Raw genomic sequence first — 66,579 nt, 5'->3', positions numbered from 1 at the left:
TTCAGGGTGTGCTGTGTGTGAGTTTAAAAGGTAGAAATATGCTCATGTTTTGTGGACATGGGAAGCAGGCTGATGGGTGCATAAATAAGGCATGTAGGAACATCTGGTCTTTGTTGTGCGTTCAGCTTTTTAATGTCTTCAAAGAGCAACTCTGACGCATCGCTGACTACCACTCCTTGCTCCCGCTTCATTTTAGCACGGAATAATAAACCATCTTTGGGGAATTGAATCCCGCAGTCTCTCTCTCTTCATTTGGATATGCCATTGCAACTCCCCCTTCACTCCTCCACCCCATTTAAGGCAACTTTCTTTTTTACTTAGTTGATTTTAAATTTTTATACCTTAGGGAACGATGGTGTGTGTCACCACAGTCGTCGGGTGTGTTGCTGTGAGCGCAATTAAAATTCACGCACATTTTCCTCGTCCCCATTCCTCAGCATGCTCAGACGCTTCTTTGGATGGCGCCAGAGATGGAAAAGTTGTAAATTTCTGATTATATGCAGAACAGATTTAGTCTGGGAGGTCTCACTCAACACAATTAAGCACACAACACCCATAAATTAAACACGTATAGGACTTCATATCTGAATGAGATTCCTGTTGACCACAAGAGCTGTGTTCAGCTTGTACTTTCATTGTGAGGAGTGTAGTCAGACTGTGTTCCACCAGAGCTCTCCTACTCAACTTAAATCAACCAACAGCGCAACACATTAGAAAATGTTCCTACATGCACAACACAGAAAAGTTGCTCTGTTGCAGGCGCCAAAGAGACGTTAACAATCTCGCAGTGTGTCATGTTGCTATTTTAAGAGAACTCATTCACTTTGGCATACGGTAATTGAAAGATGACGGCAGACTGTATTCCCTGAGAAAATGATAATTCACAAGTGGATTCAATGGGAGGAAGTGTTGAGGAACAAAAGACATTTTTATGACTTCAGTGCGGTGGTGTTGTGGGACCTGAATGCTGTGAAAACTGGCATGCACCCTGAGGTCAAGCCAGTTTTAGTATTAGGCTGATGTGGATTTGGTTTAGCTGAAGAAATCTGGAGAAAGAAATGTTGCAGAATTTCCAAAGATATATTTGCAGAAAGACAATTTAAACAAATTGATCTTTGGATTAAAGATGGCTCATAATGGTTCAAAATGGTTTTAAGTTTTATGATAAAAAAAGAGTCAGTTCTAAACAAATACTCAGAAGATGAGGATCCTACAGAAATGTTTTGGTTCATCGCTCTGAACGTGGCAGCATTTTAGTTTTCAAACATACAGCAGATGTTTGTGTGACACAATACAAGAACCAAATCTGGACACTATATTCAAACAGGAGGTAACAAACATTTCAGCACACACATTGCAGAGTTCTTCAGCATGCTGTCTTGCAGCCTCTATTTATAAGGTGGACCCACCCACCATCTCACAGCTGCAGGCCCTTAGTCATCAGGTCATTCAATTAGATGTTACAGAAAAAGCTGTAACATTAGACAGACTGTTTAATGCGAAACTAGTAGGTTAATCATGAACATTAAACTCAATATATTGTGCTCGTTCATTCTGTGACAGCCATTATTTATGGACTAACCTATGACATTATATAAAAGATACAGTATGCTGGTTTAGACAGTTGTTGCACTTGTCAAAGTAGAGGTCTCTTAGGCAGAGGTACTAAAATAAACTGAAGATCTGAACACTTGTTCCAATATTTCAACCTGTAGTATTTACTGGTATAACTTGAATTGGAAAAAATCTCAGTCAAAAAAGTGTTTAAGGGGTAGATTCCACCCACGCTACATGAGGGCATGATTGCCATTGTTTTGGCCACCATACTGGGTGTGTCCTTGCAGTCCTTGGACTGCAGTGCACATGTGTTAATGTGCTGAGTTAATTGGCCTGTGGTTCAGGTTTTCAACTATATTTCCTGTGGTGTGGGAATTGTCACTCAGCAGAGGGTTGAATGAACTTATCACATCCACTTGTCTGACAAATGTTGGCTTGCTAAGGCTGGTGTCTTACCCTGTCTGTTGATGTTGTTCATCTGCACGGTGAGGACAAACTCACATAACTAGGCATAAATGACCAACATCTTTACTGAAATGTGATGTACAAACGTATCAGGTTTTAAAGTACAGTAAGTGTTATGAAGCAGTCAAAGTAAAAACCGTGACGAGCCACAAATCAAATCAGTGAAAACTGCACAAATGGGCAGCCACTGACCTAATGACGACCTCTAAGGGTAATTTAAAGGCACTAATTAACAAAACCTAAGGAGTACCTAGAGTAAACATACAAAGACATAGGGAGAACGTGCAAACTCCACGCAGAGCATCCACCCTAACAATAAGTTAAGGCGGATGCTCATTTATACATATAACAGATATAATACCAAAGGATTTAACTTCCTTTCCCCTGAAATCAACCATTAATTAACAATAAACAATTTCTCCTTACTATCTAATTGGCTTCACATTTGTCAAGATACAGTTAAAGAGACTGCTTAATTAATTAAACATGAAATAGCACCTTTCCTGAGTGTTTGAGAATACAGATGTAACCGTGGATTTTTTTTTTCTCCACGCACACCAACACCTCCACCCCACCCTCTAAAAAAATCCAGCAGCAGATTTGATAAGATTTGTTCTCTTTATCACTTTAATTAGCACCTCCCTCCTGTCCCCTTTGCAAATGAGGGGTAGGTGAGGGGGTTCGGGATTTGATGACTTAAAATGCACACAGCTAACGAATTATTCATACCCTGCACAGCTGTTAAGGCAATTTAACTGCTTCTTCTCCATTCTCCCTCCTTTCTCTTGATGCTTACAGTACTTGTTGAGGAGGTAAAGGTGGCAAGAGGCCTTACAACTGCTCCATTATCTTGGTAGAGAAGCTCTCTGATTCAAATATGGCCACAATTACCATCATTCACCTGTAACAGGAAAGATTTATAACTATTCATATCTCAAACTTGCATCTTCCCTGGAACTTAGGGCCATTTTTGTGCAACTCTGTCGTGATCATGAAGCAGTAGGTGCTACGTAGGCATGCAAGGTGTCAAAAAAAAAAAAAAAGAAAAGACACCTAGCTGCTTTAAAGCTGTTTGTGTTTAGAGGTATAAGCACGTTTCTGTGCACGCTGTACACTTGCACGCTCCACCATTGCCCATCTGTCACTGTGCAATTATCATCAGTGGAAAGAAGTGCCTGAATGAAGTATCCGCACCTCAGCTCCCATGCAGATTGCCGATCAGGACGTGTCAACTTCTCCTGGATCAGCATCCCCATGATTGGAAGATCACAACTCACATCCACAAACACTGACACAGATGCGAGGATGCTTTACTTAAATCCACTGAATTAAGTTCAATAAGGTTCAAATATTGCAAAGGTTCTACGCGGTTTAAGGACATTTAGGAATATCTAAGACAAGGACTGAATGGGATTCTTCTCCTTCTTGTATGGGAATTTTATTGGAAATGTCTCTGCCTATAAAGCATCTAGGGAGACGTTTGTGAAAAAGTCAAAAACTGCCAAATTCTGTGAAAATGCTCATACCTGAAATCCATCACTTTAACTGCTGATATGCTCTCAGCTCTCCGGTTTTAAAAACAGCCTAAATATGAATATATTAAACACAATTCAGACTGATAAGTGGCAAAGCACTTTGATGCTCCAACGGCCTGAAAATCTGTGATGCAACTTTCACTGTTGAGTCTGTTTTGGTCAATGCATAAGTGGAACCATTGTGACAAGTGGCGCCTGCTGAGTGGTGTTGTTCATCGATGAGTTATTGCTTTAAAATGAAAATGGTAAGACAGGTTTAGAAAAGGAAAATGGGTTCAATTAGTGCTTCAAATAACAAGAGGCCACTTCAGCTAAATTCCTAGAAAATGAACAACAGGCCGCAGACTCAATAGGTGGAGAGGAGTTGATTTTTACTGTTGTTTCTTTAAATCTCCGTCACTGCAGGCTGCACAGTGATGATCTACATTTTCCTCTTCATAAGATGAAAGAATACAAAACCAACATTTAATAATATTCTCATTGCTTTGTCTTTTGTTTGTGAAATTTATTGAAACGTTCTTTTTTCAGTCTGCAACACATGATGGAGTAAATGAACTGGAGGTTTTGGCACAAACTTTACTGATAACTGAATTCTTTGGAAGCTCAGTAGATCCATCTGTCCGTTTCACAACATTATGCTTGAGTTGTAAACAGAGGTGAAAGGTCCGAGTGCTGTGGAGCCGTGGTTGCGTTGTTGTGTCTGCCTCCAAACTCCGAACAAAAGCTGTTATGTCTGAAGCAGAGGAGTAAAATAAAGGGGCACTCAGAGGAGGTGGTCCCAAACACGAATACAAGACTTGGAATGTTTTGCTTTATGTCTACGACCACTTTGAACGTTGGATGGCTATATTACTGTACTTGTGTTAATAATCAGGAGAAGACAAGAGCATGTTCCACTGTTTTTCAGAAACCAGCACACGTATTGATGATGATGATGTTGCTGAATTAATGTGATCACAGGAATGATTACGATCCCCTGTGAGTTGGTTCATGTTTGATCCTGTCTCCTCCAAACTGGAAGTGCATTCGAGGAGTGTAAAGCAACTCAGTGATTAATGTTATTAATTTCCACACCTCTAACCTTCTGTTTCCGCTTCTCCACTTTTGCAGGAAAATGTTTGGCTTTCACCAAGCAGCTCAGCAGATGATAGAGAGAAGTTTCTGATTTACATCGAAGCGATCCCGTGGAGAATGCTATCATTAGAATAACTTTATTAGGCTTTCTGCTGCATTTCCTGTTTGATTTACTGCGCAGTCCCAAGGGCTCATGGGTAGGGCTCCCCTGCATGAGCCAGACCTGCCAATGCTGTGATGCAGCAACCTGAGTGTAACGTCCCTATTAATCTGGAGCTAAACATAGCAGAAACATAACGAAGACGCTGCCCAATAAATCTGCTACAGGCCTTTAAATCCAGCATGTGCAGGGTTGATGTGCCAGTGAGTACTAAAAACCATGTGTGGTCCAGCATCAGACAGCAGGGCTAGGTACATACAGTATACTCAGAGATGGCAAAAAGTACACACATTCTTTACTCACATAGAAGTACTGAATCAAATTCTTTTCCCAAGTAAAAGTGAAGAATAACAAGCTCTGAAATGCACTCAAGTGTAATAAAACACATTTTTACCAGCTGTTTTTGTGAAAATCCACTTTAACTGAACCTCACTTCATATTAATATAATAATCAGAGACTAAAAAAACTACACACAGAAAATGTTCACTCCAAATTAAACCAGTTTATTTGTTAGAAATTCCTTCGTATCTACTGTCCTATCAAGATCTTTTGTCAAACCTGAGCAGCTGGTTCTCAAAGTGAGCACTCACACTGGAGCGTGCAACATCACCTACCCCTGTTCAGTATCAGAGTTGCTATTTGTTATCAATACATACACATTATGTCAATAGAAAATGTAATCAGTTGCAAATATGTTCCCAAATATGTTCTATAGGAAAGTCATTTTTAGGAAACATGATTAATTTCAGTACCTACGCGTGATTTTTTTAGTCTCATTTCTTTTGCAAGTTTACTTATTTTTCCACTTTTGATGTTTCCACTTTCCGTCGTTACCTTTCTCTAAGGAGTCTCACTGATTTACGTTACAACTACAGAGAAGGTTCAGCATGAGCATCAGCATCAGCTCTTTTGTGCCAATAATGTGAGGCGTTCAGGTACAAGCCAGAGTGTAGGTCAATCAAACTCTGTCAATAAACTTCACTAGTCATTTTTAAATGTTTTCGTTAATGAGAATAAACTGTAAAATGTTTTTGAAACTGAAAATAATGATCTATAGTGATACTAGTCGGCTGTTTATGTACTTATGGCCAAGCACACATAGGTTCGGACAAATGTTCCTCTGAATCTCAGCTCATGCTTTCTCCTGCGTCCACTTTGCACAGAATTTCTGTTGACTTGCATTTCACGTGTTCAATTGCTCACCCGCTGCCAGTGATACAATTATGTGTCCTCATGATGCTGTAAAATACTCCAGATTTTTTTTAACTAATTGGTGAATGTTGTATATTAAGCTGATGAGTGCTAACACTGGCTTAAGTATCACATGTGATGGATTAAATAACAGAACACTGAGGGGGACTGAGCCAAGTTGTGAGCTGTTCCTCCTCTGACGGTGAGGCATTTTACAGTTTGGCAGAGCTACAAGCTTCAGACCACCTTTTTATTTTAGAGATTTGAACTGATGCACAATGCAAACAAAGAAGAAATGTATGATGCACACTGGAACATAAACTCCTGTTTCCTTCAAATCGCCTGTGAGACTTTACTGTGCACTGTTGATTGACAACTTCATGAGTACTCTGAGAGCTTGTGTTCAGTGGAGCATGCATACGTTATTTAAATGTGTCCATCCCGCAGATGTGCATCCTAGCAACAACAAAAAAACCCACATTATCAGAATAACGTACCTATTGCAAATCATAAAAGTTTGACGTAAGCATTTTATTAGAGCTGCTTTGTTTGAAATGGACACTTCAGTGCGATTTTTCTTGAGCAGCGTTGTACTTTTAACCCAACTACACTTCACAGCATCAAGTTAACATTATATAAAACTGTTCAAATTCATATTTTAATGTTACTTGTATATGCATGGATTTATATTAATAAAGTCATAATAACTGTCACACTAATATTCTGCATGTTTTTATACTTAAATTATTACTTCACGTTAAATCTAATGTAGTAATGGATAATAATAAGAAATGTGCATATTTGGCTATTTTTATTTATGTCTGGGTGCCTCCTCTGAGAGGCAAACATTTAAAAAATACATATTTGTGAAACTCCCTGGGTTGAAATCAAACTTTATTTATAAATCTGACCTCAGTTGCTCCACCCAGACCTCAGTTGACCAACTAGACTGAATCCTCTATGTAGAAACTGTTTATTTGCTGTGACATTGAGGATTTCTACAAATATCACACGACCATATCTGCTCTGCCTATTTTTCTTTTTCAGATGTGGGGTACCACAGCATGATGCAGCATCATCTGTGGTATGAATGATTTCTTTGAAACTTATCTTGTGTAGCCTGCTAATTTTTAAAATAAGCAACAGCATGAGAAGCCTGGGGTAACAGAGTCAGTGATTCATCAGTCACCATTCTTGTCGTAATTATGATTTCTATTTTGACATCTGGGAAAGTCTTTGAAGTGTGTTTGATGCCGCGGAGAGCCAGCGAACAGACTAATGGAGACGGAGTTTAAAAGCTGTTGTGTGCTTGCCAGTCTTCTCTGAGCAATCACCCATGATACCCACCCGTGGCGAAACACCAGCGTTTAGCACACAACTGGAGCTCTCCGGTGTCGTTGGGAAACTGGGGTTGTGAACCTTTTCAGCTGATACTAAACTAAAACAAAGTCTTTCTACCTTATTAGAGCTGTGTATGGACAGAGCTGTTGTTTTTGCATTGCACAGTTCCTTCTCCCTTTTCAGCGTAATAGAAAAAGTATCAGCCATCTGTGAGGAAAAACCTTTTCTAAGGCTGAGGCAAATACGGCTGATCCTTATGAAAACAGTGATAATGAGGATGAGTATTATGCTGTTGTTTGTTGGTGCCTTCACCTCTGTTTGTCAGTGAATAAGTCACTTGTAATGTTAAAATCAGGAAATAATGAAGCTTAAGGGTGCGTCTCTGATTCATTTTTGTAACCTCTTCACACATCTCGGTGCACTTTCTGATCTCCACCTTTGACAAAACGTCGAATCCCCCCCGAGAGCGTCTGACACTTGTGTATGATCTGCTGTGTGTGGTTTTCCTTCACTCTGAACACAGACAATGTTACACTCTGGCTTTTTATTAATGAAAAACAAAAAGGAAGGAAATAAAGGAACGCCAGACAGGCTGGCACATACCTCAGGGTGTTTCACCACACCTCACCTGGGGTTCACAGCAGGGTCAGGACCTGTGCTGTTTTATATCTTAAATCCCTGCAGAGGGCTTTGCTATTACAGATGATCACACCTAACATTTATTTATTTCAGATTTCAGGGGTGCTTCAGATACACTCATCAGAAGAAGTGAAAATGCAGAAGAAGAGCCCAGGTACAGTCGAGTTTGAGAGGAAGAGGCACGACAGAACGTTGATTTCAATTTTGTATGGTGAGCTTTTGCACAAACTTCAAACATATTTACAATAATAAACAATCAGTCATTCATAAGATGTGATATTTACAGTTATTACAAATAAGAGTGACTGCAGCTGAATGGATCAGAAAGTGGAGTTGATATCTCTTACAGTAGCAGTAGTTTTGAAAACAATTCACATAGTTTGATCTTTTGTTTCCAGAGGAGAAAACAAAAAAACCCTCTGGTATCAAAAGACTCTGGTCAAGTTAATGCCAAGAAATCTGTGGTACAATACAAACAGTTTAATTGTGTAATTAACAATCAATAACCACTTCTAGTTAGAACATTTCTGCTGAAAGGAACCGAGAAACACTTATAAAACAGTCAGTCGTAACAAAATAACTGGTGTTCTCATTGAAATAAAAAAAGAAACACTTTTATACAGAATATTTATACAGGAATAGCTTTTTGAATTGGATTGTTAACCAAAGGAAGACACATCGCAGACATCGATTTTCACACAGATTGCATATGTTTTTCTTTCTAAGGTGTTCTATAGGTTAGTCATTTTACCTAAGCTTATTTGCATGATAGTAAAAATTGCATACAACATTAATCGTGAAGCTTGTAGCATGAGTTGCTTGACATACAGCACTTTTTATAGGCAACCTTTAAAGCACATTTCTCCATTTAAAACGTTTAAGACACTTTTTGTTTTTACTGCCCATCAAAATTACATTTATAAATAGAAAAAAGATTGGTGGAGTTTTTAAAAGGCGCTACGTAACATAAACTTTTAAAAAAAGTAATTACATCGGAAACACTGCATGAACTGCAAATAAATAATGTCAGACAACATAAACATGGTGTAATTCACATTTCTAACTGTGTGGCAATTCAGAAAGTTACAGTGACAAAGGTTTTGCAAAATAATCTAACGTCGGCAGTGCCGTATAGTACAAGGCATTTGTTGGCATAGTTTCTTTCAGACTGTATTTTTTACAGTTACAATATATGTCTATATATATATATTTATATTTCCTCCCTAACAAATAATATGTAAAGACTGAGCTATTCTCGAAGATGCACCTGGGCTGGGTGATCGCGTTCCAGAGTTTGGAGTGATCCATAATCACATTATGCGCTTTTAAAAAGAATAACTAATCTGCCAGCAGGCTCCAGACTTGATACCTCATGATTAAGGCCTTGTCAACCACTTGGTCCTTGATTTCATTTGCTATTTTTAATTTTTTTTTTTTAATCCAGTTTAACATCATATACGTAAACACCTATCAAAGTCCTAGCAAACTCCAGGGGGGACTTTTTTTTTCTTTTTAAATATAATCAGTAGCTCAAAAAGATAAAGTAAGTCAGTGTAAAACAACAGACATAGAGTGCAGTCAGCAAATATCCACGGCAACATACTTAGAATAATTTTTTTGTGCAGATTATTTAAATGATGCATCAGTCTTTACAGTGAATAATACAAGTTTTACAAAATCCAAAAAGTAGTACTTGAGTCTGAAATGGGCTTTCCAGTGTGTGAACACTCACTTCACATAGCCTGTCAGTCTGCAACTGATATATATATATATATATGTATATATATAAACACTCCTCATACAGTCCAGACGCTGTACTGATTAAAAACACTATTTGTCTTTATTTGCAGAGCGGTGGTTCTATGTCGGCCAGAACGTTACATTTAGCACAGTCATCGTCTGTGTGTGCAGAAGAAAACTCAGTACATGTTTCGATGGGGAGAGTCCTACTCCTTGGCCTCGTGCTCTGACTCTGACTGGGTCTCAGTGCCTCTGCCCAGCTGCTCTTCGATCTTGATGGAGAAGATGGTGTTGTTGGTCTGCGTGCTCTCGTCCAGCTCCTTCAGCAGCTCTCCACTCTCCCTGAAGTCCGTCAGCTCTTCTTCGAAGGCCGGGCTGCTGCTGCTGCTGCTGCTGGTGTTGGTGGTGACTATGGTGCTGTTGTTGTTACTGGGGTCCTTGGGTGCCTTGGCTGGATGATTGACGTAGAAGCGCTGGCTCTGGAAGAACTTGATGATGGTGAGCTTGGGCAGGTCTAGTTGGGCTGACAGGGTGTGTATGGCCTCCTCGTCAGGGTACAGACCCACATCCTGGATGAAGCTCTGCAGGATGCCCAGAGCCTCCAGTGAGATCTTCCCTCCACCGGTGCGGGACTTGATGCTCCCTCCGCGGCTGCCCTCGTCTTCCGTCTCAGCTGGAGAGGCGGTGGAGGGCTGGCGGGGCGGCAACCGGGGACCAGTGGTGGGCTGCTGCTGCTGCAGGGGCTGCTGGGACAATAGGGGTTGTGAGGGGTGCTGGAGGGACAGCGAGGGCTGGTGCTGCTGTGACTGGGCTGGCTGAGTCTGCAGTGGGAGAAGAAGGGGAAGAGAAAGGAGACAGGGATGTTATCAGTGAACACTTATCTGCACCTTAATAAGGCCTTTCATTAAAATCAATTGAGCTGTGAGGAAAAATGGGTCCGCTGTGTTTAGAACAGGCACTCGTTGAAGGAATTTTCCATGTAATATCTCATTCAATGTAATCAGTTCTGCAGATAGGATTTTATTTTTCCTTTTTTTGGTAGTGGGAGATTGTGTCTCTCATTGTGGGGGAAGAGGCAACAGAAACGCACAAGTCGAGTTACACACACGTACTCAAATGACACAACCAGAACTACACGCGGTGGGAATTCACTGGGAAACTGGCCTCTCTATTATAGCTTCTGCTGCTTATCAGGCTCTATTGCCCGGCAGTGATAAACAAGCTCCCTGTGCACAATTCACGTTGCGATGGTCTGGCTGATTTGCCGCAGTGTGAGAATGCTATCGATGGCTTTCACTCTGCCGTCAGAATCCCGTTAGTGTAAACACATGACACATTACTTGTAAAATGTCTCATTGTGTGGTTAGAGAGGTAGTGAGTGGGCAACTCGTGGTCCCTATTGACCCCACAAAATGGGTGCTCTTTTATTTTCATTTCTGAGTCAGACACTGTAGAATAGATGTTTCATAATGAAGTTTGCAAAACAGCACTTTGAGGGACTCTGTTTGCCAGCTGATTTTACAGTACCAATATACTGAGCTATGATAGTTCTTGTTGAGCAAGTGTGAGCTAATTTGGCTAATGTATCGTGTTAGTGAAGGACCTGCACAAAATATTTAAACACCCCTCTCTTATGGACAGTGTAAAACTGTAGCATTAAATCAGAAACAGTCCTATTTTATCAATCTGCAACCATTTCTGTTTGCATGCAAAGTATGCACAAAATTCCCTCATTCCATAGCTGCAGCTGAAATTGATTCGTATAAGAAATTCTATTACCTTATTTATATCCAGTAAATGGCAGCCTTTGTGAAAGGCTGGCCATGTCTCCAAGTAACCAAATAACTAATCAACCACTCAGCTGTAGCTCAGACTTTTAATAGAAGTATTATTGTACTTCATTAAGATATTTCGACTGTTAACCAAGCCTGTGTGTTATTTTCTATTTATCTGCCAGATGTCTCTTATAAAGCAGCTCTGTTAAATAAGTTCAGGCTAATGATATCTTTGAAAACGGCTTTCACTGAAGAGTAGGAACTTTTAAGTGCTGCTGTGTTTCTAATTAACAAGAGTTCATAAAAACTCACAAGTGTTGTTTATTACAAATTCCTGGGAAAATTAGTTAAGATTAAATAAAAAAGGGGTAAATTATGTTTTTTACTTGTTTGTTTTTGATACAGCACTTCAGATAAAGTAGGTAAATATGCCTAAATACAGTAAGCAGACTTTTATATGGAGAGTGTGTCTGTTTTTGCATCTCAACTGCAACCTGCATAAGTGACGAAGCAATTAACAATCATTTTCATTACATATTAATCTACTGATTATTATCACAGCTCACTAATTCATCATCTGGTCTGTCATATCATAGAAAAATCTGAATGACCTAAAACTCAAGTGTACGATCGTATAAATGCGTTTGTATGTTTTATTACTAACATGTGAACAGTGTTTTGTCTTAAATGGATGCATACACACGTGCACATATGTAAGTTCTGGGTATGCTGTTATGCTCACCTGGTCGCTGGAAATGTGCATCAAGTGTGATGGTCGCTCATTGTGGTGCTGCTGCCCGGCGCTGCTCTCCTGCTCATATATGGCGTCGCGTTCACCCTGGGAGAGGCTCAGAAAGCGACGGATCATGGAGAGGTTCTCCCAGAGCGTCCGGTTCTCTGGAGTCGGATCTTCCTTCCAACGCAGCAGCTCGCAGAGCCAACCCTGATAGAAGGATTATAGAGGGGGAGGCGACAGAAGGAAAAAGCAGAGAGGAAAAAGATTAGACAAGTCAGCAAAACATGGCCTTTATGCTGAAATGTGGGCACAGGACAAAAGAATTCAGGCTGCTGTCATTTCTCAGCACACCTAAATTTAATTTTAGAGAGTATAGAAATGGGTGGATCCAGTTTTATATTTACCTGTGAAGAGACCCCGATTAATAAACCTGCTACCTAATTAAAATAAATATAGGTAGCACTAAACTGAGGGTAAAGATCCAATGTGACACAATTTAGAGTGATCTGAGTAATTAAAAAGAATAAAAAATATTGTCTTACAAAATTATTAAATCAAAATAAAAATAAAACTACACACACACACACATTGAAAAACATGCTTCACGACAGTTACTGAGGTTTTTCTGCCACAGCTGAAGATGTGAATTAGCCAAGGTCAAGAAACGCAGCAGGAAGGAACAATTTAACGTGACAAGAAACACACCCTTGCATATTGAGCAGCACCCTTGGGAGGAAGCAAGTGGACTCCCATGTTTGAAACACTCCAGCAGAGGGCCATGAAACACAGAGCTGAGTTAGAGCACAGGACAGTTATCAGAAGTGCTCAAGTGAATAAATAGGAAAGGGTCACAACGTGTCTGACCGTGATTCAGGTTAAAGGTCAACTTAAATAGAGATGTTCAAACTTAGTGTGATTTTTATAGAGCTGCAAAGATCATCTGAGGAGTCAGTCATTTAAAATCCCAAACTCTGTCACTGCTCACATGTGAGACAGTCAAGACAAACATGTAAAAGGAGTTTCAAGATGTCACTTCGGGGGCTAGAAAATCCTAATTGTCACTTTTAACCATTTAATGTCATGTTAGCTATAAAACTATTAATCAGTAACAGAAATAATCCTCATTTCAAGCTTAGATTGAAACTAAATGGCTTAGTCTTGTCATTCCTGTGACTTCTAGTGGCCTGAATTACAGTAAAATTAAAAAGATAGAATAATAATATTTAGAATAATAATGTGTGTTTTTGTTTGTTTGTGGAGCCGAGTGACAAATTCAGGGTTCACGACTGTACAGACTCTACAGAGAGAGTAGAGTGACGTGGCCGACAAGGCTCAGACGTGATGACCCAAACCTCAGCAGGCCAATGCGTATGTGTGTGTGAGTGAGTAAGAGTGAAAGGAGATAACACACTGTAGAGCTGTGTGGGAGTGCGAACAGCAGCGGGGGGTGTGGTGGGATGAAGCTGTAGTGGAGCCACGAGATTGCTGTATAGAGACAAGAGTGGATGAAGAAGGCAAAGGAGGAAACGCGGCGTCAAAGAGAAGCGGCGAGGTGTGAGTGAGTGTGTGTGTGTGGTGCAGAGGGCTACTCGCTCAGCCGGGTAGTCTGTCCTGGCAGCGTGACAGAGTGGTGCTGTAATCTCCCGGCCAGTGCGCGGCAGCACCTTTCATTTCCACAGGATTACACCGCGTTGTTGGTCTGCACACAGACACACACATATGCACACACAGAGAGGGCAGAGCCACGCCGCCACACTGCATGCAAGAGATAACTCAGCAGTTTGGTTGTCCCCTGTTCCAACTCCTCCCATAAGCCACATCAAACCCAGGAGGATTTTTTTTTTTTTTGGTTTTTGGAGGAAGCCGAGAGGGGGAGAAAGCGAGAGAGACATAAAGAGAGAGGGTAAGAGAGAGAGGGAGGAGAGAGTGGGTAGAGGGGGCCATAAAGCCTGCATGCCCACCTTGTTCCTTTGCCACGTTTATTGTTGCGTTTTTAATTTGCATGCAGAGGGATTTGGACGGCGCTCCAGTTGGGCTGTCTGTGGTTTCAGCTGATTCGGTAGTGAGGGAGAATACACACACACACACACACACACACACACTGCAAAACACAAACACACAAACAGATGCACACAAACCACCACACACCATCTTGTCAAAGCCAGAGAAACAGTACCCCGGCCCAACGATGGAGTAATCCAACTCAAACACTCCCCAAACCAGCAGGATTAAACCCAAAGTAGCAGAGCCAATCAAACAAAGGCACAACGTGAACTCCATTTCAATGCCAAGAAGTCCATTTGATGAAATAAAGTACAGAGAGTTTATTAGTTCACAAGTGTGAATGTTCATTCGTGTGTTGTTGGGTTTTTTTAGATTGCTGCCTGCGTTTGATAATTTCTACATTGAGCGTTTATACAAGGAAAAATCACACACCACAAAAAAATGAACATTTGCTAAACGTTTTTTATGTGATGTACGTCAAACAGCAGTTAACGCTGCTCCCAGCCAGCACTGTGGACAGTGGACAGTCAGCATTTTCCATGGCAGTTTCAAGAGCTTTGTTTGTGTTTGTCTAATTGCATTGCTTCCACAGGCCAGGCAGAGGCAGCGGGTGGAGAGGGAGGACAGCGAGAGACAGAGATGGTGGGAGAGAGAAAGAGAGAGTAGAGGGGGTGAGACAGTTTTTGGTCAGAACACTTTAAAAGAAAGAAATAGGATATAGTAAAAGTTAGGTTGCTTTTAATGATTCATTTTAATCTAAAACCTGTAGTTCAGTATTCTTTCCTGAGAATGAATAAATCAGCCCCGTTTTACGTTTAGCATTCCCACACTGTGATATTAGCCATACTGTTGCAAATCTGTTTTCCCCCTCTTTATTGTTTAATGTAATTTGTTGAGCCTCTCCACCGCAGCTGACAAGCACCCACCGCTCTTGATTGGATCATGGAACTTGCTGCCCCTGCCGCTAAAGTGTTCCAACAGTCCAGAAAACAAAAATCTAGGGCTCTTCAATGCAGTGTACTCTGTGTTTTGTTGAAGATCATTAAGGGCTCTCTATAAATAAATAGAACAGGTAGTTCAGAACAGGCCTAGTTACCAGCCAGCACAGTATATAGTATACACTCAGTGCGTTTCACAACGACCTGTGTTCAGCCAAGAAATTTTCTCATGTTACAGTTTTAAGCATTATAGCCACAAAATAAGGCAGAGACAGGAAACCAGACTAGTGATACCTGCAGGAAAGGCTCTGACTAGGTGGATAATTATCACTTAGAGCAAACCTACACTCCTATTAGAATGAGTAGAAACAGTTATAACAGATTTTTTTTAATAAACACACCACTTAGACTGTATGGTTAGGTCTCACACCTCTTATCAAGCCTCTCTACACAAAACCACAGGCAGCCACTTCAAGCAAACAAAGTCAGACAAGCGGTGTTTCAGCAAACTGCCCAGCATGAAACAACAGCCAGAGTTCATGAGAATCAGGGTTAGAAGTCAGTTGCACACAACCAACTTAACATTGGTCACGGTGTTGTGGTCTTAATTTAATGCCACCCCCCAGGTGGTGAAAATAGTTATATGCAAATTTGAAGTAGCCATTTTTTGTCCTGTATTCTGTGTGAAAACAGTGGTGTAGCACTAAAATGAGCTTCTAGTGCATGAGAGAATGTGTAAATGTGAAAAATGCATCTGTTGTGCAGATTTTTATTTTATTTTATTTGGTATTAACTGCATTTGAAATTGAGCCAACTGAAAAATCAATTAAGTTTTAACAAACCACTCAAGTGCATCACGCACTAGCATCATATGTGTAGTGACTTACATTAACTGTAGCTCATTGTCGAGAAAGTTGGTGAGCCTGTGGTGGAAGTGTACAGCGCACTTAAGGTCATTTAGACCAGAATATTAATAGTAAAACCATGTGTTTTCCCATGCTAGGCTACCTTTAAAACCACAAAACTGGGTAGGCACTTTATTCTGATGCTAAATACACCTCTCAGCTGAACTCACAGATGCTTCCAACAGGTTCATCGAAGCAATAAGTACCGACAGGCATAGGATTATCTTGCTATGTTGGCACACACCTGCGAAAATATTGCACAATAATCTGCTGCCTCTAGGTCATCATTTCTTTATTATTAATTAGTTTCAAATAACAGGACCAGCAATCAAAACCAACAGCCTTTTCTTGTTTTACAGCAGACACCACACCGCATCTGACCAGAGGCCTGTGCCGCTCTGGGGTCATAAGGTGCCAAATTAAAAGGGTAATAAACTCTTCAGCAGGCCATTGTATGGTCCTGGTATAAATAGCAGCTGAGTGTTCTGATAAAAATATTTCCCTCACAACACAATAGTTGAATTCATGCGCGAGATTCACCCAGCTATGCAATGCGGTACACCGTGTATGTGAGTGCTGCAGTCACAAGCTGCCAATGAGAGCATAGGGCTGCTCTGTCAGTGAACAGCATGGTATTCACCGTCCAACACACCCACCCATTCAACCGCTGCAAACACCCCCAACATGGAAGCTCAGAGAAACAGTAATGAACAACTGGCTTTGCTGTGAGACATGGACAGTAGACAGATAAACAGACTGACTGACTGACGGACAGACAGAGAGGTCTGTCACGCAGCCTGGCCAACACCTTCTCTCTAATCTCATTTGCTTGTTATCAGCCCCATCAGGCTGACCTCGGCCACCGCAAAAATAAATAAATAAATTAAGCCAACAGATGTCCATCAATTTGCCATTTGAGTTGTTTCCCCCTCCTTCCTCGGATTACTGTGGGACCAAAATAAAGCCTCAGTTTTAACCCTAGGAAAAGACTGTGAGAGTATACTGAGTACCGATTGGACAAAAAAAAAAAATCACTGATGAAGAAATGATTGTGGCCATTGTTGTGGCTGGCTGGTTGGGGGACAGAACTGTTTTAGAGACAGCCAGACAAACCTCTCCTGTGTCTGAACACGGCAGAGAACTAAAAGAAGAGGGAAGACAATGCATTATTGTCTTTCGTCCTCTTTGAACCTGGATGTGGCCCAGCACTGGCAGACAACACTATGCAGATAAATGCAGCTGATAACACGGTATGTTCAAACCTGTTTCTCCTCCCCAAGCAAGCCAAACCAGTGGCTGCATGTGCACGTTCACCCAGCAAGGAAAACGTGTGCTGTGCTGTAAATACATTACGCCATGGTGGACGCCCATCTGCTGACGACGGTGAAGTCTTGAAATGCTCCTGATGCTCGGGCATATGTGAATCTCCCGCAACAATAAGCAATAATTGACTGCACAATTCTGGGCCAGATTTTTTTTTTTTTTTTTTTAGGGGGTAGAGTAAGCCTTTATATACAAACAGAAGGGCTCTGTGATTGTAAAAACTGTCTTCGGCATACTGTGGAGAAGATGCGGCAATGGAAACGGGGTCAGTGGCCTTAATTGAACTGCAATGGCAACTGGACAAACAGCAATGACATTACAAAAATATAGTGCAAAACATATTTTGCTTTGCTTACAGACCTATCATTACACCATTAGGTCCTCTTTAATTGTCTGTTGGTGTCTTTTTTAAATATCTCCTTTAATGTCTACACTGCAAGTGAAAGATGTTTGCTTAACATGCTTCACCACAAACACACACTGTATGTTATAGGGATAGAGCATAAGCCTGAATTCCTCCAAAAGCCTATTTAAGTCCTTTAATGGAGGAGACAAATGTTAGTCCAAATTTATGCCCCTCTGTGGAGGTGTCCTGGTGGTCCCACAGCCAATGCTTAACGGGGAAAAAATTGATTTATGGTTCAACACAGCATTAAAGCCACTCATTACTGTGAAACCACTAGATGAATGTGTCAGGTTATGTGGGGTTTTAGTTATATATATGTTATATAAATGTGCTTATATACTTATATTCACCATGTGAGGATCAGAATAAGAGCAAGGTTTGGACTAGCAAGATCTTAACATACAAATGTGTCTTGCTACAGGAAACGAGAAAACTGAGGAACTGTACCTTCATTAAGTACCTGAAGTAATCATGTATGCATTTTTTTAGATGAAGGGTTGTGCTGGAAATAGTTTTGCTTGATGACAAACAGTAATTTATTTAGCGTTACTGGAAAGAAGAAGAAGAGCAAGTTATATTTAAAATGCTATCTCTACTTAGTCTTCATATCTTGATGCATGGTTACGTTTCAAGAAAGCTACGGAGCTTTACTCGTGTCTATCAAATGTGGGGATTCAAACTAGTAACCCTGCAGTCACACGCTCCAGTCAAACACGACTGCATGTCAGGACACACAACAGAACAGAGACAACGAAGACATTTCACATAGTTGTGGAGGGAAAGAATGGAATAATTTCCACATAAGGGAAATTAACATTTTTCTAAAAATATACCACTTTGTTTACAGTGCGTCTAAAGGCTGTTCACCATATGGTGATCAAAGAGTTTAATTTATTGTTAAACCACATTTATATTTGCCTCTGCATCGTTTATTCTAACCTCACCATCTGATTCCAATTCACACAGTGGTCCTAAGCATCCATAAGGAGGTAGACTACAAAACACATGGATCAAACGGACATCTTTTTGAAATGACAGATAGGCCCTAAGGATGGTTGGATTTGCGACCATAGAAGTAGATGATGAAATTTCTAGTTCCTGTATGTACAAATCATGCAGCTCCTTCTCTCTTTAGGAAAGCTTCTGAGGATTAAAAACTGACTCATCTAAATCCCTTGAAAGTTGCCTTAAAAAATCTTTTTTTTATTATTATTAAATCATGTTGATATGACTCTGATGTCTTGTCAGAGTGGATGCTTTCCAGATTGTGGTTGCCAGATTGTGTCACTATCCTCTTTTGTGAGGATGTCAGTGGTTGAGCTTTAGGAGTGAAATTTGCCAGTCTGAATCATACATGCCAAACAATTAATCTCTATTCGAGCTGTGACATGGAGAAGTCTCAGCCAAACAGTGGATGTTTTCTGAAGAGGGGTCGCGACCTCTGCAGATACAATAAGTGAGTTGACAACAATAACAGACTGACAACTAACACGACACACATTGTGGAGGCAAGGCATGACTGTGCAGGAAATGGCCCTCTTTGTGTCAGCACTTGCTCCGAGAAACAATACCGAACAGTTCTGTGCGGCAGTTTACGTCATGACTACCGAACCAATAAAGCGTGCAGGGAATTTTCAAGCAACCAAATAGAGGCAGATGGAGCATAAAGAATAACCAAAAGCAAATGACCAGTCCATCTAAAATGGAGCACATTAAACATCTGTGTGGGTAAAGATTTTTTTAAGCGCACGGCTTGTTCTGTTTTTCAACAAAGTTCTTCCTCACACACAACTACACACAACATACTGTCGTAAATCTAGATGCTTTAACATGGGATGTCCCACCTACTCGAGTTGGATACTCGGCAGGATAACTGTGTAACTAAAGTAGCAGAGACAAGAGAACACATCTCATTTGCATATCTACAAATTAGATATTAATCTTTCAGTATTTGCTCACTATCGGCCAGAACATTTGCAAGATATTTTATCCTATAAGAAGGTTAAAAATCACTTTAATATTCCATAGTAGGCACATTTTGTTCTCTTTGTTCAGTGAAGCACTTTAGATTGTTTATGAGTACAAAATGGCTGAAAATTGAGTCACGACTGATGGTACACTACATGTGCCTCAGTATCAAATATTAGTATTGCTAAAATTGCACCATAATCTAGTTTAGCTTGATGGTGGGCTGATATTTGGGTAGCAGCACTGCACGCTGTGTTCAAACATTGTTCTCCCACCACAAATTTACCTGTTTATAATCTTTTCTGTTCGATACTGCTGAGGCAGATGGAGGATGAATGCACAGAAGACAACAAACACGCCGAAGATGATCTAGTGATAAACAACAATGGCAGCGACATTACACAGAAAGCACCTACATGGAGTCTGATTCCACCAATTATAAGAGCTTGATTGAAATTTAATTCAAAGCTGGGGTTTAATTGCTAATATCAAAGCATAATTAAGCTGATAAATCATGACTGATCTTATTGAATTAGGGATTGAAATAGCAGAGAACCTGCAAATTGTCTGTGTCAGCTAAATAAGTGTTCTTAATTGGCCTACAAGTTTGCTTCAGATACTAATGAAACTGAACAAATTTCTCCCAAAATTCTTCTCAAACACAAATCTTCATATGCAATAGTTTATTCAGTGCTATAGCTGTGTGCTCTCTTGTTTAAGTTGGAAATGTATCTTGGACTTAATAAAATATCTGGGGCAAGAAAGTACACACAGAGTCTCAGATGTCTCCCTGTGCATGTCTGAAAAGGCTATTTATATGTCCTCTTTAAGCTCAGTTTATACAGTATATTGTGAAAACTGCGACTGAAGAATATGATTTAGTGATGTGGAAGAATTTGATGTAGTCAAAGTGATGTAGAGACAAAGATAAGGACAGAGAGATTAGAATGTGAGAGACAGAGGGGGAGCAAATAATGCTTAGCAAAACCAAGTGCACACGAGCACCAGCATGAACACATGGATAGGTCCTAATATCTCCCCATGCAATTCCCCCTCACTCACACTCCTGTATGCACTCACACTCGCACAGACACACTTTCTCTCTCTCTGACTGCATCTGCCGGAGCTAGTGGCTGTAGTTAAATTGAAATATTTCCCGGCGTGTGTCAGAAGCATGCAGAATGGTAATTATGACAGATCTGATTAGGCGGGCCGAGTCGGGCGGCTCCGGGCTGCAGGTGCGACCTTGTGCATTCCTGCGTGTGTAAATAAAATTAATTACAAGCGTAGGGGGCGCGCAGCGCGTGACATCAGCGCGCACAGGGGGGACTCCCACGGGGGGCACCCTAATGGAATATTTTCCCCGAGTCTAATAATACAGTTGGTATTGACTTGAGGTAATTAGGGGGATCATTAAAGCGCTTTTCCCGGCGTATTTGCCTGCCTGATCAGATTAGCGAGAATGGGCCTCAGAACAAGCCCTGTGTGGTCTGTCAGGAGAAGTGGAGACAGTGGAAGACGGTTAGCTAGCTAGCATTTGTAGGAAAGTGCTGGTAAAATACTGTAGCATGTGCTAACAGGCTCGCAAAGTAAAGTTAGGCACATGGATGGCACACACATGGTTACGAGACTGATTCACTGACAGATGATGGGTTCAGTTAACCAGCGAACTGGCTAACCCTGCTGCACAACACAAGAGATCTGTCATATAAAAATGTTCAACAGACAGTTTGGAGCACCGACAGTTGGGGCAGATTCCTAGTTTGGACTGCAGGGTAGGAGGTAGGCGAGCAGGAAGGAGTGAGTTGTGCAATTGGAGACAGATGGGGTGAGAGGTGGCATGTAAGGCGTAAGTGAGAGAGATGGCAGGAGAGACAGAAAGTGCTCTGGGCATGCTCAGTGAGACCCTGTGCTCCTGCTCAGAGGAGGAGGGTTCAATGAAACAGGCAGTGCAGAGAAAACAGGCTGGTGGGAATTCCACTGTCCATTAAACAATAAGAGAAAGGCTCATTTCAGAGGGAGGGGAAGACTTACCATTTGCAAGATAATTCATTCGCTAAATTAATTATTCAGACAGCTGGGTCTCCAGTTCAAGAAATTGTGTCTTTAATAATAGAGGGGATCTGGCTTAGCCTGTTTCCCATGGCAACCTAATAACCAAGCAGGCACAGGAGATAAATAAATAAATCAATTAATAAACAGTCACAGCCCTTCTAGATCCCCGGGGGCTGTGATATGCTCGCTCAGAACTACCTAATATGAGGGAGAGAGACGTGTGGAGAACTCTGAGTCCACAAACAAAAATTAAGACATCCTGATGCCTGGCCTGCCGCAACGGAGAAAGTTAGCAAAATTTCACTGTGCAGCTGAACACATAGCCCCCGGCCACGATCACAACCCTGGCACGGTCCCTTATATTAAAAAGCATCTGATAGCATCAGTCTTACTATACTAGATTGTCATTTCACACCATTTGTACACAACTCTTCATGCAAAACGTGACTTCTTATGTCCTGACCCCAAGTGGCTCCTCACTAACAGACAAACCTCTGAACAGTCACAATCTAGAAACAGACACCCAAAAGGTCAGCCATCTGCCCCTCTTGTTAAGCAGCTATTGGACGGAGCAGAGCGATACAGGCAGCGTGTTTGTGTGTGTCATGTTCATGTGCTGTTGATTTGGTCTGGCTGCTTGAGTCATGTGCTAAAGATCTGAGATTTAAACTCAAACGAAAAGTGTTTGAGCCCCTATAAAAAACACACACGACCAGTAAACAGATTCCATCCGTAACAGGAAATTAGTCATTTTCAAAACATGAAGGAAGCAGCCAGTTATTCTGTCACCCTCCCTTCCTACTCATATCAGTGTCCCCACCCGCCCCCATCCACCTCCACCCACTCCCCCACCTCTCCAGACCAACGAGGCACTCACTCCCCTCCACCATCACCACCCCCTATCCTCCACTCCAGGGAGTGCCGTGCCAGGCGGGTGCAGGGTGACAGATGGCATACACCAATCTCCCCCCTCGCTCTCCCCCCTACTGCACCAGCTCCCCCCGCTCGGCCCCCCCGGTGGCGCAGCGGCGGACCAGATCAGTGCCATTCTGTCTCATTAGAGCCTGGCTAATTAGCGTAGCCTCTTCCAGGGGAGAATGAGCGAGTGAGGGAGAGAAAGAGAGATGGTGAGGGAGGGCGTTATTGGTGGCAGCGACTGCATTCTGTACTCAAATGGTCATTGAGGAGTCGGAGGGCTTTGAGCCCCGTGGTGCACAGGGCTCCCAGGGTGCTTGTTTTATGACAGCAGGGACTCTGATTCTATCCGTTGCACAATTCCTCTCAGGAAGTGTCAGGGATGTTTAGACATAAAAGTCGTGTCAAAGGAAAGCCCCCAAACTGCTCCACCCTCAGCGAACCTCCCATCGTTCTGCTGAACATTAGCCGCCTTCTCTGTCTGGCTAGCCAATACAGCGGGCCTCCCCTGTATACGCCAATGAAGACAAAGCACGCTAGCTTGCTAGATAGCTCTCTCCTCCTACTGAGCCAGTTAATAATGTTGACATCAACTTGGGGCTATCCAGATCATAGCCTGCTCCTCTGCAGGCTAAAATGAAAGGCGCCGTTTGGCGAATGCACCTACTTCTGGCAGCGCGATCGCTGGATGTGAACCAGTAGCATGCACTTGTTTTCTCCAAGTCTGACACAACCTGAAGCTAAATGGAGATGAAGCACTCTTGGAGCATTCGATCAGCTTGAATCATTGAGGAATGGATTATGAATAATGATTCAGATTTTATCAAAGAGTTAATGTAATATCTGTCCTAATAAATCACAATTGCTGTATGGACTACTTTAAAAAGTGTGTATGCTCAGACTTGTAGACAATGGCAACCATTAATCTGAGTAATATGGCTTGGGTTAGATTCACTGCTATATAGTTACTACTCTGAATATATGGCAATAAAAGAGTGATTGAAATGCAACACTGAATATGTGAGGGGGGGCAGGGACGAGCTGACAGAGGCCTGCTGTGGTTACGAGCCATAAGAGAGAGCGGGATGGCTGCATTCCAGAACCACCACCCCCCGAGACACACATAGACTCCAACAGACACAAACACACATGCACCGAAAAGCACAGTGATATACAGTAAATACACACGTAAGCATACACTACTCAGTAAACTCCCGTTTACTGCTTCTCTACCCTGGGGAGCACTACTGCCTCTGACCTCCTTCAACTTATTTCTCTCCCCTCCAGGCTCTATCACTCTTCTGCTTCTCTAAACAAATGAGCCTAATTTGCTTTACACAAATACTAAATACACTAAGAAACACTAGAAGACGCCCAGTACACCCACCGACATATGGGATCAATACCAGCAGAGCCTGGTCACCTGATCATGTGCTTGCATAAGCATGCTGGGAAACTCCAAGCTGAGCGGAAGGCGCAGAGGTTCGACTGCACACCAAGAACAGACAGAATAGTGCCAGCCTCTGTGATGAGGCCCCTTCTCAACTCTTCCCCCACGATTATTTTCCTGGACCTCATATGGGCATCGTGCCAATCCAGCCCATCCTCCATCCTCATCACCAACCACATCCACACAGCTCAGTACCAGCAGTCTCTGCTGGCATGGTGCTCTACCCAAGGCTTGAATGTCTTTTTCTAGACCTAAGCTTTAGTAATAATGTTAAAAATTATATTTAAATACACATGTTGATATTCTGACTAATCCAAAATATACAGCACACGTGGATTTGACCCTATGGTAGCACAAAATGTTGTGCTTTTATTTCTTTTGATGCAACAGTGGCTACAATGATGTTGTTGGAATAACCTTAACTAATCAGCTAAACTGTTTGTGTGAACAATAATAATTTTTGTGGTTAGAGTTAAAATAAAATAAGTGACAAAACCAGCATCACCTCACCTAAATGTTATTAATAACACTCAATACTAGAGAACAGAGCTTGCAACCTAACAATTGTTTGCATTACTGATTCCTTATTTTCACCAGAAATCATTTGGTCATGTTAAGAAAACTGTTGCTGTCAATAAAAAATATAACATGAGGCTAAAAAAGTAAAACTAAATGTACTTGTACAAATAAATAAACAAAAAAGAAGGTGATTCCTACATTTCTACAGAAGGTTTCTGGGGAAACTGCGTCTAAAAACTCTGGTGCTGGTTTCTGATTTTTGGGTTCAAGGTTCTTGATCGGTCGGAGCAGCCGCTGGCCTGGTGCTTCTGGAAGCTATGTCAATGCCGGCTGGGTAGTAAGGGGGGAGACCAGCTGCCCAGGGAGCGCCCATTACGAGATGGAGCCAGAGATAAGTGCTCTCCCAGGCCCCCTTTCACAAGCATAATTAGCACACTTCTTATCTGCTGCTCAATTCACATTCACACCCGCCTGCCATGAATGGAACGTGAAAGAGAGGCAGAAATCGGGGGAATGAGAGAGGTAGAGGGGCAAGACAGAAAGATAGGAGGGAGGTGGAGAAGGCATGGTGAAAACCTGTTCCCAGACAAACCTTCATTTGAGAAGACAGAGACATGTGCGAGTTAATACTGCAACCGCCTTTCTCTTTCTCCATCCTTCCAAGAAGTCTTTGAACTCCTTAACAAAAACAGTGGTTTGGGCATCAAACTGCAATTTGGTAAAACAAAGCTATCTGGGGGTATAATCATCCTAATCAGCAAGAAAAAAATAAAGCCTTTGCAGATATTTCTAGATTATTCCGCCCTTGGTGATCTATTTCTCCCCCCATCTTCTTCATCAAGCACAATTGTGGAAATCTTTCCAACTCAGCCTCTGACGGGCACATGAAAACCTTTAATAATACCTCCTTAGTGCTACGTTTAAATTGCTTTTAATAAAGAGTTAAACTGACTCTGTGTTTTCTCGTTTTTCCCCCCGTTTCCAACACACACAAGCTTGTATTGTGTGAGTTCCCTGCTCTCTGGGAGATGATAACAAAGGGCCCCCATCGCCCTACCGAGCGGAGCAAATATAAACAGGTTTGTTTGGTGTTGAAACAGTGTCGACTGCAAAACTCCAAACCCACAATAAAGAAGACATGTGTCATTATGTGGATAAATCACCGCAGTGATGGACTGAGGCGAGTTTTGTTACAGGCTGGAGGGATTTCTTCTTTTTGCCTTCAGCTATATATGAGCATTACGATGCTAGGCGCATTTAGGTTTATCATCTTTTAAATTTTTCAGTGCATGATCTTAAGGATCTTTATTTACAAGATATCCATCAGATATGTCTTCTAATTTTACTGATATGATTTTTGATTTTGAATTAATACTGTGTTTTATGTTTTTTAGGCTTTAATAGTGCAAATAAACACACTTTTCACACACTGGACCTTGAATTAAAATGGTCAAATTTTGTTTTCAGGAAGACGACACTGACTGAAAGCACCAAAACATGTTTAGTGTGTGTTTAAGTACCTGGCTCTTGGAGGCAGCCACCTTTGCAAACAGGGCTTGGGAAACTTTGGCCCTCTTCATCTCCTGCTGTATCTCGTCATAGATGGTGGAGTTGATGTTGAGGATGCAGCTCTCTGTCTTGCCGTTCCACTCGCTAGGCAGAGGTGATGGTTTCACCTGTTGAAAGAATGAAAATATAGAAAACAACATGAACCATGCAAAAAAGTCTGCACATTGTCTATTTTAAAACCTCTAATTTTTTTGTAAGATACTGGATTCTGGAGACAGAAGCGCATTTAGATTCACTCATTGTATTTTAGTTTATCTAGTTTGTACTTTAATTTAATGCTCCTTAGTCAGATTGGCCTTTTTGATATTCAAGCTGTACTTCTGCTGTTGTAACAATGCAGTTTCTCTACTGTGGGACTAATAAAGGTTTTCTTCTAAAGTTTTAACATCCTCACAGTCATGCCCGACAACTTAAATCCACTAAATACTGTGTAATTGAATGTGTTCACTTTATTTTTCCAGACTTTGATACTAAATTATGTTTAAACACCAACAAAAGCAGAGTTTACCCCAGATCTACATGTAATGAAAATGTAAAAACTATCTTTACTTCACTTTGTGTATATAGTAAATATATTCTATAATGTATATATGTCCTAGACAATATTGAAAAGACGCTAAGCTGTATCATATGCATTGTACATATGCAAAATGTTATTTACTCACAGGGGAAATGCCCACAGGGATTCGGGGATTCCAGTCCTCAGGCCTTACACTGTTACAGTCTTCCCTCCGAGGCTGCAGTGTCAGGAACACAACACAGCAATATTTGTTAGGGCTCACATGAGGAAAAATAAAGGGAATTTGGCTAAACACATGCACACACACATGCGCACACACACACACATTAGAGTGTAGATTACACCCACACAGCACCAGCGTTACTTTGCTCCAAAACACTTAGATGCGTTGTATGAAATGTTATTATTTTTATGTTAAGCTGGTGATTAAAAAATAAATGCAAGTGAAGTGAAATCAAATCATCTTCATTCAGCAGCTTGTTGCATCTTGACAAAAATGCTTTGACAAGGTAACAAGTATCCTAATAAAAGCATTACCCAAGAACCATTAGCATATGAATCATTCCATACGAGCCCTTTTGAAAGCAGATAGCAGACAGGGTTGGGTATGAGTACATGGTATTCAAATAAACCATAATAACAGCAACTCACGATGGAGCCTGTGATCCGAAAAACATATATATTCAAGTATTTGTCTAGACACCTAATACACCCCTTTAGGTGTTAAAAAACAATCAGATAATCCTAAAATTTGCGGTGAAACTGGAATGTCGGACCAATTTTGGGCCTTTCATCCTATTTTACAACAAGTCGACAAGGGCCTGTCAGTCTGAGCGGTAGGTTACCATGTCATGCTAATTGTTGAGGCTGGGATGTGCACTAACTAGCTTTGGGGGAGATCAGCCGACCCATCAGCACATGTGAGAGAAACATACCTCTGTATCTGTTTTTATGAGGCCAATAAAAAAACCCTTCTCTGTCTCTGGCTCAATTGCCACCCTGGCTGATTTATGTGCTTAAATTCAGAACGCATTGCTCCATAGGAGAGGCTGGCAGATGGCCAGGTGTATGAGTGTGTGAGAACTGTCTTGCGTAGGAACAGGTCTACACGATAAATATCACTAAGTTGAAGTCAAACAGGTGAAGTTTTTTAGGCCTGAAGTTATTGTACTGATGTGCCGACAGTATCCAGAGACGAGAAATTAAAACCTAGAAACCCGAGGCTTTGAGTTTTGGGACATGTTTGAAATAGTTTCTGTGTGCCACATCATGCCATATCAGTCACTGTGTTTATTGTTCAGCTTGCAAATCTATTTCTGTTTTGTAATGTGTCTCTATAGCTCTATAAGCTGCTCTCTGATATGCTAAAACACTGATGATGGTGATTAGTGATCTCTAATGTTCCTGATGTGATTTATGAAAATCTAAAAAGGTCCTACTTACAAATACCCATCTCTGTTTCAGAGACATTAACAGGAGCTTATGTAGCCAAGCAGAGCATTTTTGTCCATTCTTGTGCAAAGGTCTACTCTTTCACACTGAATCTCTGTCCTGTCCTGACACAACCTCTGATTGTAAAGATGAGCCGTGAACTGCAAAGTGGTCCTGCTTAAGTTCAGCCAACTGCTTCAGAATGGGATGCTTTCTTTTTAGTTTTGTACAGCCAGTAACTGCATCATGCTGGGCAATCCAACAGGGAGTCTCTATTTTGGAGCTAGGGTGGGCCCGAGCTTCTGTCTTTCTTTCCATCTCACCTAAATAAAAGACAAATCTTCACTGAGAACTGGACAGAGGAGGCCTTTGTCTGCACCTCTCACCTCCCAGATGCAGCTGACCGCACTTCAGATGGGCTTAAGTGGTAGAAAGTTGCCACATACCTTTCAAATGAGGGACACTGATTTGCGGAGAGTGTACAAAGTTGTGCTGTGGTACGCATTGATTTTGAAAGAAGGACTGACTAAATGATGTTTGATCTTTCGCAGAGCTTTGTCATCACTGAGTGAGCTTTATTTTTGAAATGGGAGGGCTGTTAATGCTGCCTAATGCATGGTAAAAGGTCAAAATTAGCACAAAAAATTATCCATCATTTGTGCACCATTCTCACCTGTGTGGTGAGGGCGGGGATGATGTAGAACTCATTTACATGCAGGGAGAATGTAAAGTACGTTCTCCGGTGGGCACGTTGATAGAATGAATTGGAGTTTATTTACTGCACGTGTTTCCCAACGTGTTGCAGCCTGTTACAATACCCAGAAAAGTGGAGTGTCTAGTAAAGCAATGTGCTCGGGTGGTGCTTGTATGAGTGCATGAGTGTTTCTGTGTTCTAACTTATAGACACAGTGTTTTGTCTTGTGTTTAACCTTTTGTAGTTTGTAGCAACTATTAAAGATGCCTTCTGTGATTAGTTCTGTTACGCATCTTGGACAGACGCCATCACAAAGACAGACGGTTGATTCTACATTCTTAAAATTACTTCAAACCACCCTCATACCTCCTTGTGTGCCTCGTGTGAACACTTTACCAACAATATCCTGAAATGGTCAGCGCAACAGTCTTATGATAGATGTGTGAATGTAGTCACTGTTGCTTCACTTGTTTGTTTTCTAAACTGCAGCTAAAGAGAAATATGGTCTATTATTGCAGATCATCTATAAAATTCGTCACTGTTTTCAACCACTTGAACTTAAAAGAGCTATTTGTTTCACAACATTATGATTGAAATTCTTGCTAGTTATGAAACCATTTCTTTGAACCCGTTTCTCTGAACAGAGCGATGATCTCATGAACCCTCAATGGGCAAGTTAATAACAGCATTTTTCATAATGCATGTTAGCTAGCTGGAACACTTAAATGGTACGTCGAGGTGGGTAACAAGGCTGTGCATTGGAGGGTTTTACACAAGTGGTTTATTTAGCAACACTGTGGTGATTAAATCAAATGCTGGGAAGAAACTCAGTGGATTCCTGGTCCCCAGACTTGAATTTTGCTTTGTTTCGTAGCCATCATGGAGACCACAAGAACTGTAACTGAATGACTTGGGTGGTTTGGCGTTTTGTCCTACATGTTCTAGTCACTGATATGCTCTGTTAATTATAGGAAATAATCAGCAGTTTAATCTGCTTCTTTTCAGTCACACTAGACAAGTTTACATGTGTTTCCAGTTGTCCTCTCTATGATTCTTATCCTCTTTTAGAAAGCCAACATAAAAAGTGTTACATTAGATGCATTGATTCAGTAACATTCAAGATAAAATTAAGTTGTCTGGCACCTAAATGCAGAATAAACACAGGAAAACACGGAACTCTCTGGTACCTGCACAGGTCTGCTGGCTGGAGTGCTGATGAGTGGAGTGGAGCCCATTGCAGACGCAGCTGTCAGGCTGCGCTCTCTTTCCTCCTGATAGATGCGGTCGCGCTCAGCCTCTGGCAGCTGGAGGAAGTTCTGCATGGCACGCAGGTTGACCAGCAGCGACTGGGACGCTGTCTTAGGGTCCTCCTCCTTGCGTAGAATCTCAGACAACAAGCCCTGGATGATGGTGAGGGAAGGAGGAACAAAAGAAAGTTGGTGAGATGGGCAGAAGGTGATGGAGCAGCAGACGGAGAATGAGAGTAAAACATTTGCTTGGTGGGGTCCGGATGCCGAGCAACATGGACATGATACCTGAACTGTAAATTAATAACGCCTTTTAAAATTCAGACCAGTTTTTCACTCCACAGTGTTTGTAAAGAAGCAGGTGGTGTCACAGATTTTTTCCTGGTTACGTCGCCTGGTTGTGACAGTGTCTCCACTTCCCTCAGACACAGCAGTCTCAAGCTTCTATCATTAATGTAAAATCATCTCAGACAAAACTGTGTGTTCTCTCCTCCTCCTCCTATCCACTCAAGTGTCTCTACAGAGCTTTTGTCTTGAAGTTAAAAAAATATTGTTCTGTTCTGCTGGTTCATAGCACTTCATCAGTGATCATTCTTGGATGACAAAACTACGTCAGTGAAACTTGTGAGGCCTTTGAACTCACTACACTTGGTTGTATGTAATTTTGCAGATCTTGGACATATTCTTAGTGCCGCATGTTGCTCTGGATAAGAGCCGCAGCTACTTGTCTGAAATGTGAAAGTCTTGTATGGCGGGCAATCAGTGTATCCTCTGTTTACTTTTCAATAGCGCTCGATTCCATCATTATGAGACGGCAATGGCTGCATTATCAGAGACGTGTGATTGGGCCTTTTCATCAGCTCTTGGCCACACACTGCGCAAACCATCGCTCTGCTTCTCTCACTATCAATAGGTGTGATTTCGTAATAAAACAAGGTGATGGAGAAAACATACTCATGCTCTTATTTTTATTTATTCTTTTTTTTTTCAAGAATGCAAGTCCTCTTGGGAAATGAGCAGAGCTACAAATATGTGCTTGATGTCACTTGTCTGAATCTCTTAAAATATAGGCACCTATATTGTATCGTCACGTTTAAATAGGTAGGTCTGTGGTATTCAGGCAAGTGTGAGCAGACACTCACACGATATCAGTCAGAGAGACATTTTTATAGTGAGGAAGACTGCGCTCTTGATGTACACAAGCGTTCAGGAGATTAGTGACATACATCCTTTATGTTGTTGTTGTTGTGCTTTACCTCTGCATTCCTTTGCATGTGCTTGCTTATCATTGTGCACCATCAACTATTTCTGTCTATCTCTCTGGTCAATCAGCATCCTCTCATAAATAAAGTGACCTCAGATCCTCTCCACCGCCTCCTCTTGTTCAGCTTCTGCATCAACCGCAGCCCCTCCAGGTGGCTGCTCGACCACCCCCACCCCTCTTATTAACACAGGCTCGTGGATAAAAAACACACGCTAATAAATAATCCTCCAAAGGCAAACTCTCCAACGGCACATTGGGCTAATTCCTCCTATCAGCCGCAGATAAGACTCTGTTTGTTTGGGAGCTTGACAATCTGCACAAAAACACCACTGTCTGACTCGACCATATAACGCTCACACACATTTATTTTTGAGGGCAAGTTGCTGTATGTTCTAATTCTAATAGATCCTTATCAGGATGTGCTGCTACTTTTTAGCTTTTTCCTACACAGACTTCAAAGTGAATAGAGTCATAATGAGGTTTGCTGTCACCTCCTTCCACCCCCTGTCTAATACAGACAGTACATCTGAAGACATTGTCACTGTCTCCTGAGTGTATGTGTGTGTATATGTGTGCGTGGGTGTGTATGTAAGGCCTATGACTATGAAGTGAAACCACATTTTTGTCAGAGAGAGAATGCAAGCCATAACCGAGCCTGGGTCTTTCGTATGGCAGGCTGCCAGCTGTCTTCAAGTATGCTAGAGGTGCTAGATTACTGGAGTGTATGAGAAATACTGTATGAATGAGATATAAGCTGTAGGAATGAACCAGGCCTTTCTTATTATTTCTTAGTAAAAAGTGTCCCCCATTAAATGGTTTTATTACTTCCTTAATGTGATGTATTTCCTTTTAAAACAGGATGTTGATGTGGAATTTTGGACCATGAGGGATAAACTTAAAGCAGTTTGACTTCAAAAGCAAGTGTGTTGAAATTTTAAGATAACATTTTTAGATGGACCTTTCAGCTACACCATGTAACTTTAGTGTTGCTGGATGCATCAACACCAAAGGTGCACTGTTCTCCAGGAAGTTAAAGAGTCCCTTTAATGGTGTTTTAAAATAAACAGTTTGTACTCTCAGTGTTTTATTACCGTGCCAATATCTGCGTCAGACTGGAACATACATTTAGTGGTAAAAATGTATTAAACTGTAAAATGAATAAAATCTAAATCAACCATAAATGCTGTAAAGCTAAATTATAAAAATACTAGCTGCTTTCTATGAGTAAACAATTCCAGCACTGATATACATAAAAGCTTGCCTACATATTTCATAGACCTGTAGAACCTGTACTATCATCTAATCTGTTTGAATCTCAAACTCCAATCAAGCCCTGTTATTCTAGCCCGTCTGTCTTCCCTCCTTACCTGGGTTCTGTTGAAGGCCACGCGGGCGAAGACAGCCTGTGAGATGCCGGCACGCTTTAGCTCGTCCCTCACCCACTGGTAAATCTCAGAGGACACCTCTGTGTTGGACGCCACCTGTGGCTCCAGGGGCTTGGTGTGGGAGCTGCGGTTGACAGGTGGGTGGTTGAGGTACTGCTGCGACAGGGACTGCTGCGCCAGCAGCCGGTTCACTGCATACTGCTGGTTGAGGATCTGTGCCATCACAAGCTGCTGGTTGACCAGCTGGGGGCTGATGGGCGTGGACACCAGGCCTGGGTGGTGCAGACCTGGGAGCTGAGGCTGCCGGCCTCCTGTCTGGCCTCCATGTGGTGGTGGCGCGTGGGGCAGGGGTGGAACAGGTGAGGAGGGAGTCTGCTCCGCTGTGCTGCCGGGGATGGGCTGCTGCTGCTGGGAGAAGCCCAGGTGGTTGTGGTTGTGGTTGTGGTTGTGGTTGGAGCCGGGTGGGGAGAGGTCAGACAGGCCGTCCATCTCAGCTGGAAGAGGAGGAAATAAAGTGTTGTATTTGACCTGTGTCTTTTATAAACCATGCCTTCAAAATAATGTGGCCTCTCGTGGAGTGTGTGTAAGTCCAGGATTATGTGGGACAGAAGCAATGCTGATAAATCTGATTCTCTTTTTGCATTGTTAATACTAAAATAAGTAACACAGGCTAGCCAATATGACATTTTTAGCCAAGGATGGTCTAAATATAAATGTAGGGAGCAGCGAAGGCGACAGAAGGAGCACACTGGTGTATACAGTGTCTAACCTGAGAAACAGTTTTGTTTAAATCCACTAAAACTGACTTAACTCGAAATATGTGAGACGTCTATTCTATGTGCTCTCATTTAATGGCATTTTGGAGATTTTTCTGGCATCTCTTGCATTGGGAATCTTTAAGTCTATAATGGCTGCTAGGGAATATTTTAAGACAGGTTTAAATTATGTGCTTAGAGGATGAAAACAATGATTTAACATTTAAAGTACTACCCACAGTGAAGTGAATGAGCATTTGGAGCAGCTGAATGTTTCCAGGTTTCCTCCTCTCTTTAAAGAATTCACATATGCTGAGGCTTTTTGCGTGCACTGTGCCGAGTGAATGTGGGGGCAGCGTTTAAGAATTCATATGGATGGCAACGTTAACACCTTGGAAGTGTGCTGCGGCCTCCACATCCCACAGAAAAAGCATAGTATGTGATTGTGAAAACCATAAATTGCTGTTATGGGGAAGAGGGGGGGAAGTCTTCAACAAGCTGCATTTTATAGCAGATGAAAGATTAAGTGCATGGATGTTTTCCAAAAATACCCACAATAATCGTGTATTTGAGCTGCCTGTTTCTTAACTGTCAGCAAGCACAAAACGCCCGGCCAAGACGGGTCTATTGAGTGTTTGCGGAAAACAAATGATGTGGGGGGGGGGGGGGGGAAACAAAAGCAAAAAAATCTTGGTAATAATCACATCTCTTCCCATAATCCCTGGCATTCCCTGGCTCTGATGGTATGGCGTGCCTATTCACTCATATGTGAATGTGTGTGTGTGCATATGCTTGCTCGCACAGACTGCTGCGGGGCATGCTCACAACACACAAACACACAGGCACACGGAGGCATTTCCATGCAAATTGAAAAGAGAAGGGGTGACAGAAGAGCATGGCAGGCCCTGGGAGAAAAAGGCTGCCACAGAAGCGGGAGTCCTCGTGTGGAATCCTGCCACAAAAGAGCCCCGGATTAAACACACAATGGGAATGGGATGTGGGCTGAGGGGAGGGAGGGAGTATGTGTGTGACTATGAGAGAGAGAGAGAGAGGGAATGAGAAAGAGATACATACAAAGTGACCTAACTCTCTCTCCTGTGCTGGCTTCCCTGCACTAGCGCTGCCACATCAAAAGAGGCGACACCATACTTGCCGGCGGACGGTAACACCACTTCAGCTGCCAGAGCAGCACAGTAGCCAGCCAGTACCTGTGACCAGGTACTTATTCCCCTTGACTTCAGGCTCAAACTGCTTGCTCAATGCACTGTGGTCAAATAAATGCAGAGTCACATATATGATGCCAGTGCCAAAAGCACAGTGCTACTACCATGTCACTCTCACTTCCTGCGATACGACTGGCATTGCACCAACGCTTGCTCTTTCTGCCATTTGTGGTCACATACAGCAGTGAGCAGCCAACAATGAATACTGAGATTGAGGGAGCTGTCAAAGGCGTGTAGTGGGCACCTGAGGCTCTTGTGCCAAGTTTAAGCATCTTGGGTTTGGCTGAAATGACACGTGGCTGCTAGAGTTTGTATGAGCACGTGTTAAACACATCTTGATTTGTTCTCACTGACTCCGTCCACATATACATGTGTGGTTTTGTACTTATCAGGACCTGACATCGTCAAGAAAACATGAAAATGAACAGCTGAGCAGCTCAAGTTAAAAGGAAAAAGGATTTCAATTTTTTTTGTAGGTGTAAAAGAACGTTATGATGAGGGTGTGACCAGGATCGATGACTCAGACATTAACAATGGGAACTATTTGTGTTGCTTTAAGTTAGAGATGAGTATAACGATAAGTATGGTGAGAGTAAGATTAGCTTCAAATTGTAAATAAAGTATAAAAGACAGAGGCATTCTTTAATATGAATGTGACTTTATATTTGCTATTTGGTTTCAGGATTAACATTAAGAATATAATTGGAATTCATCTTAAGCAAACTAACCATTTAACATTAAGCACGCACTTTAGGCATTAAGGAAGGAATGTAGCTTCTCACATGTTGAGTGTGTGTTTATCTACTTGTATTAATCAAGGCAAGAGAACATGAGTTAGTGCAGTCACACTATGGCAACTCTGGTCCGTACAAAGTAAAGCACAAAACTTTTGAGCCAAAGTTTATATTTTCATTAAACTTGAGATGAACAATTGGGATTAATTGTCAGGTTAAGTCTCCAAGGATTGATTCATAACATTAGAACTTGTGTGTTTGCGTGTTTATGTGTGTGTTTATGTGTGTGTTTATGTGTGTGTTTATGTGTGTGCCCATGTAGCGACATACCTAGTGCATTGGCACGCGGGCTCTCGCGGAGAACACACGTTCCCAGGTAGCCCTCCAGCTGTGAGGGTTGGCGCATGCCTGCACAATCGGATGCACAAACACACACAGCATACAATGTAGAGTTGTGAGAAGAGAAACACAGGGTTAAGGCTTCCTACAGTACTTATCTCCCACTCGAGCTAAGCAGAAATGTGATATTTAAAACAGCAGCACCGCTAAGGCCAGGTTGGCAGCTGCAGTAGTCCCACTTTTGAGGAACATAAAACCAGATAGAAAACAAGTGACAGAGAACGTGTAGGAGTATGTAAGAGAATAGTACAGCAAATAAATAATGTTCCCAGCGTATGTTGCCACTTTAACAGAAGAAGAAAAAAAAAAAAACATCAGATAAGATGTGATCACAACACACTATTTGCATGGAGGCTGTGAAAACATTTTGATATAATATCTCATCTGTCATCACTGCAAGCAGTAGCACACTAGCATAAAAAAAAGATTGTTCAACAGATTGTTAAAGCTAATATCGCAGCATTACACTGCCTTATGAGCCTCACAACAGAGTGGAGTTCTGCTTAATCAACACATTAAAATATATCGGAATTCAATCTCCAGTGAGGGCGCTACTGGTATTATATAACCTCATTTCCTGGCGGGTCAAAGGGGATTTTTTTTAAAGATAATATAAAGCATACGTTGTTGGAGGGTTGATAAGAAAATCGAATTGAATTTCAGACCCGGCAGTGGCCAGTTGAAGTCACAGCAGCCTTTTGCTCATTTAAAACTAAAGTGTTACACTTGCTCACAAACAAAAAATAAAACAGTCAACGGACTCGGTTTGGTTTTTGCATTAGTGTTAGTTAAAGCAATAATGGATGAATCAAAGATAACGCTGTGTTCAACTGCAAGAACTGCGTGCAGTAATCTTGAATTATTAGATAACAAGATAAGAATGTATTTCAGCTTCATGCAACAGCAGAAAGACAAAGAAACAGTTGGTTGGAGAACATATTGTGATGGTGACTGGTGGTGTGTATGTGTGCGAATGTGTGTGTGCAAAGAGACAAAAGTGTGAGCGCCATAGTTTGCGCCCCTCCGTTTTGCTTACCCATCATATCTTTTGTCTTCTTGAAATGTTTATACCAGCGCCCAAATTCCTGACACTTCGCCGCCGACACATTTGCATAGTAAGTGCTGTTCACAATGGAGGAAATCATACTCTGAAAGAGAGAGATTGATTGAGAGAGAGGGAGAACGAGAGAGAGACTTTAGATTCTCATTGTGGAAAATATATACATAATATTAAAGCTTGTGAAACATGCAGTAACACTGTAGCTTGTCAAAACAAATAAAAGATAGGGACACAGTTAAACCCAGCAGTCAAAAAAAGAACGCCAACTAAAAAGTATCAGACATGCAGAAATTCAGCATTTCGTCCTGTTAAGGTAAAACAAATGAAATCAAACCAAGCTTTATCTGTTCTTTTTTTATCAAATGCCGTTGAGTTTGTTTGAACTTTAAGTTTTGTTGTTTTTTATTTCACAGTGGGCAAATTATAAGGTCAACTGATGTGTACGTCTGCTGACACCGAGAGCTTGCAGAAGGAAACTTATTTACCTTCAAAAGCGGAGAAGATAGCGGATTATTGAGTATGAGCATCTGGGAAGTCAGGCGATGCAAACAGATAAACCCCTTTTATTTTTCAGCTCTTTATTTATACAATCTGTTAAAGACAACAATCTGTTAAAGACAACAACTTCAAGGAGTTCGAGGGCCGCACTGAGCATGTCGCTCTCCGACGCACGTGTGCTCCCTTCTCCCCCTTTACAGTCGACTCTTCGCCCTCTCTACATTTACTTCAACCACCCGCCTTCGCCTGACAAAAACAAAGAGACTACTTTTTTTTTTTTCCCTTTCAGTTTCATTAAAATGAATGTTTTAACACCTTGCTGGCCTCCGGGCGAATAGCAAGGTTGGTGCAGGAGATATTGTTTTTGATTGTTATAAATATTCAAAAGAACCAAACCATCTGTTTTCAAATTACAGGTATGCCATCTTTATCATTTTCTATAATATATGCGCTTGGAGGATGCTGAGGGAACCTTCTGGCACAGCAGCATGGCAGTGGGAGCACAATGAACTGGTATGGGACAATTCTGGTTCTCTGGTTCTAGTTTCTCTGCAAAAATGAAGGCGGAGGTTGGAAGCTGAGCTGTCACAAAGTTCATGTAGCTGGACTCTCTGTTAGGCTCCTAAGTCTAAGTCACCCAGAATGCTTCACAAACGTGACACAATGCAAGTTCCTTTGACATTTGGGGCCAATAACACAACAAAGATTTATACCATACTTGTTCAAGCTCGAGACATTAACGATGCTAGCTGCCTATTGGTGCAAAAACATAAAAATGCAACTAAGAGGTAACGAAAGCAATTAAACGATGAGGATTGTTGTGTCTATTTCTTACATTTAAACAAAAGTCTGAAAAGTCACAACTGTTAATCATTATTGATGTGAGTCTCACTTCAGCTGCCAGCTTTTAAAAGTGAAATACAGGCAAGGGGCAGGAATTTGAATTGACCAACTATGCTGTGGAAGATGAAGAGGTCTGGATTTAGATTTGCACAGTGTAACAAAGTAGTCTTTTCTAAACGCATTGAAAAGCCTCTATTCAATGAAAATCCTGATCGGGTTCAGGTTAGGGTTAGGAAGTCAGAGCTGCCCTTTTACAGGGTCATACATTAATGCATGAGGCAGCTCCTGCTTTTAGATTTATGCATGAACTGTATTAGGAAATAACAACTGCAAGTTCAACCTTCTGTGAATTCATGTTATTTCCTTATGATATGAAAAAGCCAGTGCAGATCAGAATTAATTGTTTTGCTTTTGATTTAATGCCCTGGGAAAAAAAAGTGAATATTTAGGATCATTGGTAGAGCAGCAAATCACACATTCCAGGTTTATTGCAAGCACCCCTCCAAGAGAGACATTTAACCTGCTTCTCCCAAACCGGAGATCCATCTGAAAACCATATATTTAAAGTAAGAAGAATCTGCCTTTAAGTCAGGGGGATAATGAACTCCTCTCCTCCAGCTTGCCATGTTTTATTTACAGTATATCTGGGCTAAGGCAGCTCCAGGCAACAAACAAGAGGCCTGCAGAAGATGGTGTGCCTTTCTCTCTCTCTCTTCCCATCTTTCTCCCCATCTCCCTCGCTCCCTCTTTCTCCGCCATCTTTGACACAGATGTTCTAATAAACGCTCCTCATTAATCAGCCCTCTCCCTCAATACATCACTCTACCTCTCACAGGGGGCCCTGCGCGTATGTGTGAACGAAACAATACACACACACCTACTCTCTCTCGCTCTCGATCTCCCCGCCGCTCTGTCACACACACATGCATCCACACTAAGTGAAATCAAGCAGATAACCAGAGCCTCTGCTGCCACTGCGGTGCCAGCGGGAGGGCTGTGCTAGGGCTTGTCAACAGGTAGCATGGCTGTGTGTGTGTACATGCCACCGAGTACGAGTGTGTGTTTGCAGGAGCATGTGTGTAGACCCTTTAAGTGATAGCCATCTGCAGCACAGAGAGCTTATCAGCAAGACCAGGAAGTGGCACTGGGCTACTATCGGTCCCCAACATCTACTCCACTCCCCATCATGGGAGACAGGAAGAGAGAGAGAGAGAGAAGAAAAGTGTGTGTATGCGAGTGTGTGTATGTGGGTAACAGAATAGCAGTGCAGCAGGCAGGTACTGTAGGCACCCAGCTGCCAGCGTAAGAGTGTGGTGCACACACTGGCAAATGCAAACACACACACAAAGTACAACCCCTGCAGACAAACACACATGGTGCTCCTACACAATTGCACATATGCAGATTAACCCACACGCACATACACAATTAAATACACACACACACTCCAACTTAGCCTGATGTCTTGAATCAGCTGGGGAAAAAGCACATCCCATTTGCAACACTGTGCCTTGTCTCTCGCCAACATCTAACACAGCTCAATTATGGCACATATCCACCTCAACTGGGATGACCCCCCCCCCCTTCAATCTAACACATACACACACACGTATGTATGCACGTTCACACACACACACATACACTGGCAACCAGGTTGCGCCTATGGCAGTCAAGGTGGAAGGCCTGCAAAGATGGCATTTTGATGACTATTTGCTGCTACGCAACGCAGCAGCTGGTGCATCAGGGGCCGCCCAGTGAGAGTGAGCAGGGGGTGGGCAAGAAGAGGTGGTGGTGGCAATAGGAAAGAGTGGGGTGAGGTTGGTGGTGGTGGTGGGTGGTCGTTTGTTGCCATAGTTTCTGTGAACATGGGCAAGGGGGTTGCTAAGCTTGGCAGCATCCTATGAAGAAAATAATCAGCCTGACAGACAGAATCAGGAGAAGTTTTATTTTCCGCGATGTTTCTTCAAGCGATCAAATGTGAAGCTTCACGTGGGGGCAGCTCAGAATCAGCTCTGCATCCTGCAAATACATTTTCTTTCTCTTTGAGTCCCCACATGCCATGTGAAGGCCAAACACACAAAGAACAACTCCCTGCTACAAAGGAATCAAACTAAATGTTTGACAAGACCCCCGACAAAAGCAGCATTTCACAAAATAACCCCCTACCGCCCTCCCCTCTCTGCTCTGCTACCCCTCCTCTCTCCCCTCTCTTCAGAGCCCTGTTCAGAGGTGGGCTAATTCTCTTTGACTCACTCGTTGTGATTCTCTCATCTGTTAACCTCTCTTTTTGGTCTGGGATTACTCTGCAGAATATCAAGGGAACACTAATCCTAAAAATGTGCCAATCTTCTGTTCTCTGCCGCAACGCCCCTTTCCCCTCCCTCTTGTTTCACTTTTTCGGTCATCTCAGAAAGCTGCGAGGGTGGGCCAAAGGCTTCCTAGCTTCTCGCCTTCTCATCGGACTACACGCAGGCGTTGACATCGCCGGTCAAAGGGCACAGAGTCTGTGCATTGAGGCAACACAGGGACACGGCTGCAGTGTTACAACCAGTTTCAAAAAGCAACGAGGATTAGGTGGAACAAACTACTGCTCTATGGGTGTAGAAGGCCAAATGAAACCCCACTGAGTAACAGATGTCAAACACCATCATGGTCGCCATGTTTGAACAAGGCAGACACAGATCCATGTAGATCATCAGGGCATGAAGTAACAACATCACAAAGCTGCAAACGTATATTTAACATACGTTAAAAACTGGGTCAAACACACACATGAATAAAATGTAAAAATATAACAAATACTTTATAAAAATAATTTAGACAGAAACTATTTTAAATCTAAAATGTCTGACTACAGTTTTTACTATTTAGGACCACACTGGCTGTTAAAAAGCATCCAAGAAAGAAACAGATTCGGTTTAAGATATTTCCAGGACCAGCCTTCATCCTCTCTGGGAAGCTAAAACGGTCTTCAGTTTAATTTGAGACTAGTGTGTGTGTGTGAAAATACCGAATGTTTGTCTGAGGAGGAGCATGTGTTTGAGAGTCAGATCCTCCGAGCTAGCGTGTGCTCTCTTCTTCACATATGGACCGTAAACAGGGTGATTACCAGACCGGGCTGGGCTCCGCCTGAACGCCACCCAGGGACTCTTTACATCATCAGCGCACTGCTCATGCCCAGCTAAACACACAAACCCACACACACACACTGAGAGCAGCCGCTCACACACGCACAGAGCAAATGAGGGTCTCCAGGTGACCATACGGTGGCCTAGGAGGAGAGCTGGCTCCATACTGAAGGCACCTACGCACACGCTTGGATCTAAACACACAACACATGCGAAACACAATCAGCTCCTTCACATAAACGCCCTGTAGGTCCATCTACATATCACATACTCAACAGAAGCACACGCATCGCCTCGCACTGTAACACACACTCCAACTCACACACATTATTGGCCCCTGTGAGAGAGATATACTGTCGTTTCATTCCATTCACTCCAGAGCTGCCTTTATGATATACTGACTACACTGACTGCTAATACAATATCTGCACCGGTGCTTTCTCTCCAGTCTCGTAGCCGACAAAAAAAACACCAAACATGTGAATGTACACGTAGCGCTTGATGCAATAAAATGTTGAGAATGAACTAAATGAGAAAAAGCACAAAAACAATCCAGGCTGTTCTGGGTTTAGGCCAATGTTTATCTAACAATAACCATACGTTCAACAACACCTCTGCTTTTCCGCTGCCGTTGAATACAAGTCAGAGTGTGTGTGTGTGTGCCGGAGGCGGCATAGGAAACAAACAAAAAAATCAAATCAAATGAAATCATGCAGTAAAGAAACCACTAGCCATTCATTTGGATTTTCTGTGACGATTCTCTTTCCTACTTGATCAAACTCAGGGCATTTGATAAGTCAAGGATAAAAGACGGAGGTGATGGAGATAGGGGTGTTTGTTTTGGTGTGTGGTATGGTAGCAGAGGGGTGGGGTTGGGCTTTTTCATTTTTTTTTGTTTGTTTGTTTGTTTAGTTTTGTTTTTTAATAAGCAGACTGGGCTTCAGCACCTGTGATAAGGGACATTCTTTAGCCAGAGAGCTCTGATTCATGTCTTTGAGTAACTCCTTGAGGGCGTTTCTTACTGTAGAGTGGCTCCATTGCTCAGGCGGCAGGTCCTCCAGCTTAGGACAACTGTGGAGAGAGGGTGTAGGGTGGATGGGGACAAGGAGAACAAGGATGGGGAGTAAAGGGAGAGGCAAAAGGGAGGATGAGTGTAAGGGAGGGACAGATAGGGATGCAGAGGGAGAGGGGGGTGAGAGGAGAGCATGAGAAACAATTCAGATGACACAGAGATAGAAAAGAAAACCAGCAGCTTTGATGGTATCTTCAATGAAATGATAAAGTATACAAGCCACAAAATCAGCAACACAAAATGAAATCTGATTGTAAGCTCTGGACATTTCCCTCATATGTGGAGCAAAACAGGTTATAACACCAATCTTAAATTCTGTAAATACATTAGACCTTAGCAGCTATGGAGGTGTATGTGTGAGCAGCAGCTTGGGAAAGTTATCCTGCAGTATCCTCAACACTAGACTGCAACACTTCCTCATCCTCATGATTTGACTCGATCTGGCAGAACAGCCTGTTCCTTAAATTAACTGAAAACCGTAAACAGAAAATGTTTGACACGGGCTTCACAATGTATAAAATCTAAAGAGCAGAGCTGCAACTAATGATTAGCGTTGTTATCTGTAAATACATTTTTCTGTAAGTCTAAAATGACATGTTGAAACAACCCAAGGTCATAAAAACAGAACAAAGGCAGCAAATCTTCACACATGACGTCTAGAACCAGTGAACGTCTGACATTTTCTTAATAAATGAATTCAGCAATTAATCAATTATTAAAACTGTTGTTGTTGTATTTGATTCATCATTTTAGCACTAATCAACCTGAAAAAATGATTTAGCCCAAAACATAGGTGTAAAACAGGTCACAGCATTAGTCAAACCTAGTCTGAAACATGTATTGATGAATTGGCCAAATCACTGGAACAATCAGATAGACAGAGTGGCAGAGACACAGAGGAAACCAGAGAGATGAACATGCACGGGCCCCCGCTCGTTTTCCTGCTGCAAGCGCCCCTCCAAGACAGACAGATTTCATTTGGCGCATCAAGCAGATGCATCTGGAGATTGCTCTGTCTCTCTCTCTCTCTCTGCCTGCCTCACTCTCTGTCTCTCTCTCTCTGCCTCTTTCATATTCTCCCTCTCTCTCTCTCTTCCTCTCTCTCCTGATTGTTCTGATTAGTTAATTACTTTATACAACACATCTGCTGGATTGATGCATGAATTATACATCAGCTGCATGTGGCGACTATTATTACGTGTTACTTCTACCTTCCTGGCTCGTTGTGCTCGGTGAAACAATTTAAGGTGTTACTGGCTAGATTTCTGCAGCGGTTGAGATGGGAAGGGGGGGCGGGGGTTGAGGGGGTTGGTGGGGTGGGGAGGGGAGAGAAGAGGGGAAAACAAATACAACAGCTTAACAATATTGACATCAATATGCAGCAAAATCAAAATAGATTTATATATCAAATAGATTGGCTTTGGCGCTCGGTAGCGCTCGAGTCGTGAGCTGCTGGGATTTGGTTTTACCTGAGAAACACTCTGCACTCTGGGTTTTCAGAATAAGAAATAAATTCACATGGTGGGTGGGAACATTTGAACTGAGTGACCAGTTCGCTCTGGATAAACACTTTGCGTGTTCTGTGTGTTTTGCACTGCAACCTATAGCTGAATTACTTTCTGTTAAACCTGCCTTGACATTTGACAAGTGAGAGATTGGAAATTGAGCGAGGGGTGAGGAGTGCATGAGACATTTTGAGTGAGCGTGTCCATAAATCTGTCATTTGTTGTATTGGAAACGTTACGAGCAAGGAGAGAACAGGAGGGTGGAATAGAAAGGGATGCGTGCAACGGTCGAGGCTAACATCTGCTTGTAGGAAAACACACACAGCCTCATGCACACACTCACACACAAACAATGGATTTTCCAGAACACCTTAAACTGCTCCAGCAGCTAGAAAGCCTCTGGGGAGAAGGAAGTGAACAAGAGAAGGGAAGGAGGGAGAGACAGAGAGAGGGGCAGTGGAGAAAGACAGCTATCCATGCATTCAGGGCTAGCATGCCGGAAATAAACACAACCTTCTGTATTCTGACTAGTGGATGTGTTCGCATCCGTGTGTGTGTGTGTGTGTTTGTGTGCCTCACTGGTGAAGGTGGGTGGCAGGAGCGGTGGTGGCGGGGGGGGGACAGAAGGAAAAGGGAGAGAGAACGAAGAGATAGGAAGAGGAAAGGGAGGTAGAAAAAGAGTAGGAACAGCTCTCCGGAGGGTTGCAGAACACTGGGTTAGCATGCAGCTGGCACAAGCCTCCACACCGGTGCCACTCGGCTGTTTGTGTGTATCTGTGTGTGAGCCTGCGTGTGCCCATGTCTCTAAATCCTCGTATGCTCGCGCTGTGTGTATAAATACGACAAAGCCTCACACCTACAGAGTAGCATTTAGCATACAGTATGGGGAACGATGGCAGAAGGGTTGAGCATGTTAGTCTTTATTACACACAAGGTAGAAACAGAAAGAAATATATTGACTTTAAATAGCCAGTGCAGCCAGGTTTATTTATGGAACTATTTCAGGTGAACAACCTTGTATTCATATGCGGCAGAGTCATTTTTAGCCGTGCAGTCTCCGGTTGCCCACCACATTCAGTTCCTTTATGAAAAGAGCTTTGTTCAAAAACTGTTACTTTATTATCACGTTTTATTTTCCCTTCGCCGATCACCAGCGCAAAATATTCACATCAGTTCAAATAAGTCTGTTGCGCATATGTGAGTGTGTGAGTGAGTAATAACGTTCTTCTCAGTATCCAACGTGCAGAGGGCATCAGCACATTGGTGCGTGCCTCTGGGCATACAGTACATGCCATGTGTGTTATTGTGAGAAGTGGAGATTACACTGCAGTGTTGTGGGTGGTGGGCAGGTGAAAAAGAACAAACATCGACACACATTCATTCTGCATACATCTGCGTATGTGTGTGTGTGTGTGTGTGTGTTTCTTACCTGTGCAGCTGGATCTTAAGCGTGACCACGTGGTAGACGTCCTGCAGCATGTCGGCCACCGTGGCGTCCGGTGCGTCTGTCACGTATGACAGGGGGACGGGGTTCCACTTCCCCACCTGAATCATACCTGGATGAGGCAACAAACACACACACACATTCACAAAAGAGGTAAATGTGGACATATATGGACACCATAGTGTTGGAGACCGCTTTTAGCAGCTTAGCTTCAAACACCGGCTTGTTTTAAAACAGTAGCAGTGAATTGAGCCACAGGTCGTCTCTGAGAATTATTCTGATGCCATAAACACTCTTTATATTCAGCTTTTGTTACTGAAATCACAACGACCGATTTCTCCTGAGACAAAAGAAAGAAGTGGCAGCCCACAGAGCAGGGAAGGAGAAGGGAGAGGTGAACTAGGATGTGTACGTGTGTTTGTATGTGCATGTGTACGTGTTAGCGTGATGGACAGGCTATAATAAAAGAGCACGCTAAGAGGCACCTTGAAACAGCCACCCTCGGCCTGTGTGTGCTCAAGTGCAATTAGCAGACCCTTTCCTCCACCTGCCCCTCCCACCTACTGAGTCACTGAGTGTATGCGCATATAAATATATACAGTATGAGTGTGTATGTGTGTGCGTTAGTTGCTTGGGAGCTAAATATGTGGCTGTGCATGTAAACATTTTAGCGGATAAGCACGGGCACTTAGACTCTGTGAATGAGCTGTGTGGGAATGTGTGTGTGTGTGTGTGTGTGTGTGTGTGTAAGAGAGACCCCTGGGAGACTTGAACATCTCCTGTGTGGGATCAGTGTCAGGATGTGTTACTGTGGCTTCAGATCTGCTGGCGGTTAGCTATTATGGTCACAGAGCGTCTGTGTGTGAGTGAGACATAAAGACGTGTGTGTGTGTGTGTGAGTGTTTGCGCCGGCAACAGCAGGTCAGAAAACGCGGTCGAGAGGATGTTAATGAGGGTTAGAGAGATAAAAAACAAAAAGGTGGCAAATCAAGGAAGGAAATGGAGAGACGGCGCGAGTCAACGAGAGACATCAGTGGTTACCTTTGGCCTGAGCCGCTGAGCTGTGTGAGTAGCCCAGTGACAGCAGGGCCATCTCGATGAGCTGGTTGAAGAGCATGTCCTTACGCACAAGGACGAACTCGGCGTGCTCCTCTTTGCTGTCAAAATCCATGGGATTCTCATAGTGCTCGACCACACAGAACACGGGCAGCATGTTGCCTGAGGACACCGAGACACAGAGACACGAGTGAGAGCTGAAAGGGTTCACATTTCTGTACATGAAAACTTTGACCTTCAGTAGTCTGTGTGTTTGCGGAGGGCAAGATTAATATTTAGTGGTGCTGATTAAGTTACAGTGAGGTTGAGTGTCAAGGGATTATGAGCGAGTAACTGCACGGCTGCTGAGCGTAAGTTCTGCACAGAAATGAACTGAAAGATGAGTTTTTACAGGGAAATTTCCATGTTAACTCTTGCTCTCTTTGTCTCAGTGCTAAACACGAGACCTTGGGTGCACAATAACACGCACAATTTGAGAGACTTAATTTGTTTTATGATTTCTTCTCTGTTTAGAAATGCTCTCTTTTGTTTAGTAATTTCCAATATCTTCCTACTGGGTTTGTCATAGATGGTTTTTGAATCTGTAATCCCTTTTTAGGGATGCTGTTTTATTAGCCGTAAGAGCATTCCTTCCTGGATTCTTCCAGGCTTTAAGATGATATAACATTTCACAGATGTTGCACTATGGCCTGCAATAACCAGTGTGAGTGGTGTGTGTTTAATAAGCAAGCAAATATATATAAGTTATAGATAGAATTATCACCTCTGTGAGAATAAACATGAAGCAGCCACAAAAATCCTTCAACTGCTATGTCTCGTTTTGGCACAATAAACTGTTTATTCACTGTCAAGGTGCTAGGATCACATTAGTTTCTCCTTCTGCCTGCCAACCCAAAATCATCTTCCCATGATGCAGCGCTTCAAATCCTGAACCACCTCTGCGCCCTGAGGTCTACCAGTCTGTGTCAACAGTGGCTGTGCTCTTAGGTAGAATGAGCAATCCTTGTCCAAAGACTGCAGAACGTTCAAGGGACCCTGAGTGCAAATATCACCCAATATGCCATTTGTTAAAATAACATCCCTAAAATTTAGGAGGCTTTAAGGACATGGGGGCAGTTTGGCCTTTTCAAGCCTCAGTCTTAATGAAAACAGCAGCAGGAAATGGAAGTATTTTTTAAACATGTTGTTAATGAGAGCATCTATAGCTTTTGTTCTCAGTGAATCCTTCAGCGGTGACGAGCTGCTGCGTTGTCCCACTTTCTCAGTCTGTCTCCGCTGTCACCTGGACACATTTCTGTACGTTCATTGTCCCTGCCGATTAAAATGATTCCCATTCTAATATTTCCCAAATCCCAGGCATTCCAGAAGATGCACACAGCTCTGGCAAAACAATCAATAAGCCGACAGATGCCAGGGAATGTGCTGAAAGAGCTGCTTTCCTCCTCCCCTGATTTTAATAGATGAAGATCTAACAATAAAGACTGCTGTGTAGGTTCATTTGGGGGATCAATACTGGCTTTGTTTCCAGGGAGCCCAGAGAGGGCTGCGGTAAATATTGTTTCGGGCTCGAACACAATGCCCAGTGTGGGCCTTCTGCGGAGCCTCCGTGGCTGACCGCCCGCCTCCATAGGCTACTTCACCTCTACACCCAGGAAAAGACTAAAAGAAGAATGATGTGGGGCTAAAGGAGGAACAAACATCGTAAGAGGCCAAGAGGAGTAGTGATGATGAAGGTGAAAAATTACACTCTCTCTCAGCTAGAGTGCAACATGTAGATTAAGGGAGCAAAAAGAGAGAAATGGCCCATCTGAGGACACTCACACAGCCACATTCCAAGAGTTCCTGAGTCCCTCATGCCCAAAGAAAACTAAACCAGCCAAACAAACAAACAAACAGACGAGCCTCTGCAGCCAAGTGCTATTACAACTCCAAACCTGCAGGTTTTGAAACTCATTTCCAAGCCACTAAAATAAAAAACAAAGAAAAACATAATCATAAAAAGTTTTATATTTTGGATAGCGTTGCCTCCCGCGTTTTTCACAAGACGACATCGGCCATATTAAAAAGCTATGTCATAATCTCAAAGTAAAGGCTCCTCTTAAACAGAAATGGCTCTTAAAGGACTGAAACTTTCCCTTAATAAACAAATGTGTGCAGTTGGAGAGAGGAGCGGTGACACAGTGTTGTGCAGCACGACACACGAATAATTCTCAGCGCTCTTCTATTAGCTATTGTCTGGGCAAATAAGTTGGAGTGTGTGCAGTGTGTGTGTGTGTGTGTGTGTGTGTGTGCTAAGATGACTAAAGAACAGAGCATGCAGGGGGTGGTGGTGGGTGGAAGGTGGTGTGTGTGCGTGTGTGGGAGGGGGGGGGCTATTTAAACAGTATTTAAATAGCTTTCCTCTATTTACATGGTTTATTCTTCTATTACTCACGCACAACTGCACACAACTTAGTTCTATATTAACTATATTTGTTTCATAATCAGCCGGAGCTGCAACAATTAATTCCTTTATTGATCATTTTATACTATTCACTTAATAAATTGATTGTTTAGTTTAAGAGCTGCAGCTAATGATGATGATAAAATATCAGAAAACTGTTTAGAATAAAATCCCAAAATGTTCCGTTTTCCATCACATGAAGCAGCAAATCCTCGCATTTAAGAAGCAAATGTTCGGTGCCCCTCACGATTTCCCAGAACCTGAAGGGAAGTCTTCAAATTGACAGTTTTGTCCTATAAACAAATCCCTCAAATCTCACAAACGTATCATCCTGTGAATCTAGTGAGCTGGAAGCTGCACATGCTCCGTATCTTGATAAACTTTAAATCAAACAACATTTTATTGGATTTTGTTTAGTTTTTTTACGACTAAACATCTGATTGACTAATCGTTTCGCGTCAAGACCCTCACACCATCTGTCTCTCGCTCTTACCTTTCTTGTGGCAAGTCTTCAGCAGGTGGCCGGTGGGTTTGTACGGGACCCCGGCTAGTTTGGCCCCGGTGCTGCCCAGCCTGGCCCGGCCCAGGGGGCTGCCGTTCTGCTCCAGCCGAGGCAGCTTGGCTGGCGGGGCCTTGGTCTCGGCCATGCTGTTGACCAGCTCAGAGTTCTCCTTTCCCAAACACGTCTCGCTGAGATGGTCCATCATTCTCAGCACCTCTGCTCACTATCACCTGGGGAGAGAGAAACAGAACGACTCAGCTGGGAGCAGACGTGTGTGTGTGTGGCATCAAAGAAGTACACGAATGAATTATTGCACAAAACCTATTGTGACTGACGTGAAGGGACATTTTTAGAGAGCAAAAGAAAAAAGCTTTAAGTAAGTGAAACCTCTTAGAACAGGCCCGTTACGGCAATAACTGTCAATTCGCTTCAGCCATGACGACTCGTGCCATGGTGACGTTTCCGTGCCACTGTAGTGTTCCCATTTTCCAACGCATGTATTATGTATGGGCGTCCCGCTAGAGATTCCCATGCAAGAGGGGGCAAACAAGCCCCGGTTTTAGTGCAAACACATTAATTTGCTGGGAGATTCCACTTGAATGAATATAGTGCAGTTCAAGGAACAAGGTTCTGCTCGGCACTCACAGAGAGGGGAAACTAACATAATTCAGTTTCTGAGTCACTTCGTGTGGCTTCACAGTCATGACGCAGCTCGGAGGGAAAAGGAGGCAACAGGCCGCAACGTCATTTCACCGTGACACACACACACTCACACACACACACACACACACACACTCGAAATCAGTTACAGGTGTGAACATTATTTTTAGATTTTTAACTAGTGCAGAAAGATTCATTGCATTGCAATAAGTTTACATTTTAAAGATGTTGGGGCTTCAGGAAAGTTCAAAACAGACAGTTGCTGACTCATGAGGGTAGTCATCGAAAGTTGCAGAGGGGGAGGAAAAGAAAAAGACAAGAGAGGAAAAGATAGGAAGGAAAGATGAAGTCTCTTTTACCCACAGGTGCTTTAATGCACGGATACAAAGCCGCAGGAGGAGGCTGAAGCTGTGCTAAGAGTTCAGAGTTATCAACTTCAACATCCGATCATCATCATATCAGAAGTGTTCAGTTGTACAACTGCAAAGGGAAAAGTGACACGAGAGGGTCGTGCACGGCGATTAATGACCAACATGAAGTGGAAGGCTGTTATTAAAGAGGGAAAAGGGCAAAATCATCCACCCCCACGCAAAAGATCACGAACTAACCCCATTCATAACATGCAATGAGGCAACTAATTCCCCACGAATAGGGGGCCAAAGGAATCCAGACCCGGATACAGTCCCGATCCAGGTCAGGATTTTAAAATGACCTTAAAACACAAAACAGGAGCAATAGTTCAAATGGACACATTATCCCTAAACGGGGAGTGAGGAGGGGGACAAGTTGAGAGAAACCAACCTGAAACGCAGCACTTCAGCACCGGAGAGCATAAAACACCGCCTGGGAACCGCGTCTTCTTCAAGTTTGGCCAGTGTAGAAAAGAAAGAAAGAAAGAAAGAAGAAACCCAGAACTACTCCTGCTGCTTCCCGGGTCCTCTCTCGTTATCTCCCCCTCTCTCTCTCTCTCTTTACGTGTGCATGACAGCAGAATATGATCTTCAAAAACAAAAGAGACGCTTTCTCCTGCTCCTCTGTGCAGACAGCTGACAGGCGGTGCGCGACAACAACAACCCGGCGGCTCCGTGCGAGAGACGACGAGGTCGAGATGGACCGTGATAGGCGAACATTGGTGAGCGGCTGTGTGTCTACTATGTGTGCGTGTGTGTGTGCGTGTGCGTGTGTGTGTGTGTCCGTGCAGCCTAACGTTAGCTCATCCCGTCCAACCGGAGGAGAAAAACGTCAAACAGGAGCGGTACAGCCGGCGACATGCAGCTCGGAGGGAGCGTTTATCCGCGTCCTTCGGTCACAAGTGAAGGCGACTTCTGCTGTAGTTCGCTCCACAACATCCAAATCGCTGGATCGGCAGCAGAAAGCCTGCACAGTACAGTTAGCAGCAGCCAGAATCAACCAGGGCGCCTCGGACACAGTTGTTAGAATAATACGCGCCGCCGAGACCTAATAAACCCTCGTCCACGGAGGGACTACCGTGCACGAACGCGGCGTAGCGTCGGTTCGGCTGGATGGGAGCGAAAAACCAGGAGAACCGACGGGGGGATCTCGCTGTCGCGTTGGAGGCGATGTGGAGACGATCTGCGGACAGTCGGAGCAGGTTCTCCAGATAAAACCAGGAGAGAGGGGGGGTCAAAAAGTGCGGTTTACTTTCCGATGTCGAGCAGGAATCAGGCTGGCTGCGGACGCACAACAGAGCCGCCTGCGATAGGAACAGTAGGAGGTGTCCTGTTGGTTGGGGATTGGCGTCCGGACGGAGCTCCTCTTTCTTTCTATCTCCCTCTCTGTCTCCCCCCTCTCACTCCGTCTCTCCCTCTCTGTCCCCATTAAATTATTAGTTGTATTGACTCATCACTCCCCCCTCTCCTCGCTGCTGGTGCTGCCGCTGCTGCCCGAGCTCTTCCCTCCTCTCTCCTCCTCGGCTCTAATATGCCTGGTGGTGGATAGAGGGGGGTAAAAAAAAAAATATAGGAAAAGAAAGAAGGTGGAGGGTGTGTGTCTGTGTGTGTGTGTGTGTGTGGAGAGAGAGAGAGTGTGTGTGTGTGTGTGTGTGTGAGAAAGACAGGCAGTGAGAAATAATCCCCTTATTAAAAGAAAACACATGATTCCTCTGTATCTCAGGCCGAAAAGTCCTGGCAGAGACACAGAAAGTGGAGAAAGTGGACAGAGGGAGAAACCACACACACACACACACACACACACACACACACACACACACACACACACACAACAGAGGGGAACGGTGGTGCGATTTCCGGCTGTGCGCGCAGGAATTTTTAATCAGCTTGATTAGAGTGAGGCGGTCCTGCATTTATTACATGGTAATACACACACACACACACACACACACACACACATTAGATACCTTAATTTATTTTTTGTCTTTGTCCTAATTTACTTCTTTCTTTTTATTTTATAAAATCAAACTACTAACAGGTGAACTATTCACCTGCAGTGACAGGTAGTGATTCTTTGATTCACAAACATTCAAAATAAACAATAAGCAAACCACAAAATGCAGTTTATATTGACAGAAAAGCTTTGAAATACAAAACATCACTTTGCTTTTTGCCCGTTCCTACAAATACAGGCATATTTATTGAAACAAACAAGAGGAAATTGTACTTCATTTTATAAATCTGCTATTTTACACATAGTTTCTAGTGTTTATATTATAATTTAGTGTAGCTTTATTCAAATTAACTTGTAGTTAATGTTCTTTTTTATACCATAACTAAATATTAACATATTTACATAGGGATATATTTGCATGTTGCACTCTTAAAAAGCTCCACTAACACAAGGAAGTATGTGTGATGACTCTATGCTGCACAACAGAGGTGGAGGGAATACGTTTAGTTGGTTGGTGGTTTGTCAGCAGACAACTGTAGTCGACATTAAACTGAGGATTTCTCTGTCTAACGTTTAGCTATAGCATTATAAATATACTTTTCTGTATTAATATAGTCATCACACAGTTCAGTTTGTTAAATGTCCACAAAACATGTGTTTTATTTTTCACTTGTCTTTTAATTTAGGTCAGTTTGATTCACTGAGGATAAATAGTCAATAAATCACAGCAAAAAAAAAAAAAGAATTTAGGTCTTCATTTAATCTCTTTACACTACAAATGGAGTGTGTTTTAGAGGAACAGTGAACAACAACATATAGATGAGACATTTACAATTTCAACATTTAACTACTGCACTTTGATTATTCTGCTATTACCTCACAAACCTCCATAGAAGGTCATACAGTATCATGACAAACTGGATTATACCAAAATATTAGACGAGCTAATCTCTGTTGATATTGTCAACAAACCCCTGAACTGTCACAGTGGAGGAAGAAAGCAGACGAGGAATGTTTGGAGGCTGGAGAGAGACACAATCTCTGCAAACAACAGCATGCTGGGAGGTTTTCTCAAGTCGGCGTGTGAGGCATCGCGATGGTTTTGTAATTATTTCATTTCTAGAACAAACTGAAAAAAAAACATCAGGCAAGGTGTCACCTTTGTTGATATTGTCAATAAAGGCTTGATAAGGTGTTTGTACCTCACCTTAAGGTGGCCTAATAATAAATGTTTCATGTTGACGTTAGGAGAAAAGACACAGTTGACAATAATGCACTAATGCTGAGTGTCGGCTGTGTAGATGTAAATGTCTGTCCATCTTCAGGGGCTATAAAGATTCAATGCAACAAGCATTATTTTTTTAAATTGGTGAATAAAAGCGAGGTGACACGATCCAACGCATCCGGCCAATATCTGCATCAACCAAAAATGATCAAGCGTGGCTGTCCAGGTTGTGTAAGAAGAAAAACAGGAAACCAACACAAAACAGGAAGTGTGTAGATCGATCGCGACGACAAAGCCAGAGGTTGTGAACAGACCTTCGAGGTCAGGCATGTGTGAAATGCAACAGAACAGTTCATGCTTACTAATAAGTCTTTCCAGGGCTCATAAATTCCCTCTGTGTGAGACCATAAATACAGTAATACTACACTGTCTCACACAAAGCTGTTGTTCATAAACAATGCAACACCACAGACGTCAGCTTCTCAGCTTCGCTTGCCAGGAACCTCTGTCGGGTTACGACAACTGTTGAAGACGCCGTATGGAACAACGGTCGAGTGCAGCATTCAAATGTACAGGAGGTGTTTACATGTCACGTTAAGGGGAAAATACTGGAGTTAAGAGAAACTGGAACACATGAAATAACCAATCACGGAAGAAGTGATGGTGCGTGTTGTACTGCACTGTGCGGTAGAAGAAGTACAGTTACACCTCTCATTCAACCCCTAGATGTGAAACCAAATCCACCCACCAATCTAAGGTCAAAAGTTTGTTCATTTGAAAAATACATGCATGTCCAAAAAAGCTGCATTATGTATTCACCACAGAAGGCCAGCGGAGAAGCTTTTAACGGAAAAATACAATGTGAAACTCACCTTTCGGACCTGAGATGGAACAGTGTCTTGCAATATTAACACCTAGCTAGAAAGAGGTGTAAGTTTTGAGGGGGCGGCTGCACTTTAAGGGTCCTGCGTCTGTGGGTTTTTAACAGGAAATGGAAGACTTGTTTGCTTGTATACGACCCCGGCGCGATCATGAATTCATGAGAAGAGGCTGCTGCACAGATTCACTGATCAATTCTTATCTTAACCATTCTCGGGGTTTCACTGAGCTGCCAACATTGTGTACTAAACACAGCTGCGGTGTGCAGTGTGGTTAAATGGTTCTGCTATGTGTTTGAACAAAGGACACAAACTGTGGAGTGACTGCTACTGTATGAGATTCATTCCAACATGAGATATTATTCAGAGTCTGACAAATGTGACAAAGATTTCCACTCACTGTCAGTCAGAGAGGACATCAAAGTCGAATTTACAGATGAATCATATTGAAGTCGTTCTCTATCTATCTTGAGTTTTCTGTTACATCAGAGCTACATGAAAGAAGAAGCGATTGTCCTGTGACTATCAATTTACTCCTAATTTTAGAAAATATAAATGAAGACCAGGTAATATTTGGTCTCAGACATAGCTGTGAAGTACAGTTCTTCTTCTTCTTCTGCGTTACGTGAATCACACAGACGAGCTGCAGCCCACCCCACACCCAAACCTTCTCCTCAGCAGATCACTTTGCATCACCTAGACTTTCACAGCATCGCTACATATCACTCTACGTGTTGACACGTTTTCCACGTTGACATGTTTTACATGATGTTCGCTGCAGCTCCTGTTTCTGTCGTTGTTTTGTTTTTGTTTTTTTCCTTGGCCGCAGTTAGCAGCATTCGGAAAACAGGAGCGACGGTGAAAGCGAGCCATTGTCGGCAAATGCTCTTTTCTATCTGGCATGACGCAAGCAGCCGCAGTCATTTCCACTGTGATTGTCGGGCACCATCAGAGAGCATCGATAACCCCTGCCAGGCCTTGGCACAGCCAACAGGTGCCGGCACTGCCAGCTAGGTTGGCACCGACGTGGCTGTGAAAACCCTCTGACATCCAGAAGGGCACAGATTTGCACTGAATGCACCACTGAATCAACACTGCTGATTATCAATTAACATATACCGTTTTGTATCACACAGAAAAGAGGGGAAAAATGGGTTTTCAAACACAGAAAGCCCGTTTTAAAATACTAGCCGTGTGCTGTTCTAATCATGTGCTGAATACAGATTTAGCTCTGTTCAAGGTGGGTTTTTACAAGCCTGTGTGGCTTTGTGTTGGAGAGATACAGTACGAGGTGTGCTACGCATGTACACAAGCATAATTGTTCGGGCAGGATTTTGTGCCTGTTGGCTACATTTGTAAAGAAAACATGAAAAATGACATAAGGAACATGACAGACTGAATGTTAAATTGCAACAAAAGACACCTCATATTTAAATGTCAGGAGTCATAGCATTACACCGCAGAATACATTTCACCTTCGCTGTGTACCACCACAGGTACTGTATGTGTTCACAATAACATACTTATCAGAAGCATCACATCTGGCCTGCTGCTTTTTAAACCGCATGTTTACGTCTCAGGCGGAATGAAATATTATGTCTTTCTTAAAAACAGACACTAATAATCAGCAAACAAACGGGGAAATGACTGAAAAAAGGAAGAAAATGTATCACTGTTGGCTCAGCATCAGGAAGCGTCTTTATTTACTCCGTCAGGCGAAGCCGGTGCCTTCGCTTACAGCACGTAGGTGTTCTGATGTCTTCATGCTCGCCACTTGTGATGCTTCTAATGGGCATTAATATGATTATTTGGATTACTAATACAAATTAGTCTGCACATCCAGTCTGAGCACTCAACACAAAAGAGCACGGGGGTAAGCGCTGTCACCGCTTCGACTTTGAGCTCTTTCTCCAAGTGTCTCCCACAGTAAAAACACACACACATAAACATAATAGTATTATTAGAGGCTGCAAAGGATTTATAATCTGTCGGCGAACGTGTCAAAACACGCCTGCGTCAGTGTGGGTGCACAGAAGATGTCATGTACAGTGAAAAAAAAAGAGAACGAGAGGGTGGTGTGCATTAGATGCCGTGCAAAACCAACAAGCAGTTAAGCACTTGTCTAAACAAAAGCACTGAATTGGCGCAGAAGTGGAATAAGTATTAACATTTAATGGTTTTGTTTTGTATTAGAATTAAGTAAAGCAAAGGGGAGACTTTTGACTTTTGGAAATAAAAACTATTCACTGTTGTTGACATTTGTAGGTCATCAAGTGGACAAATAATTAAATAAATATAACAAGAAAACTGGATGGAAAATCTGAGCTACTCCACCATCACAACAAGCAGAATGTGTCATCATTGTGTCTGCAGAAATTTCACTTTGCTCGTGCTGTTCTCAGAAATACAACTGTGTGTTTGTAACACTTTTTTTTTAAACCCTTGATCTTCCTGCACAACTGTTACACATGTGCACAATCTTGGTCGGGTTTCATGTGAGTTCAGGGTTGAGCTAGTTTATAAATGTTCCCCCATAACACATCTGAGGACCATGAAAAATTGCTTAATCAGTTGTTACGAAGTAATCACAGATACACTAAATATTCCATAATGAACATACCCTCCAAATCAGCTTAGTTTCATGTTTTCCATTAGCCTCTCATCCAGCGAGTGTGGCGTTCAATTACTAGTGAAATAAGGTGATTTCTACATTTCTCATATGTCCAGTGTGGGTGGAGGCAGAAAAGAGAGAAAGAAAGAACAAGGGGGATGTAATGAACTGAGAGTCGGCTCCTAAGTGCTTAATTGTTTTATAATCACATTAGGTCGACAGAAATAGAAGCGGAGTGAGTGGTCTCCACCTCAGGTCTGCTGACAGGAAGGCCTAACGCCAGTTGGCCTCAACGAGTTTTTGCGTTGCCCTGGAACACAGACTTCACGATGTTATTTTTTCCTCCCGTCGCGTGTATGAAAGAAAACCGATGCTCCACTATCGCCCCTCTCGACACCCACCCTTTCGACGTGCGGTGTGCACTGTACACAATGCTTCTCCCACACAGATGCACGCCACACACACAGACATTTGTACATCCGCTCGACGGTGGCGAGCAGGTTTCGGCGTTGTGTCGAACGAGGCCTCGGGGCCCAGGCCTAAGCCTGAACCCTGTCACTACAGACAGCTCCACTGTCATCGGCTTCGCCATTGTCCTTAATTAACACCGAGCCACGTCAAGTCAGGCCAACCCTGTGTCAGTCTAACGATTTAAACCTGCATCATCACACAACCAGCTGAGATGATCCTTCACCACCGTGTTTATCAGTCCCTCCTTTTACTGCTCTGTTCACCTTTATCAAAATATAAAACCAATTAGTCACAGAACAATCAACGGGCATCAGACAAGGAGGGCAGGGCTGTTTTTAAAGAAATCACTTTCCTCTCACTTCTTGCTGGACCCCAGTCATCACATGACAGAATAATTCAACTCTAATGTCTGTCTTGTGTGTGTGTGTGTGTGTGTGTGTGTGAGAGAGAGAGAATGAGAAAGAGATACTGAGAGAGTGGCACAGAAAAAAGGACCCACAGAAAGGGTGAGAAAGCTTGCCACGTCTTGCTGGGTTTTTCCTAAAGTGGGGGGCAAGGTGGCGAAGGGCACAGAGCTGCAGCCTTGTGGGGAGTTGGTTTGAGTGTTAAAGAAAACCAAGCCAGGTGATGGGTGGTGTAAGATGCCCGGGTGTGCAAGAAGTGATGCTATACAGTGAGATGAAGAGAGATGGAAACGTCTCCTAATATCAAGGCTTAGATAGAAGTATTGAAGAGGTGCAGCATTAAGGATGTGGCGCTTTATCTACAGTACATATTTTTACTTGCATATTTAATCCCTTGTCAAAGGATGCATCATCCACCTAGTGACGAACAAAACAGTTGATAAGGCACGGGTGTGTGTGTGTGTGTGTGACACAGAGAATACAGTATCTGTTGAAATTGTTTCATTGGAGTATGTGGGTGGGTATTAACAACCTGATCTTAGTGGGATGCGCTTTCCTCTAAATCGCTCTCTTTTTTTTCTCTGAACAAAGGATTCAGAAAAACCTACACAGATCGGATGAAGACAAGGATCGGAATAAAAGACAATGTGTTTTTTTTTTTTCTATCTCTCAAGAAATAATAATAATAAAAAAAAAACCTATGTTGTGACGTGTAATAATGTGATTTGAATCATGAAAACTTAAATGCTTTCTTAAATTGTATTTGCTACGGGAGCATGAAGCATGATAAATAAGAACAAGACAAAACGCAAACATAGGAGGGGGGGGGGCATTTTGTAAAAGCGTGACAAACCCGACATGATGGACTTTGGGTTATTTTATCTCCCGGGGAGGACATGCCAACCCATTCGACGAAGGGAGCTGATTGTGAGGACCCAAAAACAATGTGACGCTTTTATCACTAAGCCAAGGAATCTGGATCAACTGTATGCAAAGCATATGCCAGAATAAATGCAGTCCAACATGCTGGGACAGCAAACCCACCCCCATCCCCCACCCCCACCCCCTCCACCTTTTCCTCTTGTCTTTTTCTGTTTTTATAAAGAACTTTCCGGATAATGACAAAATGAGCTGTAACTCCCGAATCACACACTAAACATGCACCCAGGGTGGTATGTCTGGAACTGTTGGTGGTGGTGATGATGGTGGGGGTGTGGGGGGGGGCTTTCTTACATTTTTGAGCCCTGGAATGCAGCAGTCCTATTAACACACCATCCTCTTCTTTTTCCAAACTAGTTTCAACATGTCATCAAAAAAAAAAAAAAAAAAAAACGCTGGGAATCATTGTTATCTTTCTCCTCTATTAGCAATCATAACAGAGCTATTTCATACAGAGGAGGGATGGGGGGGTGTGGAGGGGTGGAATCCCCAAAGAGCCACACATTAAAAAACGAGACAGGCCTCTTATTTACTGGCGACAGTCTAATAAATACATTTGTTGGCAGCTAAACAGGTATTTACTCTGCTCCCTACCACAGGTATAATTTCACTGTTTGCTGAGCTGTTATTTTGCTACAGCGATAATTATCAAGGTGGTAAAGAAAGACGATTAATGGTTTTAGCCGAGATATCAGTCTCAGCAAAGTGAGGCACAGCCCGGCTCCAAACTCCCAGCAAATACTCAACAGTGGGGGTTTTAATAATCTGCATCTTTTGCTGCAGGAATTCAAAACAGAGCCCCAGCACAACGCTGAAATGATGTAGCTGCTGCAAACGCACAGCGATTTCTTATTTTGTGTTGCGACAACAACTTTCCGTGGACATTTTTATTTTACTGAAAGCAATAAAACTGATTATTCGGAGCATAATTTAATTTTAAAGCAAAGTGATGAAGCATTCTTAATATCGTTTCCGAGCTGGCTACACAGAAAAAACAACAACAACAAAAAAATCACAACCTCCGCTCTCCAATGTGCAGACTAATTGGTCTCTCGGGGTCAGAGGACAAACTTTGCCGTCTACTCTCACTCTCATCTAACAACCTGATCCTCGGCGCCTGTTAACCTGACATTGACTGAGAGCTCGGCACGCCAACATGCAGCCGCTGAATTGTGTTTAACCAATCTGTTTCACTCTGAAGGGGTTTAAGAATTAACTCATGATAACCCACAAAAAAACCAGCATCTATTCTTCCAGTTTTCGTGACACGCAGGCTGCAGTGATAAGACAACCTGACGTGAGCTGTGATGCAAAAGTGTCACTAGGATTTAATTGGAAAAGGTGGTAAGAGATCTCTTACTGTTGGTGAACATTACAAGCTGATTTCCTGCTATTACACTACTACAGTACAGTAAATGCAGCGTGCACTAGTTTCGATTAGTTGTAATGAAAACAAAACTAAGCTCTGAGGGGGGGAAAAAAAACCTGAGTATAACAAGGTTGAACCTTTAGAAGAAGAAAGGTAAAAAGGTGGAAACAGGTGTTTTCCCCAGTCCCTTCCTAATTGTAAATCACGGTAGGGTTATTGTAAGAACTGTGAAGACAATAGAACACAATAAAAGGAATTAATTAGACGGCAATAAGCTGCGACAGATGTTTAGGCTTTACTGCAGGATCCGTGTGACCTGGCAGTCACACGCAGCGCTGCCGTCGTCCCCACGCTCTGATTCCTATCATTCCTGCTAAACAAGTTTATGTGGAGAAATGTTGCTATTGCTATTTTGCTATTTTTCCACATAGACACCCGACTGCGGCTATGTACAAACATTTTTGTGCCACTTTCACAACCACAAACTGATAAAAAAGTGGTTGTAATAAAGGCTCCGAGCCGAAGAGTAAAACCGAGAAGTTTTGTTTCAACGTTCACTATCTACCGTTGAGGCTTTCGTCTTGTCTGAGGACTTTTACAAGAAGTGACACATGGAAGCCTGAGACAGGAAAAGGGCTGTGTGTCATTGCTGTCAAAGGTACTGACCAGATAAGCCACAGCACCTTAAACTGCCACAGATCTGCAAAGATAAAAGGAGAAAAATCACCGGCGCTATGCTGTAACCAGTTTTTTTCCCATGCAGAGGTGCCACGCTTGACCTTGTAATCGCATGTGAGCAAGCAAGGCGCACAACCTGACAACAACAGCAAGATAATAGACAAGCGGTGACACCGAAGGCTGAAGATTATTTCAGGATAATTTCCCTTTAATTATCAGATCACAGTGCTGATTTAGCGTCAACGTGTTCACCAGATTTTATAGTAATTTTCTCATTATTGTCCGCACTGTGCGGCTGAATGTACCAACATGGTATTTATGAGAGGTTATACCTGTAGTGCAAACTGGTCTGTTCTACCTTACGTGGGTCTATTTGTGCTGATATCTATATATAAATAATGATATCAGAGTGAAAGCCACTGGCTATGGTAGTGTGTGAAATGTCAGCTATTTTCTAAAGGAGCAGAGAGTGAAACCTTTAAAAACCTGAAAACCACAGAACATTATTGCCCACGCACATTTAAGATGGCAGTGTGTCTTCTCATAACTGCTGCCTCTCTGTATATCTTTCTCTAAAACACAGACACACATCTGGCTGCACCTGAAATTACTTTATCAGCAGTGTGACAAAAGCCACAAGGCAGACCAAACAGTATTATTACACCATTTCTGTATCATCACATCTATCTGACTGGCTCACACCAAGTCAGGCAGAAGAAAGCAAGACACTCATTAACTGTTTGTTTCCCTCTGACTCTGTTAGACCTGGTTTTTTAAATGTTATTCATATTTTATTTTCAGTGTGTTTCCTCTGAGCTGCACAAAGTGCTTCACACTACAGCAATAAAAGTATTGAAGCAAGTTGACACATAATTAAGTAGTAAGTATATGGAGAGAATAAACGAAGTGGCTCTAATGGCCTAATAAAGAGCAGTAAAAGTAGATGGGCAGTTGGGCTGCAGCATTTCTAATAGACATGTCTGTGTTATTATCAGTAAAGGGCTGTTTTAAATTATAAATCTGACAGAAAACATGTTAAATTCTTCTCGGAGAGGCAGAATTTACAAGAAAATGACACACAACTTGATTCTCCTCCGTGAAATCCTAAAATCGTGGCTCCTAACATCCTCAGGTCAGCTGCAGCGGTGGCACCATCACTTCTTGCTCCTGTGCTGCACCGCTGAATAAGTTGTTAATGAATTAGAGGAGATGGATGTACTTAACCCCGCGAACATCACGAGTGCTTTGCTTATTCTTGCAGAAAAGGGCACAGGCCCGTTCCTGCACATTTCAAATGAGATGAGGAAAAAGTTCTGAAAGCGTGCAAATATATTTACCATTAAGTGTGACATTCGTAGTTTGTACTTTTTTTTTTTTGCTTTATGAAATATTAAATCTTAGCAGCCTCTTTTGGTCTGTGTGGGTTTTAAGTGATTTGGAAGATAAGTCTGTAAATTGCTTTTAATTCATTTAGGCGCGAGTAATTTATCATTGTAATTCCACGGGGAGACACCTTATTTTATGAGTCGTGCAATAAAAAATAGGATTTAAAACAAACGCAGAGACAGTAAACAGAGCGGCAGCAGATAACGGTGCAAGGAGGAGGAACAGCAGTGAAGACTGAGACAGTACCTTTAAAGTCAGCAGTCGCCCGACCTCTTGTTTTCCATCAAAAGTTGAACGACCTCTTGTCACTGCTCCACGGCGAGAGATCCAAAAATAGGCAACTGCTCTGTGGGAGGAAAAACTGTTTTAAAAAGTCAAAAGTCCTGCGGATGAGGAGGGGGAGGGGGTCGTCTAGCAGAAACCGCACTGACGGAGGTTGAAGTTGAGGAGCGCACACGGCGGATGGAGCGCAGCAATGTGAGCAACCGTGCGCTGCGGGCAGCGGGGGTGAAGTAGAGGAGAGGAGAGTAGCGGCATGTGAGGAGGGCTGCTTTGAGAGGGTGGCAGGTAAACGAACCGCCCCTCCCCGTTTCTGATGCTCAAATCGATGATTTGCCAGCTGTGGCGCAGCTTGTCTCATTGCCCCACTTTGGTTTTTACAGCCGCTCCTCTCCGACGCGCTGCTCTCCGGGGACACGGAGAGAGAGAGAGCGAGAGAGAGAGAGAGAGAGAGAGAGAGAGGAGTCAGTGACAGCAGAGCTCTCACACTCATTCATTTTCATATTTACACGCCACATGTTTGCATGTCAAGAAGAAGGAGAAGAAGAGGCAAAAAGTCTGGTAAATAGTCGACGTGCGTTTTTGAGTCAAAGCCCGTTGTTTTAAGAGCGGAGGGCACGATGCCAGATCCACTCCCCGCACACCTGAGCGAATATGAAACCATATAGTCCTCTATAGTCTGCTGTGCATCACATGCTCCTACCGACATGAAAGAGCTGTTTCTAAAAGCAGATGGGTTGAATAGTTTGACAGCAGAAGTGCGCAAAATAAAAAAAATACAAATAAAATTCAAGAATAATTAAGTTTGAACAATCCTCGTTGAAAGAGAGGCTAATGCTGCAGTCTGTTCTCTTGTTGTGTTTGCCGAAAGCTGTGTTTTCAATTAATTTCGCCAATTTAAACTAAAGCTTTTAGAGAAAAATAATTATTATTCCGACTATTCGGCGGTGAACATTTGATGCATCATTACTGCACCAGACTTCCTCTTATTTTATAAAAGCAAGCTGTTGCTTTTTCCTCTTGCAACTTAGTTTAAGTGCGGACATCACACACACACACACACACACACACACACAGTCTCTGCATCATATTTAAGAATCTTACCGCGGGCCTATCCAAAAAATAAAAATTAAAAAAATTAAAATATACGCTTAAGGTATGTAAATTTGTCAAATTTACGTGGAGAGCAGAATAATGAGATTTTTCTCCCGTTTTCTTGGACATTTTTTAAGAACACAGCCTGAAGCAGAATCCGCAGAGCCACAGAGGACAGTGACAGATAACGGAGAGGGAGCTTTTATTTTCGCCCTCACACTGTCTCAATGTATTTGTGCTATTTTAATTGATTTTCAGCTGTAACTATTTGGACTTCTGGATGAAAAGTACACGACATGGAGGTCGTTTTTTTTTTCCTGCTGAAGTCTGAGATGAGACGAGAAAAATATAAGATTGATTCCACAGATGATGTGAAACAGAACATATCACAGGTGGAGTCCTGCTATTAGAAGATACACATGAATGTTTCTTACACTAGACTTTCAAATCTGAATAAGACAGAAATAACTTCATGCTTGAATGATCTTTTCTCACTTTGATTTTATCATGTCTGTGTCCATCGTGTGTGTGTGTGTCTGTGTGTGTGTGCATCACAGATTGCATTCACGTTTTTTCTATCTGTCATGTGTGTGTTTTTGAACTTTTCTACCTATGTGTTGTGTGTAGCTATGCCTTTGTTTATTTGTGTGTGTGTGTGAAATGATTGACAGTTTGCATCTGCACACAGGCTAACTGCTCTGCACTAGCAGGTGTGCAGAAGCCCACAGGTAATGCAGCTGTTTACTTACAATATCAGTGTGTTTCTCTCATCAGGTTTAGCATAAATAACACACCGATCCATTTACATTTACACTTAATTTACACATCCCAGTGAAAATAGAATTACTGGGGTAAAAAAAAAAAAAAGACGACACGAGACAAAAGAAGGTGAAAGATGAAAAATCCTGGAGGTTATTCTTATTGTCTGCAGTGAGCAGACACAGGGCTGGAGTCCTTATCGTAAGCTGATATGTACAAATACTTCTCAGAAAACTTCATTTGTTGTGGTTTTGGGACTCCACAAAAGTTTCATTATGAAGCATCTGAGATCTGCACTTAAAAAAGAGGAGTAGAAAAAAAAATCACACTTTCTCACTCACACACACACACACACACACACACACACACAATCTCTGCATATGATTCACACCGGCTCTCTCCTGGGAGACTGAATGGGAATTGAAAAGTTCCAGTAAAGGCATTCAAATTTGCTTTCTGCACAATTATAAATTCATGCTAAGTTAGGGATGTTTTCATCATTATGGACAACAGCTGGTGATTTCAATGCAGCCTGTGTTTTATCCAGCAATTCATGTGTCTTCCTCCGAAGCCCACATGTGCTGCAGTTGTCACATTGACCACAAGGGGGACCAATGAGTCTGTTGGAAAGAGGCTGGAGTGACAGAGGAGGAGAGGAGGGCAGCTGAGGTTGACCTTTCTCTAAAAGACGTTTTTAAGACTTGAGCCTTTAGCATTTCTGTCCTCCAGGTGCCCGTGTGTCTGATTCAGAAGCGTCAACCTCCAGCCCAGAAGATTACAAGCGAGGCAGCGGCGTGCGAGAGCCGTGGACGGCTTCCAAAACGTGAATGCAAATTGTTAATGTGCATCTATGTCGATGAAGCACAACGAGGGCACGTGGAAGACACACAAAAAGAAAACCAAATGTGTGTGAAGTGTAAACAAATCAAAGCAGACCTTGAGCTGAGACGTTTCAATCGTCTGCACTTTTTCTTTCTCTCCCAACAATAAAGAGCACTTGGAAAATTACAAGGGTTATACACCCCAGAATTAATCTTTCCAACCCATAACTAAATAGAGAGACGCTGTTGCCTCTCCATCAAGTGGGTATATTTTAATTACAGGCTATTGACTACTGAAAGTAATTTGTCTCAGAAACATGCCCAAGAGCTAAAAGACAGGCGTCTCATCTAAATCTGGAATGCTCAACTACTTTTTTTGCTCTGGTTTTGTGGTTAGCCTTTACAACCTTCTACAGTGGCTCTTTTATAATCGCTCACCTTTTAAAGATTAACAAGGATTCCTGAGATAACTAACACTTGTCTACTGGCTTATCCGGGGTAAGGACTGGATTTTCTTATTCCTTTTCCCTTCTGATCACCTAAGCAGTAATTGAAACTGAAGTGCAGATTTCTTTTCTTCACTTGCTTTTCTTTATAGCGTCACTTTGAATTTTGAAACACAAGTACTCCACAAGCTCACCTCTCAAATGAAACACTATTAATCCTCATTTGCGCGCTGCCAGGGAGGACAATGGAGATGAGAGCCAATCAGAACAATAAACGCTGACCCAGAGTGGCGCCTCCAAAGCGCACACGCCTCTAGCTGTTAATGGGATGTCAGTCAGCTGGGCGAAAGAAAACAGCCCAGGAGTATAATTACTGTCTGGTGTGAACTCTCCCATCAGCTGTGGCAGCTTAGTGTCACTTAGTACGACACAGTATGTAGATCGTGTCAGCTGAACATGGGTGGCAGCTGCCCAGATGTGAAAGTTTCTCCGGTTGTTGTGAAGTTCTGCAGCCAGAGATCGGTCCCACAGTGAGGGCAGCTCCGTCACATCTATCCTTGAACTTGTTGTCCTCTGATCAGGATCAACAAGGTTCATTTTTTAACTTTACCGGAGCCAAGTGTGGGTAAATGTTCATCCTCAGGGGGTATGTTAAGTTGTGAGACAGTTTTAATTTTGATCATAGGTATCAGCTATCGCCTTAGTGGGCGGCAACAGTAGCACAC

At 42.6% G+C, this 66,579-nt stretch overlaps 1 protein-coding gene across 3 annotated transcripts; it reads right to left on the bottom strand.

Moving 5' to 3' along the window:
• Positions 1-8,155: 8,155 nt before the first annotated feature.
• Positions 8,156-63,011, bottom strand: LOC113169650 (DNA-binding protein SATB1). 3 transcript variants are annotated; one of them, XM_026371227.1, is made up of 13 exons: positions 62,701-63,011; positions 49,461-49,699; positions 46,510-46,686; positions 45,454-45,580; positions 42,395-42,518; positions 36,955-37,066; positions 35,850-35,927; positions 32,790-33,301; positions 30,099-30,311; positions 26,932-27,003; positions 26,218-26,373; positions 12,221-12,421; positions 8,156-10,524 (listed from the first exon to the last, which is right to left on the bottom strand). In XM_026371227.1, the coding sequence occupies exons 2-13, from the start codon at positions 49,672-49,674 to the stop codon at positions 9,910-9,912; spliced, it is 2,601 nt and encodes an 866-aa protein (XP_026227012.1). In that variant the 5' UTR covers positions 49,675-49,699; positions 62,701-63,011; the 3' UTR covers positions 8,156-9,909. The 3 variants fall into 3 exon arrangements, with proteins under 3 accessions (XP_026227012.1, XP_026227011.1, XP_026227013.1); XM_026371226.1 differs by lacking the exon at positions 62,701-63,011 and adding an exon at positions 50,931-52,077; XM_026371228.1 differs by lacking the exon at positions 62,701-63,011 and adding an exon at positions 50,931-52,077 and having other exon boundaries at positions 42,470-42,518.
• Between the last annotated feature and the right edge of the window lie 3,568 nt (positions 63,012-66,579).

Source organism: Anabas testudineus, chromosome 16 (assembly GCF_900324465.2).
Source record: "Anabas testudineus chromosome 16, fAnaTes1.2, whole genome shotgun sequence".
Lineage (NCBI taxonomy): Eukaryota > Metazoa > Chordata > Actinopteri > Anabantiformes > Anabantidae > Anabas > Anabas testudineus.
Note: the sequence above shows the minus strand (reverse complement) of the source record. Positions and strands in the feature narration are given on the sequence as shown.

Bases quoted from the DNA above. Each gene is read 5' to 3' on its own strand.
- LOC113169650 (XM_026371227.1), bottom strand. From the start codon at position 49,674: ATGATGGACCATCTCAGCGAGACGTGTTTGGGAAAGGAGAACTCTGAG. The intron at 37,067-42,394 runs GTGCTGAAGCCC...TCTCTCTTTCAG, and splicing joins AAGAATGTCCCTTATCACAG to AGTATGATTTCCTCCATTGT. The intron at 26,374-26,931 runs GTGAGTAAATAA...TTCTTTCAACAG, and splicing joins TCCCTGTGGGCATTTCCCCT to GTGAAACCATCACCTCTGCC.